The 72,089-nt window shown below is 37.6% G+C and overlaps 2 protein-coding genes and 1 pseudogene across 2 annotated transcripts; all 3 read right to left on the bottom strand.

Annotated features, from left to right (window-relative positions):
* Positions 1-16,956: 16,956 nt before the first annotated feature.
* LOC101402184 (olfactory receptor 5BS1-like) lies at positions 16,957-17,886 on the bottom strand. Its single transcript, XM_014786732.2, is given in 1 exon segment — positions 16,957-17,886. A coding segment is annotated over 1 exon segment (930 nt).
* A 15,880-nt stretch (positions 17,887-33,766) lies between these two features.
* On the bottom strand, positions 33,767-34,711 carry LOC101402440 (olfactory receptor 5BS1-like). The gene has a single exon (XM_004429428.1). The coding sequence runs from the start codon at positions 34,709-34,711 to the stop codon at positions 33,767-33,769; it is 945 nt and encodes a 314-aa protein (XP_004429485.1).
* Positions 34,712-51,311: 16,600 nt separating this feature from the next.
* LOC147914746 (olfactory receptor 8S1-like) lies at positions 51,312-52,236 on the bottom strand (annotated as a pseudogene).
* Positions 52,237-72,089: the final 19,853 nt, after the last annotated feature.

Below are 72,089 nucleotides of genomic sequence, written 5' to 3'. Positions count from 1 at the left end.
TGGTATGGTGTATTTTCATTTTCATTTGTCTCCAGATATTTTTTGATTTCACCCTTAATTTCTTCAGTGATCCATTGGTTGTTCAGTAACATGTTTAGTCTCCACATATTTGTCACTTTCCCAGCTTTTTTCTTGTAGTTTAATTTCTAGTTGCATAGCATTATGGTGGGAAAAGATGCTTCATATTATTTTAACCTTCTTAAATTTATTGATGCTTGCCTTGTTTCCCAACATATAGTCTATCTTTGAGAATATTCCATGTGCACTTGAGAATAATGTGTATTCTGCTGTATTTGGATGGAGTGGTCTATATATATCTATTAAGTCCATCTGGTCTAGTTTTTCATTTAATTCCACTATTTCATTCTTGACTTTCTGTCTGGATGATCTATCCATTGATGTAAGTGGGGTATTAAGGTCCCCTACTGTTATTGTGTTGCTGTTAATATCTCCTTTTGGGTCACTTAATAGTTGCTTTATATACTTTGGTGCTCCTGTGTTAGGTGCATATATATTTAAAAGTGTTATATCCTCTTGGTGGAGTGTCCCTTTTATCATTATATACTGCCCCTCTTTGTCTCTCATTGCCTTTTTTATCTTGTCTGATAGAAGTATGGCAACAGCTGCTTTCTTTTGTTTGCCATTAGCTTGGAGTATTCTCTTCCATCCCTTTACTCTAAGCCTGTGTTTTTCTTTAGAGCTGAGATGTGTTTCCTGGAGCCAGTATATTGTTGGGTCTTGTTTTTTAATCCATCTGGCCACCATGTGTCTTTTGATCGGAGAATTCAATCCATTTACATTTAGAGTGATTATTGATATATTAGGACTTAATGCTGCCGTTTTATCACTTGTTTTCTGGTTGTTCTGTATTTCCCTTGTTTCTTGTCCCATGTATTTCGGACTGCCAATTCAGTTTGGTGGTTCTCTATGATGGTTTTCTCTTTATTTATCATTTGTGTCTCTGTTCTGATATTTTGTTTAGTGGTTACCGTGAGGTTTGTATAAAAGATCTCATAGATGAGATAGTCCATTTTCTGATAGTCTCTTATTTCCGTAGTCAAAGCAGTTTCCATCACTTTCCTCTCCCTCATCTAAGTTATTGTTGTCACAACTTATTCTGTTTTGTGTTGTGAGTTTGTGGTTAAAATGAAGTGATTATAGTTATTTTTGATGTTTCCTTCCCTTTATCTTTAATGTTATAATTAAATGTTTGCTACCCTGTTCTGATAGAGAGCTGCAATTCTCTGATGTTGTCTGCCTATTTATCTCCTTGCTCAAGGCTTTGTAAACCTTTTCTTTTTTTTTTCTTGGGTATGAGGGCCTTCTTGATCATTTCTTGTATGGGGGTCTTGTGATGGTGAACTCCCTCAGCTTTTGTTTATCTGAGAAAATTTTTGTTTCTCCATCATATCTGAAGGATTTTTTTCCCTGGATAGAGTATTCTTGGCTGAAAGTTTTCGTCTTTCAGAATTTTGACTATAGCATTCCACAATCTCCTACCATGTAAGATTTCTGCCGAGAAATCTGCTGAAAGCCTGATAGTCGTCTCTTTGTAGGTTATTTTCTTCTGCCTTGCTGCCCTTAATATTTTTTCTTTGTATTGACTTTTCCCAGTTTTACTAATATATGCCTTGGAGAAAGTCTTTTTACATAGATGTAATTAGGAGTTCTATTAGCTTCTTTTACTTGTAATTCCAGCTCCTTCCCCACTTTTGGGAAGTTCTCGGCTACTATTTCTTTGACCAAACTCTCTGCTCCTTTCTCTCTCTCTTCTCCATGTGAAATACCTATAGTATTTATGTTGCATTTCCTGATTGAGTTGGATATTTCTTGGAGAATTTTCTTCATTTCTTTTTAGTCTTAGTTTTCTCTCGTCCTCCATCTGAAGCATTTCTATATTTCTGTCCTCTAAATTTCTAATTCTGTCCACCATAATATCAGCTCTGTTATTTATGGACTCCAGATTTTTCTTTATCTCATTCACTGTGTTTTTCATCTCCAACATTTCTGATTGGTTTTTCTTTATAGTTTCAATCACTTTTGTGAAAAATACGTCTGTTCGTTAATTTTACTCCTGATTTCATTGAACTGTCTCTCTGAGTTTTCGTGTAACTCATTGAGTTTTTTTTATGATAGCTATTTTGAATTCTCTGTCATTTAGATTGAATTTCTGTGCCTTCAGGATTTGTTTCTGGATGTTTGTCTTTTTCCTTCTTGTCTGGAGTATTAATATATGTCTTCATACTATTTGATGGGGTGAAGTTGTGGTTTTGCCGAGTGATAGTATCTGGTTGCAGATTCCACCTGCTGCCACTGGGGGGAGGGGCAGGTGCTGTGTATTTTGATCCCACCATGATCCCTGGCAGCTGTGCCTGTCTGAGCTTAGGCCACTCTTTGGGACAGCAGCGGCACTGTGGGCTCTCCCACCAAATGGGAAAGGGATCATGCAGGGGCTCAGGGCTGCTGCTGCCTGCTCCCACAGTCCCCCCAAGGGGTGCTTCCACCTTCAAGGCCACAGCAGTACTATGGGCATTTGTGGCAGCTAGGAAGTCATTTGCTCGGGCCTGTAGATACACCACCACCTCTTCCTAGGTCACACTGGCCGTTGTGCTTGGTGGGCAGGGATTCCCTACTGGTTTGGAGCCTGGACCACTCCCTGGGACTGTGGTGGCATTGTGGGGCCTCCCATTGGACAGGAAAGCGATCATGTGGTGGCTCAGGGCTCTGCTGCCTGCTCCCACAGTCCCACCCAGATGCGTTCCCACCTTCGGGGACAAAGCAGTACTATGGGCATTTGTTGCAGCCGTGAACTCATTCACCTGGGCATGCAGAGCCACTACTGCCTCTTCCTAGGTCACACCAGCCATCGTACTTGGTGGGTGAGTCCTCCCCACTGGGTCTGAGCCTAGGCCACTCCCTGGGACCTTGGTGGCACTGTGGGCTTTCCCACCAGATAGGAAAGTGATCATGCAGGGGCTCAGGGCTGTCATCACCTGTTTCTGCAGTCACGCGGAGGTGTGCTCCCACCCTTGGGGCCGTAGTGGTACTATGGGCACTCCAGCTGGGAAAGCAGTCACACATGTGCACAGGGCTGCTGGGGGACCAGAGAGTGCTCACTTACTTCAACCACCCCCCCCGAGGGTAGTCTGTCCACCTTCAGATGTATAGCTGTGCAGATCTCTCAGGTGTCCTGTTGCGCTGTGTGGGTATCCTCCATTGATCAATGAATGTCCATTTAGTTGTAGTTTGAAGGTGGAGAGATAAAGGGAATGGCTCACTCTGCTGTATTGCTGACCCATTGCCCATTTTTTAATTGGGTTATTTTAATGTTTTTGATAATCTCCTTATTCATGTTGCTCTATTAAGATTTTCTATTTTTCCTTTTGGTTTTCTTGGCAAGTCTTTATCTCTCCTTCATTTCTGAGGGACAGTTTTACTAGCTATAGTATTCTTGTTTTTTTTTTTTTCTTTCAGCACTTTGAATATATCATCCCAATCTCTTCTGGTCTGCAAGGTTTCTGATGAGAAATCCACTGATAGTCTTACGGGGGTTCTCTTATATGTGATGAGTTGCTTTTCTCTTGCTGCTTTCAAAATTCTCTCTTTATCTTTGACAATTTGATTACAATGACTCCTTTGGCTTCTTCTATGAGGCTTACTTTGGCTTCCTGACATCCATTTCTCTTCCCAGACCTGGAAAATCTTCAGCCATTATTTATTTAAATAAGGTTTCTGCCCCTTTGTCTATCGCTTCTCCTTCTATGACTCCTATGATGTGTATATTGGTTCATTTGATGGAGTTCCATAAGTCCTTTAGGTTTTCTTCACTCTTTTCATTCTCTTTTTCTTTTTGCTCCTCTGCCTTGATAATTTTAAATGATCTATAGTTGAGTTCATGGATTCTTTCTTCTGTTTGATGAAGCCTGCTGTTGAATCCTTCTAGTGAATTTTTCATCGCAGTCATTGTATTCTTCAGCTCCAGTATTTTGTCTTTTCTTTTCTCCTTCCCTCCCTCCTTCTCTTTTTCCTCCCTCCCTCCCTCTCTTCCTTCCATCCGTCTTTCCTTCCTTCTTTCCTTCCTTCCTTCCTTCCTTCCTTCCTTCCTTCCTTCCTTCCTTCCTTCCTTCCTTCCCTCCCTCCCTCCCTCCCTCCCTCCCTCCTTCCTTTATTTTACAGTCTGTGGCAGATTCTATGTTTCAAAGATGACATAATGTCTCCCTTGACATTCTTCCCATTGAATAGTGGGTCTTGACCTCAAATTTGGGTGAGCTTAGACTCACTTGTAGCCAAGAGTGCAGCAAAAGTGACACTGCATGACTTCCAAGGTAAGGCCAAAAAAAGCCACACTACTTTCACCTTGTTCCCTGGAACACTTATACTCAGAGCCCAGGACTGCCATGCCTAACTCTGATTATCCTCAAGCTACCTTGCAGTGATGAAGCCAAACCACATGGTGATGCCTCATGTAGGTGCTCTGATGGGCAGTCCCAGTCTTCGAGTCCTTCCAGCCTATATGACAGATATGTAACTGAAGGAGCATTTAGATGATTCCAGCCCCTAGCCATTGACTTGCCCCCAGCCCTTGAGTCTTCCCAGATGAGGAACAGATGGGGGGAAGAATAGAAAAGTCATCCTTGCTGTGTCCTTTCCAATTCCTGACCCATAGAATCCTTCTTTCTTCTGTGTTGTTTCTGGGAATTGTTTCTGAATGCATGGAGAGATAGATGCTAATGAGATTAGGTAGGGGGAAAGAGAAGGTAAATGATAGAACTTTATCTCTCACTGGTTCAGTTAGCGTTTGTTTATGGTCAGCATAGTACCTGCATACTGGGGTAAAATGCAGACAGTGGGGGGGATGTCAAATATTTTTCCTGGTTTTTGACATAATCTGTCATTTTCTATTTCAGAGGGAAGAGCTCATGGAATGTAGTTTAAGAATATGTTTTGAGTCCATCATCATCAATAAAAAAGTTGGTTGAAATTCCACCTGGATATTATCAACTGTTCCTCTCTCATTTTAAGACCACAGTGCCATTACCAGTTTTTCTTTTTCTGTATCTTTATCGGCATTTTTTTAATGGTGAGGTTTTTTTTTAAATTGAGATATAATTGATATACAACATTATATTAGCTTTAGGTGTACAACATAATGATTTGAGATATATATATATATACATATATATATATATATATATATATATATATATATATATATATAGTGAAATGATTACCACAATAAGTTTAGTTAACATCCATTACCACCCATAGTTATAATTTTTTTTCTAGTGATGAGAACTTTTAAGATCTACTCTCTTAGAAACTTTCAAATATACAATACAGTGTTGTTAACTGTAGTTATCATGCTGTACATTACCTCCCCAGGACTTATTTATCTTATAACTAGAAGTTTGTACCTTTTGACCACCTTCACCCATTTTACCCACCCCCACCTCTGGCAGCCATCAATCTACTCAGCTCCAGTATTTATGATTGGTTCTTTTTTATTGTTTGTATCTGTTTGTTGATATTATCATTTTCCTGATTTTGTTTAATTGTCTGTGTTCTATTGTAACTCACTGAGCTTTTTTTAGAAGACTGTTGCTAATTTTTTGTCAGGAAATTCATAGCTCTCCATTTCTAGGGTCAGTTACTGGAGATTTATTTTATATATTTGATTGTGTCATGTTTTCCTGATTCTTTGTGTCCCTTGTAGCTTTGTGTTAATGTCTGCACATTTGAAGAAACGATTACTTCTCCCAGTGTGTAAGATGGCTTTGACTGGCAAAGACCTTCCCCGATAAGTCTGGCTAGAAATTCTCTGCTTTTGTTCCTAAATGTCCCTGGTGTACAGCCTTTTTTTCTTTTTCTGGAGCCTGTAATCACTTTCTCCTCTAGTGTCTAACTATGTTGGTTCCTTCAGCACTTGATGTGAAACAACATAGAAACCAGCCCCTAAAGGGGTGCATTGAAAAGCTGGGGACATTGGAGGCATGCTCCACTCCTCTTCCTCCCTCCTGAGCGAGAAACCTCAGTTCTGCACCTTTTCCCAATCTTGGAGATTCATGCTGGCAGCAGGAAGCCACTCTCTGCTTTTCCTTTGTTCTTAGCTGCCCCAGGCATCTGGAATATGTTGGTTCCTGCAGCACTTGGTGTGAGGTGAGACAGAAACCAGTGCCTTGGGGAGTGCACTGAAAGGCTGGGAGGCTGGGTGCATACTCCATTCTCTCTTACCTTCCATGGGAGAAGTCACTGGCGGAAGCAATCTCTCTTGGCCCTGGGCTGTGCAGTGTGGGGAAGGGGCTAATGCAGGTAAAGTGAAATTGCTCTTCCTATCTGTTTCAATGTGGCCGTTCTTGGTTTTTGTGTTTATCTGGGGTACTGAAACTTCTTATCTGGAATCTGGAATTCTCTTAATGATATTTTGGTCCCTGTATCATTTTACATCAGTATTTCTGTGGGGGAACAAGGGTTTGGCCTTCCTATTCCTTCATTTTGCTGATGTCACTCTCAGTTTAATTTTTTGTTGTTTTGAGGTAAAATTGGTATATAACATTATACAGGTTTCAGGTGTACAATATTTTAATTCTACATCTGTATATTCTACAAAGTGATTATCACCAAAAGTGTAGTTACCATCCATCACCATACAATTGACTCCCTTCACCCATTTTCCCGACTCCAACCTCCTTCCCCTCTGGTAACCACCAATCTGTTCTCTGTATCTATGAGTTTGTTTTTGAAATCATATGGTATTTGTCTTTCTCCATCTGACTATTTCACTTAGCATAATATCCATGTTGTCACAAATGGGAAGATTTCATTCTTTTTTATGACTGAGTAGTATTCCATTTTATATATAGACCACATCTTCTTTATCCATTCATCATTGGTGGACACATAGGTTGTTTCTATATCTTGGCTACTTTAAATAATGCTGCAGTGAACATAGAGGTGCATATATTTTGTCAAATTAGTGTTTTTGTATTCTTCAGATAGACACCCAGAAGTGGAATAGCCCTGGATCCTACAGCAGTTCTATTCTTAATTTTTTGAGTAATCTCTATACTGTTTTCCATAGTGGCTGCACCAATTTACATTCCCACCAACAGTGTACAATGGTTCTTTTTTCTCCACATCGTCTCCAACACTTGTCTTTTTGATAGTAGCCATTCTAACAGGTGTGAGATATCTCATTGTGGTTTGATTTGCATTCCCCTAATAATTAGTGATGCTGAACATCTTTTCATGTGCCTGTTGGCCATCATATTTCTTCTTTTGAGAAATAACTATTCAGGTCCTCTGCACAATTTTTAATTGGATTATTTGTTTTTTTGTTGTCAAGTAGGTGTGTTCTTTATACATTTTGAATATTAACCCCTTGTCAGATATGTGATTTGCAAATATCTTCCCCCATTAAGTTTGTTGCCTTTTTGTTTTGATGATGGCTTTCTCCACTTTGCAGAAGCTGTGTAGTTTGATGTAGTCCCATTTGTTTATTTTTGCTTTTGTTTCCCTTGCCTTTGGAGGCTGCTCCACAAAAATATTTCTAAGACCAATGTCAAGGAGCTAGCTGCCTATGTTTTCTTCTAGGAATTTTATGGTCTGTCTTGACATGAGTGCAGCCATATTTGGCCACTCCATTGACCTACAGCCACCAGCACACAAAGAAATACAAAGCTGCTTTCTGTGTGGTGGGAACTGGGTTTTTCCTGGGAACTGGCATTTCTCCCATGGAGATGGTTGCAATTTGTAAGAATTTCAAGGTCCTTTGGGCATCATGGCCTGGGGCAGACTGGCCATCTGTGCCAGGCTGGGATGATAACCAGGAAAAACAATGCATGTACACAACCGCCAGGCTGGGACGATAGCCAGGAGGCTCAGTGCACGTATGCCACTGATAACCATTTGTGCATGGGAACACTGAATGCTTGCTCTGTAAACTCTGTAATTGCTTATATAAACTGCTGGAAACCGAGGCCTGGTGAGAGTCTCACCTGTGGAGGGGACCCCTGGCCCAGCACCTCTGATGATCGGATTCCCACCCAGCCGTGTCAATTGAAGGGACTCTCCCCGGCAGTGGGGCGTGGATGTTGTGAGTAACTGATCTGAAGTGTCCTCTTTTCCGCCAATCTGGTGTTTCTCTTTCCGGTTAATTTGTGTCATTTCCCTTCAGTCCATCTGATGTTTCCTTTTCCGATTGATCTGATGTTTTTCTCTCTTATTATATGACCTATTCAAATCTGCCGCTATCTCAGTCGATCTGGTGTTTCCCTTTCCAATCAAGCTGGTGTTTTTCCCTCTTATTATTTGACCTATTCAGATCTGTTTGTGGACTATCGCCTTTACTCCCCTCTATATAATAAAATATACCTTCAATCCATTTGTTTGGAGTGGAAAGTTTCTTTTACATCTCCGATGGAATCCCCGAACCTCCCATAACATGGTCTCAGGTCTTACATTCAAGCCTTTAATACACTTTGAGTTAATTTTTTGTGTATGGTGTAAGATAGCGGTCTAGTTTCATTCTTTTGCATGAGGCTGTCCAGTTTTCCCAACACTATTTATTGAATAGACTGTCCTTTCTCTATTGTATGTTCTTGGATCCCTTGTCATAAATTAATTACCTATAGATGTGGGAGTTAATTCCCACATCTGTAGGCCCTAAATTCTGTTCCATTGATTTGTGTGTCTGTTCTTATACCAATACCATACTGTTTGGATTACTATAGGTTTATAGTATAGTTTGAAATCAGAGAGTGTGATACCTCTAGCTTTGCCCTTCTTTCTCAAGATTGCTTTGGCTATTCAGGATCTTTTGTGGTTCATCCAAATTTTAGAATTATTTGTTCTAGTATGTGAAGTATGTTATTAGAATTTCAATAGGGATTGCATTGAATCTATAGATTGCTTTGGGTAGTATGAACATTTTAACAATATTAATTCTTCCAACCTATGATCATGGAATGTCTTTCCATTTATTTGTGTCTTCATATTTTTTTTATCAGTGTCTTATGGTTTTCAGTGTACAAGTCTTTCATCTCCTTGGTTAAATTTATTCCTAGGTGTTTTATTCTTTTGGATGCAATTATAAATGGAATTGTTTTCTTAATTTCTCTTTCTGTTCATTCATTCTTAGTGTACAGAAATGCCACAGAATTCTGTATATTGATTTTCTTTCCTGTTACTTTACTGAATTAATTTATTAGTTCTAACAGTTTTATCATGGGACAGTTTTTCACAATTTTGGGGGTTTTCTATACATAGTATCATCTCATTGGCAAATAGTGACAGTTTTACTTCTTCCTTTTTGATTTGGATGACTTTTATTTCTTTTTCTTGCCTAATTGCTCTGGCTATGACTTCCAATCCTATGTTGAATAAAAGTGGTGAGAGTGTGCATCCTTGTCTTTTTCCTGATCTTAGAAGAAAAGCTTTAACTTTTCACTGTTGAGTATGATGTTAGCTGTGGGTTGGTCATAGATGGCCTTTATTATGTTGAGGTACGTTCCCTCTATACCCACTTTGTTGAGAGGTTTTATCATAAACAGATGTTGAATTTTTCAAATGCTTTTTCTGCATCTATTGAGATAATCATATGATTTTATTGTTCATTTTGTTAATGTAGTGTTTCATATTGATTGATTTGTGGATGTTGAATCATTCTTGCATCCATGGAATAAATCCTACTTGATCATGTTGTGTGATACTTTTAGTGTTTTGTTGAATTCAGTTTGCTAATATTTTGTCGAGGATTTTTGCATGTATGTTCATCAATGACATTGGCCTGTAATTTTCTTTTTTTGTGTGTGTTGTCCTTGTCTAGTTTTGGTATCAGGGTAATGCTGGCCTACTACAATGAGTTTGGAACCATTCCCTCTTCTTCATTTTTTTAGAAGAGTTTGGGAAGGATAGGTATTGAATCTTCTTTGAATGTTTGATAGAATTCACCAGTGAAACTGTCTGGTCCTGTACTTTTGTTTTTTGGGAGCTTTTCGATTACTGATTCAATCTCCTTACTAGTAATTGGTCTATTCAGATTTTCTATTTGCTCATGATTCAGTCTTGGAAGATTGTATGTTTCTAGGAATTTATCCATTTCTTCTAGGTTGTCCCATTCATTGGCATAGAATTATTCATAGGAGTCTCTTATGATCCTTTGTGTTTCCGTGTATCAGTTGTAACTTCTCTTTCATTTATGATTTTGTTTATTAGAGAACTTTCTCTTTTTTTCTTGGTTATTTTAGCTAAAAGTTTGTCAATTTTGTTTATCTTTTCAATGAACCAGCTCTTAGGTTCATTGATCTTTTATATGTCTTTTAGTTTGTATTTCATTTATTTCCTCTCTGATCTTTATTATTTCCTTCCTTCTACTGACTTCAGGCTTCATTTGTTTTTCTTTTTCTAGCTCCTTTAGGTGTAAAGTTAGATTGTTTATTTGAGATTTTTCTTGTTTATTGACCTGAATTGCTATGACCTTCTCTCTTAGAACCACTTTTGTTGCATCCTAAAGATTTTGGTATGCTATGTTTCTGTTTTCATTTGTCTCTAGGTATTTTTTGATTTCTTCTTTGATTTCTTTGATGATACATTGGTTGTTCAGAAGCATGTTGTTTAATCTCTACTTTTTTGTTTTTCTAGTTTTCCTCCTTGTTACTGATTTCTAGTGTCATACCATTGTGTTCAGAGAAGATGCTTGATGTGATTTCAATCTTCTTGAATTTATTGAAACTTGTTTTGTGGCCTAATGTGTGACCTATCCTAGAGAATGTTCCATGTGCATTTGAGAAGAATGTGTATCCTGTTGCTTTTGGATGAAATGTTCTGTATGTAGGCATATCTTGGAGATATTGTGGGTTTGGTTCCAGACAACTGTAATAAAGCAAATAACACAATAAAGTGATTCACATGAATTTTTTGGTTTTGTAGTGCATATAAAAGTTATGTTTACACTATACTGGTCTATTAAGTGTGTAATAGCATTATATCTAAAAGTGTACATACCTTAATTAAAAAATACTTTATTGTTAAAAATGCTAAATATCATATGACCCTTAGCAAATCATAATATTTTTGCTGGTGGAGGGTCTTGCCTCAATGTTGCTGGCTGCTGATTGATCAGGGTGGTGGTTACTGAAGGTTGGGGTGGCTGAGGCATTTTCTTAAAATAAGACAACAATGAAGTTTGCTAAATTGATTGATTTTTCCTTTCATGAATGATTTCTCTATAGCACGTAATACTGTTTGATAACATTTGACTCACAGTAGAACTTCTTTCAAAATTGGAGTCAACCTTCTCAAACCCTGCTGCTGCTTTATCAACTAAGTTTATGTAATATTCCAAATCCTTTGTTGTCATTTCATCAATCTTCACAGCATCTTCACCAGGAGTAGATACCCTCTCAAAAACTTTCTTTGCTCATCCATAAGAAGCAACTTCTCATCCTGTAAAGTTTTATTGTGAGATTGCAGCAATTCATTCGCGTCTTCAGGCTCCACTTCTAATTCTAGTTCTCTTGCTATTTCCACCACATCTACAGTTACATCATTCACTGAAGACTTGAACCCCTCAAAGTCATCCATGAGAGTTGGAATCAACTTCTTCCAAACTCCTGTTCATGCGGATATTTTCACCTATTCCTATAAATCATGAATGTTCTTAATGGCATCTAAAATGGTGAATCCTTTCCTGAAGGTTTTCAATTTACTTTTCCCAGATCCATCAGAGGAATAACTATCTATGGCAATTACTGTCTTACGAAATGTATTTCTTAAATAATGAGATTTGAAAGTTGAAATTACTTCTTGGTCTCTAGGCTGCAGAGTGGATGTTCTTTTATCGGGCATGAAAACAGCATTAATCTTATATATTTCCATCAGACCTCTTGGGTGACCAGGTGCATTGTCAATGAGCAGTAATATTTTGTTTTTTATCTTTTTTTAAATTTTTTGTTTATTGCAGTAAGATTGGTTTATAACATTGTATAAATTTCAGGTGTACATCATTATACTTCTATTTCTTGAGCAGTAATATTTTGAAAGGAATCTTTTTTTCTGAGCACTAGGTCTCAACAATGGGGTTAAAGTATTCAGTAAACTGTGTTGTAAACAGATGTGCTGTCATCCAGGCTTTGTTGTTCCATTTATAGAGCACAGGCAGAGAAGATTTAGAATAATTATTAATACCTCTGGGATTTTTGGAATGGTAAATGAACATTGGCTTCAATTTAAAGTCACCAGCTGCATTAGCCCCTAACAAGAGAGTGAGTCTGTCCTTTAAAGCTTAGAAGCCAACCATTGACTTCTCCTCTCTAGCTATGAAAGTCTGAGATGGCATCTTCTTCCAATAGAAGGCTGTTTAATCTACATTGAAAATCAGTTGTTTAATGTAGCCACCTTCATTAATTATCTTAGCTAGATCTTTTGGATAACTTCCTGCATCTTCTACCTTAGCACTTGCTGCTTCACCTGGTACTTTTATGTTATGGAGATGGCTTCTTTCCTTGAACCTCATGAACCAACCTCTGCTAGTTTCAAACTTTTCTTTTGCAGCTCCCTCACTTCTCTCAGCCTTCATAGAATTGAAAAGAGTTAGGGCCTTGCTCTGGGTTAGGCTTTGGCTTAAGGGAATGTTCTGGCTGCTTTGATCTTCTATTCAGATCACTAAAACTTTCTCCACATCAGCAATAAGGCTGTTTCACTTCCTTATTATTCCCATGTTCACTGGAGTAGCACTTTTAATTCACGTCAAGAACTTTTCCTTTACATTCACAATTTGGATAACCATTTGGTGCAAAAGGCCTAGCTTTTGGTCTATCTCAGCTTCCAACATGCTTTCCTCACTAAGCTTAATCATGTCTAGCTTTTGATTTAAAGTGAGAGACATGCAACTCTGCCTTTCACTTGAACACTTAGAGGCCATTGTAATAATTGGCCTAATTTTGATATTGCTGTGTCTCAGAGAATAGGGAGGCCCCAGGAGAGGGAGAGAGACAGGGGAACTGCTGGTCAGTGGAGCAGTCAGAACACACATAACATTTATTGGTTAAGTTTGGCATCTTATATGGGGACAGTTTGTTGTGCCCCAAAAGAATTACAATAGTGACATCAAAGATCACTGATCACAGATGACCGTAACAAATATAATAATAATGAAAATTGTGAAATATTTCTAGAGTTACTAAAGTGTGACACAGGGACATGAAGTGAGCAAATGCTGCTGGAAAAATGGCACTGATAGACTTGCTTGATGCAGGGTTGCCACAAAGCTTCAATTTGTAAAAAATACAGTATCTGTGAAGTGCAATAAAATGAAGTATGCCTGTCTATCTGTTAAGTCCATCTGGTCTAACATGTCATTTAAGGCCAATATTTCCTTATTAATTTTCTATCTAGATTATCTATGCATTGATGTAAGTGGGATTGTTAAAGTCCCCTACTATTATTGTATTGCTGTCAATTTCTCCTGTTAGGTGCATTAATATTTGCTTTATGTATCTTGGTGCTTCTATGTTGGGTCCATATATATTTATAAATGTTATGTTTTCTTGTGGATTGACCTCTTTATCACTATGTAATGCCCTTTTTTGTCTTTTACTATATTCTTAGTTTTAAAGTCTATTTTGTTTGTTATGACTATAGCTACACCAGCTTTCCTTTTGTTTCCATTTGCATAGAATATCTTTATCCATCCCTTCACTTTCAGTCTGTGTGTGTCCTTACTTCTGAAGTGAGTCTCTTGTAGACAGCATATACATAGGTCTTGTTCTTTTTATCCATTTAGGCACTCTGTGTCCTTTGGAGGGTTTAGTCCGTTTACATTTAAAGTAATTATTGATAGGTATGTACTTATTGCCATTTTGTTAATTCTTTTATGGCTACTTTTGTAGTTCCCCTCTGTTCCTTTCTTCTCTTTCTCTCTTCCTTTGTGGTTTGATGGCTTTCTTTAGTGTTAGTTTAGATTCCTTTCTCTTTGTCTTTTGTATATTTACTATAAGTTCTTTTTGCGTGTTTATCATGAAGTTCATATGTAACTTCCTATGTATGTAACAGTCTGTTTTAAGTTGATATCAACTTAAATTTGAACACATTCCAAAACTTTATATCCTCCTCCCATGTTTTATATTTCCAATGTGAAATTTTACATCTTTCTATTTTATGCATCCCTTAACTAATTGTAGTTTTAATTTTACTATTTTTGTCTTTTTATCTTCCTACTTGCTTTATAAGTGATTTATCTACTACCTTTACTATATGTTTACTTTTTCCAGTGAGATTTTTTACTTTCATATGTTTTCTTGTTAATTAGTGCCATTTCTTTCAGTTTAGAGTGGTTCTTTAACCTTTCTTGTAAGGCCAGTTTAGTGGTGATGAACTCCTTTAGCTTTTGCTCATCTGGGAAACTCTTAATCTCTCCTTCAATTCTGAACAATAACCTTGCCAGGTAGAAAATTCTTGGTTGGAAGTTTTTTTCCTTTTAGCACTTTGAATATGTTGTGCAACTCTCTTCTGGCTTGCAAAGTTTCTGCTGAAAAATCTGCTGATAACCTTATGGGGTTTCCCTTGTATGTAATAATTCGTTTTTCTTTTGCCGCTTTTAAAATTCTCTCTTTATATTTAACTTTTACTATTTTAATTATAATGTGTCAGTGTGGCTCTCTTTGGGTTCCTCTTACTTGGAGTTCTCTGGGATTCCTGAACCTGTGTGTCTGTTTCATTCTCCAGATTAGGGAAGTTTTCAGCCCATTATTTCTTCAAATAAGTTTTATGGCCCTTTCTCTCTCCTCCTTCTGGATCTCTAGAATGTGAATGATATTCCAATTGATGTTGTCCCAAAGGTCCCTTAGGTTATCTTTATTTTTTAAAATTCTTCTTTCTTTTTGCTGTTCTGTCTGGTTGAGTTCTATTGCTTTGTCTTCCAGCTCACTGATCTGATCTTCAGTTTCATTCAGTCTGCTGTAGAGCCCCTCTAGTGTGTTTTTCAGTTCACATATTGTATTCTTTAGTTCTGTCAGTTCTGTTTGGAATTTTCTTATATTTTATATCTTTCTGTTGAAGATCTCACTGTGTTCATATATTCTTCTCCCAAGTTTGGTGAGCCCCTCTATGACCATTACTTTGAACTTTTTGTCAGGTAGATTGCTTATCTTAATTTCATTAATGTCTTTTTCTGATATTTTATCTTGTTCTTTCATTTGGAACATATTCTTCCATCTCCTCATTTTGCCTCACTCTCTATTTTTGTTTCTATGTATTAGGAAAATCAACTATCTATTCCAGTCTTGAATGAGGGAGCTTGTGTAGGAGATGTTACTTGGGGCCCAGAAGCACAATCCTCCCTGAGCACCGGAGCTAGACATACAAGGGACATCCTTGAGTGGGCTGTGCATACCCATTGGCTCTGGTGGGACTGCATGAGTGGCATGTGGGGGCTGGGCTTCTCACCCTTCACATCTGTTTGTGTCATGTGCAAGTGGCATGGGGCTAGGGAATGGGGATGCTGGCCCTCCCCATCTGTTGGTGTCTTGCACGAGTGGTAGACTCCCAGTTTAATCTATAAGAAGCAGATTATTTAGTGGGACTGTGATGGAATTTGAGGAGTGATTAATATACTGAGGAGTAGATACAATGACTATTGGAACTTTGCATCTTCATTTTGGGGAAAGTATGAGAACTTCTTCACTTATAATAAGGATAGGGTTTTAAGACCTACATGATGATGTTATGGCTCTTATTACATACAACTAGATTGATTTCTGAAAATATTTAACTAATATAAAGCATAGTGAACAATGTATACATATATCTGTTTGCTCACTTTATCATTATTTTTCTCAATATTTCTTTATGTTTATAAGATGATAGATGAAAATTATGTTGTCTTGATGTGTTAATTTACATTAGGGAACTTCTACTGATTTTTTCTGGTTTACAATATGTATATACATTGAATACAAATGCTATATGTTTTCAAGGAAGAAGTTGTAGAAAATACAATACCAATTTTTAGTATAACAGTATGTTCATTTGTTTTTTTATTTATTTATTTTGTTGTGAAAAAAACACATAATGTGGATCTTACCCTCAATTTTTTAAGTGTACAATATTGTTAACTACATACACATTGTTGTACAGGAGTTCTCTAGAACTTTTTCTTCTTGCATGACTGAAACTCTATACCCACTGAACAGCAACTTCCCATTTCTTCCTGTCCCAGCCCCTGGTAACCACCATTCTACTTTCTGTTTCTATGATTTTGACTGCTTGCAATATCTCATATAAGTAGAATCATGAAGTATTTGTCCTAATGTGAGTAGCTTATCTCACTTAACATAATGTCCTCAAGGTTCATCCATGTTGTCACATATTGCAGAATTTCCTTCTTTTTTTAAAGCTGAGTAATATTTCATTGTATGTATATACCACATTTTCTTTATCCATTCATCTGTTCATGGACATTTAATATGTTCATTCTTTATTTTCACTATTCTTTGACTATTTACAGGCATACATGCCATTTGATGCCTCTGGTGCCACCAGGGCAGGTGAATGGAGGGTGCTGAACTGTCTCATTCTGGAGCATTATCTGTATCTAGCTTACTTGTTCTGTGCCCTTTTATTAATGGACTGGTTTGTGTAACTCCATAAGTAAAAGTTCTGGGGCTCAGGGTCTTTGCTTTTGTTCAGCCTCTTCAACTGTAATGAGGTCACCCCTTCTAGATTAATTTTGAAAGGCTGTGGTAGGAGCTAACATACTATGAATCTTTTTCCTCAGACCTTGAATGGGCCAAATACTTCTCTGACTATATTTCTAAGCTTTTAGAAGTCTCTTCACTTTGAATAAGAACAAATATACTTGAATATAATTAAAAAGCAAGTTCCACAGGAGCTCTGAGCTTGCAAAGTTCTCTCCCCTTGTAGATTGATTCTCTTATAGAGCAAACACCCTGTTGCCATTTCTTACCCTGAGATACACATTTGCTGCCTCAGCATCCTCTGCAGAGCTGCCTTCACCTCCTGGTTCTTGAGGCTGTAGATGAGGGGGTTTATCAAGGATGTGATCATACTATACTGTATAGAGACAACTCGCTCCAGGACTGATCCTGAAGGGGGGCTGATGTACCTGAATAGAGCTGTCCCATAGAACAAGAGCACCACAGTGAGGTGAGAGAAGCAGGTAGAGAAGGCTTTGCCTTGGCCCCCAGAGGAGGAGATACTTAGAATGGCAAACATAATTTTTAAGTAAGAAAAGAGGATCAGGGGAAGTGTCACAAGTCCTAGAAATGCAGTAGACCCAGCCAGCAGGATGGTGTTAGCCATGGGATCAATGCAGGACAGAGGAAAGAGTGAAGGAAGTTCACAGCTGAAGTGGGAGATGGTATTGGGATCGCAGAACTGTAATTTCTGGATACAAAGATTATTCACCGGTGAGTTCAGAAAACCCATCGTCCATGCTACACTGACCATTGCAGTGCAGAGAGGTCTATTCATGACCACAGTGTAGAGTAGAGGGTGACAGATGGCAGCATAGTGGTCATAGGCCATAGCAGAGAGCAAGCAGCTCTCAGTGCCCCCAGAAAGAATAAAAAAGAAACTCTGGGTGATACAGCCCCACACTGAGATGGTTTTCTTCTGAGACAGGAAATTCTGCAGCATCTTGAGCACAGTGACTGAAGAGTGGCATATGTCTAGGAAAAACAAATGTCCAAGGAAGAAGTACATGGGCGTGTGGAGGTGGGAATCACACCTGATCTACAGGATCATCATCAGGTTCCCCATCAGAGTCTGGAGGTAAATCCCCAGGAAGAGAACAAAGAGCATGGTTTGGATATCTGGGTCACTGGACAATCCAAGAAGCACAAATTCATCAATAATGCTAAGATTTTTCATAGTATATCTTAGATATACTATGCCTAGAAACAAACAAATATTTATTCACTTGGTGGGACAATGATCTGAGTCATTCTTAGTGAATAGGATTTATTTATTTATTTTTTTGTGAGGAGATCAGCTCTGTGCTAACATCTGCCAATCCTCTTGTTTTTTTTGCTGAGAAAGACTGGCCCTGGGCTAACACCCGTGCCCATCTTCCTCCACTTCACATGGGACACTGCCACAGCATGGCTTGCCAAGCAGCGCGTCGGTGCGCGCCTGGGATCCGAACCGGCGAACCCCGGGGCACCACAGCGGAGCGCGTGCACTTAACTGCTTGCGCCACGGAGCCAGCCCCAATAGGATTTATTTTTTAATTTATAAAATATTCACTTTTTAGCTTCAAGCCTGAAATTGAATCTGAGGATAGAGAAGTATCTGACTACCCTATTACTCTATTAAATATTGCAACTTTCTTTCTCCTGCCTAAGTTCTCCTTCTCAAGCTCAACTTCTCTTTCCCCATAGCACTTAACATTTTCTAACATATTGGATAATTGACTAAGTGGGTACATTAAAAAAATTATCTCTTCCTGCTAGAACTTATATTACACACAGGCAAGGATCTTTTTTTCTTCCCCCCAAGGATGCATTCCTAAGTGCCAATAATTGTCACTGACTCCATAATTTTTGAGTAAGAAAAGAGGATCAGGAAAGTGTCACAGCCCTAAAAATGCAGTGGACATAGCTAGAAGGCTCTAAATAAACATTTGTTGAATGAAAGAATGAATACTTCCTCAGCTACCGTCTCTTCTTGTAACCCTCATTGCTACCAGCCCTCTGACTTCTTAGATGATAGACCCCTCACAGTCTCTATCCTCTCATGCTCTTCCCCAGCCTTTCCTCAGCACCTGAAATCATCCAAGTTGTGGTGAGCTCCAGAAGTTGCAACAGGTAGAAATACACTAGAGGCAAAGCAAGAGGGATCCTTTTGTGGGAGGCTACTCTTCAAAACAATTAGAACTTAAATTCCTAGTACATTTCGTCTGACATGTCACCAGACACATGTTATCTGACCTCATATTTCCTGAAGAGGACAATGTGGGACAGAAGAGTGACATGACTTGCACCACAGGCAGCTGGTCTCAGAGCCAGCACTAGGCCAGATGTTCTGATTTCACATCCAGTTCTCTTTCTAGTGCTTTATACACAGACAATAAATATTTGTGGATTTAAGGAGTTTCAGGTTGGGACTGGTATGGATTGGGGGGACAGGAGTGACCCCCATTTTCCTTGGTCCTGTGAATTTGCAATATGCCCTAGGGTTCTACAGCAGCTGCTGTGGTGGTAAAATGAGCACTAGACTCAGAGTCAGAAGGTCCTTGCTGATTATTGGCTGAGGAACCTATTCAAGACATAACCTTCTCAAATGCAAAATGGGAAAAAAAATGAGGTCAAATGTGATAAAAGTCTTTATAATCACTGACGTGCTTTATAAAAATTAATAAAAAACTATATTTGCAGAAGACTGAAATGGAAAATGGTAAATAAAAATTTGTGATCTATTGAGTGAAAAGTTTATGCATACTTTTCCCAATTAAATATTTCACTTTTGCTGCAAAATTATGTTTTCACTAAATGCATTTTTTTTTAAATAGGAAAAGTGTTTCCCAGTCCTTCCAAGCCTGATTCTCAAGACTTCTTCATCATTTGTTCTCTCCAGACACTCTCCCTCTCTTTCTGGGATGCACTGACTTACTGCTTGCATTTTATATTGTACCCCTTCAGCAAAAAATCTGACTTTTCTTCCTTCTTCCCCTCCCTCTCTCTAACCTCATTTCACAGATCCTCCTTCCCGCCACCACCTACTTACACTCTTACTCATGTGATAATAACTATTATTTATTTAATGCATAATTTATGCCAGGCCCTATAACAAGGTCTGTATGCTCTTAGTCTCATTTAATCCTTACAAAACCTTGCAACATAGGTATTACTGACCCCATTTCTGTGGCTCAGAAATGTTAAATGACATACATAGTCATAGACTTTACAAAGTGGTGGTGTTGGGACTCACATCCAAGGTCTTTTGACTCCAAACCCCTTGTTTTTCCTACTTTGCAATGCTGTAAAAGTTTGCTTATGGGAAAATCTTTCCTGGTTTGGAGATTATGCTTTCTCCTGAGGGAACTTAGGAACTCAGGCAGGAATGGGAGGTGGCCCTGGGAGTTTGGGCCATTGACCAGGTCTGGAACTTCTCCTTACCCAGAATGTCCCAATGATCACAGAGATATGAGTGTCAGGGATTTGACCTCTTGTAACACAGATGGGGGCTTCTGGGCCAGGGAAAAGTCCAGGAAGAGAAGCCTAAGGGAAAGCCAGATTGAGGACTAAGAGCAATTCAGACTGAAAGAAGTGGAACTCTATAGACGTGGGGGATTAAGGTATCAGAGATGACCCTTCTAGTTTTTCATCCTGTTTCCCTTGCTGAAGCATCTGAAGAAGTCCTGGTGGTGAGGCATCAAGTAAGTGATTACAGACATGAAGGATTAGAAGTTATTCATGTAAAGAAAAGTTCTCTTCCTGCCCTCTTTCCTAAAAACATCAGCAAATTTCTCTTTTTTAAAATCTGCCATACTCTTATTATACTCTTTCAGCAGCCACTATGCTACATTTTGATCCCATCTGGAGACAGAATACTCGCCTCCATGAACTTTAGAAATCCCAAGGATCCCAGACTCTAGTGAAAGTTTTCCAGAGTCTTTTTTGGGTTCCATGGAGCCCAGTGTGCTGCCCCGTGCTTCAAGGGCCACCACAGACACTGAGAGGCTAGTCAAGTGTGGGCCTCTCCCCACCACCCCCATGTACTATAATCACCATAGCTCTTCATTTATCTGTTTTATATATAGGTAGTTTTGTTGGTGGGCTTTTTTTTTTTCAGCGAACAGAATATTTAGCTAATAAAATAACTTTGAAAGCAAGCGGCTTAGGGATTCTTTGAACAGAGGTAGGGAGAAAGATCACTTCTTTGGTTTCCATATTCACCACTCCACCCATCCTCCTTCTTAAAAAAGCTCATCTTTTTTTTTTTTTTTTTTTTTTTCGGTTCAGACTCTGCTACACGAAGAAACAAAACCGAAAAATCCCAAGTGGGCAAGTGGGTAGAGAGGTCAAACTTGTAGGATAGTTACTACTTAATTTTGTGACTTTGAGAAATAGTCTTCCCCATCCCGTGTCCAATTGCCAGTTCTAATAAGAAATTTAGAACTTGTGCCTATTCAGATCCTTCCTTGAGAACCTTTGGAGCCCTTGCTTGAGTTAGATGTATGTCTGGCTCACTTTCCTCCTCACTGAACAGGGTGGTCCTGGTTCCTTTGAGCCAGGCTGTCAACTGTCACCAAAGCAGGGCTCCAGCATGTAAAAGCAACTCCAGCAGTAGGTGTCTTCTGCAGATGCATCCAATAGAATTTGACACAAAGCGGGCTGAGTTCCCAATCAGTGCTAGGTCTGGTGTCATGTTCAAACTCCAAGCAGCTCACTTCAAGTTCTCTTCTGGGTAAAAGCTAAGGTTTCTGACATCCAGTTAATGCTGTTTTGAGTCTCTTGGTCTCTAAGGGAATCTGGTACTCTTGCTTATCATTTTACTCTTCTATTGTCTCCTCAGTCCTGAGCAAAGCTCATGCCCAGTTCATGTAACTTATATTTCTTTCCTCATCAACTCATTGGTAATCTTGTGCCAGGTGGGTCCTGGAGAAGGTTGTTGAATAAACACCCCTGGGAGCCAGGAACAGTTCACTGCGCATGGGAGAGGCAGCAGTAGCCAGAGCCAAAGGTGCCCTCAGTCTGAAGATGGACAAGCTACTACTACTCTTGTGGCCAGAGGAGGACAGAGGAGTGTAGAAGGCTCCTAGCTACAAACTGCTTTGCTAATAGGGGAACAGGGGACCAGGTGAGCTCCAATATATGAGACTCTGCTTAGGGCTTCTCTAGTCCCTGAGAGTCCTGGGGTTCTGAGAACACGCATACACACTCTTTCCCTCTCCACCCAAGTAGACACACTCCCCTTTCCCACTGTGACAAGTTCAATAGTTTCATTACTCTCATGAAGCTACCTACTCCCTTAACTTAACAATCTGAACTCTCAGCTGATAATTCATAGAGGAAATGTTGCTATTCCTGCTATGGGCAATCTCCAACTTCCTAATCCCCACACATGGAGTTATTCTTCTTTTCTCCCCTCCAACTTGGGGAGGAGGTCCTGCTCCTTCGTCTCCAGTCAGTACCTCTCTCTGATCTGGATCCTATCCTGACTGTTCTCTTTGAGCACCTTTCTAAATCAACCATGCTCTTTCTCTTCTGTTGTCTCTTCCTTTTCATTGAGCCTTTCCACTCAGCTTATACATAGAAACTACTTATGTTTATCCATTTAAAATAGAACAGGAACAATTAGTAACCCCCCCTCTTCCATGAGAAGGCTTACAAATATAGTAATGTTTGGAGCCCTTCCTTGAGTAATAAAGTCAGCTGCGTTTAAAGGCTTCTACATGTGAAAACATGAAGAGTTAGATACTTTTCCATTTGAGACAAAAAGGAAAGTACAAGTTAGTGAAAATTTTACCCTCACCCATTTACATTTTAATCCATTTCTGAGATTGTTACAACACTTCAGAAAAGATATATATGGAATACACCACACATTATGTAACACCTCTGCTGCACCCTGTAGTAAAACACATTACTATTTCTATAACGAAACGTCTGAGTACCCCTTCTAAGTGGAATTTAAAAAAGATACAAATAGCCTCTTGTCAGTTAATTTCCAGTTTTGCCTCCAAAGTAATTTTGAAAAAAAAAAGTTTGGTTTTCAGAGCTTTTTGAGATTTTGGAACTGGAGATGAGGACTCATAAACCTATTCTAAATTTCTATATCTACTGGCTTCTATTTATAGGTTTCTTGCTCTATTCCTTGACCTGTCTGATCTTACAGTGGCACTATACTGTCTTAATGATTGTAGATACAATATGTGCATTAACGCCTGATGGTGCCAGTTCCTTATTTTCATATTTTTTTGCGTGTTATTGCTTTCTTATTCTTATAAGTGCACTTCAGAATCGGATTTTTAGTTTGAAAAATTCTCTTGAGATTTAAATTGGAATTTTTTTTTACCAATATATTAATTTGGGAATAACCTTTACAATATGTTCTATATTTTCTTTGAGTATTTTCCTTTTGCTTACAGTTTAATTTTTTATTTTCTTCACATAGGCTCTAGGCATTTCTGTTAGTGTATTATATATACTGTTTCATTTTTTGCTATTTTAATTATAATCTTTGCAATTGAGGTTGCAATTGACTGTGCCTACAGAGTCAGGCACCTCTGCTTGGGCAACTCACCTTGGGGGAGAAGTAGAAGCGGCTTCCAGGGCTTGTGCTCCATATTACTTTTAGAGAAATTGGAGGATAAGTGGGCATATGCTGCCAGATAGGGTACATTTGCAGCTCTTCTTCTGGCCTCCACTACTTCCTGTTCTTCCCTGACACCATCAGCCACATGGAGGCACTGAGCTCTCTCTTCACCCCAAGCACTGCTCCTACAAGGAAACACGTAACCTCTTTGCAGCTGCCTGTCCAATGCCATATGTACTTGCTCATGCATTCCCCCAAACAAAGTCCTTGTTGGTGCCCTTTGACTTTCCCCTGCTCCTGGCTTCTACCCTTCCACTCATGAAACTCCCTGGTTGTTACTATTACTTTATATGTTGGTACTTTCCTGCTGGCCCCTGCATACCTTACTAGTTACCATTTCCCTCTTTAATATCATTTAGATCTGCTTTCAGTTCCTCAGTAATTACTTAGTTTCTGGCCCTTTAAGCAATCACCCTTTTGATTCGACTATAGACAAATTCACTTAAAAAATTCTCTTTTATATTTTTCCAGGGTTTGTTTCTTGGAAGAGAGACTGCATCATGTGCTCAATATGCTACTCAATTTATTTATTTTTATTGAGATCACATTGGTTTATAACATGGTATAACTTTCAGGTATACATCATTATATTTCAGCTTCTGTGTAGACTGCATCTTGTTCACCACCAAAAGTGTAGTTTCAGACACACAGATCAATGGAACAAAAATGGGAGCCCAGAAATAAAACCATACATCTATGGACAGCTAATTTTCATTGTACCATTTTAAAATCAGAAACTTTATATATAGAAAACTCTAAAGACTTCACCAAAACCTGTTAGAACTAATAAATAAATTGAGTAAAGTTGCAGGATACAAAATCAATATACAGAAATCTGTGTCATTTCTATACACTAATTGTAAACTATCAGAAAGAGAAATTAAGAAAACAATCTCAATTACAATTGCGTCAAAAAGAATAAAATACCTAGGAATAAACTTAACCAAGGAGGTTAAGGACCTATACACTGAAAACTATAAAACACTGATGAAAGAAATTGAAGGAGATACAAATAAATGGAAAGGTATTTCATGTTCATGGATTGGAAGAATCAATATTATTAAAATGTCGATACTACCCAAAGCAATCGACAGATTCAATGCAATCCCTATCAAAATTCCAAAGACACACTTCACAGAACTAGAATAAATAATTATAAAATTTGTATGAAACCACAAAAGACCCTGAATACCCAAAGCAATCTCAAGAAAGAACAAAGCTGGAGGTATCACACTTTCTGATTTCAAACTATTGCCCCAAAGCTATAGTTATCAAAACAGACACATGGATCAATGGAACAAAATTGAGAACCCAGAAATAAACTCACACAGATATGGACAATTAATCTACAACAAAGGAACCAAGAACATACAATGGAAAAAGGACAGTCTATTCAATAAATGGTGTTGGGAAAACTGGACAGCCACATGCAAAAGAATGAAATTAGACCACTATCTTACACCATACACAAAAATTAACTCAAAACATATTACAGTCTTGAATGTAAGACCTGAAACCATAAAATTCCTAGAAGAAAACCTAGGTGGTAAGCAATTTGACATCAGTCTTAGCAATGTCTTTGTAGATCAGACTCCAAAGGAAAGGGAAACAAAAGCAAAAATAAACAAATGGGACTATATCAAACTAAAAAACTTCTGCACAGCAAAGGAAACCATCATCAAAATGAAAAAGGCAACATACTGAATGAGAGAAGATATTTGCAAATCACGTATCTGACAAGGGGTTAATATCCAAGATATAGGAAGAACTCATACAACTCAAGAACAAAAAAACAAACAAACCAATTAAAAAATGGACAGAGGAACTGAATAGACATTTTTCCAAAATAGACATTCATATGGCCAAAAGGCACATAAAAAGATGTTCAACATCACTAATTATTAGGGAAATGCGAATCAAAACCACAATGAGACATCTCCTCACACCTATTAGAATGGCTATTATCAAAAAAGACAACAAATATCAAGTGTTGGAGAGGATATGGAAAAAAGAGAACCCTCATACACTGTTGGTGGGACTGTAAATTGGTGCAGCCACTGTGGAAAACAGTATGGAGAGTCCTCAAAAATCTAGGAATAGAACTACCATAGGATCCAGCTATTCCACTTCTGGGTATTAATCCAAAGAAGATGAAAACACTAACTGAAAAAGATGTATGCACCCACTATGTTCACTGCAGTATTATTTACAATAGGCAAGATACGGAAATAACCTGTGTCCATTGGTGAAAGAATGGATAAAGAATATGTGGTATATATATGCAATGGAATACTACTCAGCCATAAAAAAAGAAATCTTGCCATTTGTGACAACATGGATGGACTTTGAGGGTATTATGCTAAGTGAAATAATTCAGATGGAGAAAGACAAATACTATATGACTTCACTCATATGCAGAATCTAAAAAAACAAAACAAATGAACAAACAAAATAAATCAAAAACAACCTCATAGATACAGAGAACAGATTAGTGGCTACCAGAGGGGAAGGGAGTTGGAAGGTGGGCAAAATGGGTGAAGGGGGTCAACTGTATGGTGATGGATGGTAATTAGACTTGTGGTGGTGGTCACTTTGTAGTGTACACAGATCCTAAATAATATTGACTGTGTAAAACAACAATATATGTATTTTATATATAGTATAATATATATATAATATAGTCAAAATACGTGCCAGCCATAGTACAAAATGCAGAAATGGGAAATGGAGTTAAAAGGTTCTAGGGTTCTTGTGCTGTTTAGAAAGTAGCAAAAGTATTATTATACATTAGACATTTTAATAAAACAAGAATGTATGTTGTAATCTCTGGGTCACCCCTAAAAATAGTGGAAAAAATGTATATCTAATAAGTTAGTAGAGGAGAAAAATAGAATAAAAAAAATTCTTTTAATTTAAAATAAGGCAAAAAAGGAGAGAATAAAAGAGTGTAGAACAGATGAGACTATAGAAAACAGATAGTAATCAGTAATCGGATGGTAAATTTAAAACAGAATATATGAATAATTGTATTAAATGTAAATCTACTGAACACCCCAATTAAAGGATAAAGATGATCATATTGGATTAAAAAACAAAACCCAGTATAAGCTACTTATAAGAGACATATTTGAAATATACAGACACTTAGGATGACAGTAAAAGGATAGAAAAATGATATACCAAGCAACATTAACCGAAGTAAAGTTTGTGAAACTATATTAGTATCAAAGTAGAATTAAAGCAAAAAAAAAATACTGGAGATGATTAAACATATTTAAAAATTATAGAAGAGTCAATCCAACAAGAACATATAACAATTCTAAATTTCTAAGCACATGTAGATTAGATCACTGTTCAGCAAATATCCACTACCTACCCTGCTCCTCCACCACCTCCATGGAGAAATATACTTCTCTATCCCATTGAAGTTGGGCTTGGCCGTGGGAATGAATTGCTTTGGCCAATGAAATGTAAACAGAAATGGCAGACTGCCAGCTCCGAGCCTAGGCTTTAAGAGGCATTGCATGTTTCTATTGGTCTTTATGAAAGTTTCTAACCCCCACGATGAGAATAATAGCCCCATTTAGGCACAGCCCCTTCAGTCTAGGCCCGGAATGAGACATGTGGAACAGACCACGGCCGGGAACCAAGTCCAGTCAATCTGCAGGCTTCAGCCTAACACTGAGCTACCTCAGCTGATTTGCATACCTATGAGGGAGAGTAATTAGTTACTCCTGTATGCCACTAATATTTTGTGGTTGCTTGTTATGCAGAAATAGCTGGCTGATAGAGCACCTAATAACAAAGCTTCGATATATGTAAAGTAAAAAAGACAACTAAAAGAGGAAATAGACAAATCCCACTGTTGATAAACATCTGATAGAAAAAGCAGACCAAAAATCATTAAGTATGTGAAAGATTGGAAAAAAATGAGTAACATCTTAACCTCATTGACACACATGAATCATCGCACCCCACAACTGCAAAATGTTCATAGTTTTCATATGTTCATGAAAAATTTTCTAAAGTTCGCCATATGCGAGGACATAAAAAATCTCAACAAATTTTCAAAGGACTGAAATCATACAAAGCATAATGTTCTCTAATTTAAGTAGAAATCAATTAAAAAATAGCTAGAAAATCCCTAAATGTTTGGAAAATAAGCAATATACTTTCATATAACCCACAAATCAGAGAAGAAATAACAATGGATGTTAAATTTGATGTATTAAGCTGTCTGGCTGCAATTAAGTTGGCATGTTCTAATGTAGAAATCCTACAATTATCCTCTCCCATTGTTTTATTCATGTTTAATTATTTTGCTAGTTACTAGTTAGAATGTGTTTCTGTTTTGCAGTGATAATTTACAGCTAAAAGACCTTTCCACAGCGATGGGCCATTTTAATTGTTGTAGGCAAGTGAGAGAAAATACTGATGACTAATCATTTCTTGGGCTAAGTGGAGGGTGAAAGACATCAAAGTGCAGTGAAAAAAATAAAGGTAATTAGCAGTAAATGCATTATTAAATACAAATGAAAGAGTTTTCATTAAACAATGTTGTTTTTTCAGTATTTTACTGAAATAACATTAAATTGACTGTTTCATCAAAATAGCATATGGTAGATAAAAAAGCCAATTATTAAAAAGAACAATAAACAGCAGTGATCATTATGGTGACTCAAAGGATAATCGACTGTGCTCAGAATCAAACAAATAAAATTGGCCAGTCAAACATAAAACAAGCAAATACAGCTTTATATTATTAAACCCAGTGTAGACAATTTTGTAACAGCAAATGATAGCATTTATCCCATGAATATAGTTAATTTGAGTTTTATGAGTTTTTTAATATTGTGCATGTTTAAATTACAAGTTTGGTTTAGTTTCACAAAGTATTATATGTCATTAAGGTAGGGAAGTTATATCTTGTTTTGTTTGAACATATTTTTTAAATGTTATAATAAAATAATGAAAGATTGATAATATTGACAGGTTTCTTATTTAAAGGGGTATGTATACTTTTTGAGTTAGAGAAGCAATGCCATGAAAATGAGTGTGTGTGTGTGTGTGTGTGTGTGTAATACCTGCTTGTGAAATAATAAGTATATATATTGGTCTCTGCCCCTTGTTCCTGCTAATATTTGGTCTTTGACCCCAGTTACTGACACAGAGCTCTTAAACCCTTGTAATTTTCTGAGTGATAAGAGTGTCTGATGCAGAGCTCCTAAATCTCTTGTAGTTTCCTGAATGATAAGAGTATTGGCTCTTCATGGGGTCCTGGATGGGGGCTGGTCACTAGAAAGACCAAGGCATAATTAGAAGCTTGGAACTTTCGGCCCTATTCCCCATCCTCTGGAGAGGGGAGAGGGGCTGAAAAATGAGTTAATCGATCGTGCCTACATGATGAAGCCTCCATAAAAATCCGTGAAGTACGGGATTTGGAGAGCTTCCGGGTTACTGAACTTATGGAGATGCCAGGAGGGTGGCCCCCAGAGAGGGCATGGAAGCTCAGTGCCTTTCCCACATGCTTTGCCCTATGTATCTCTTCCATCTGCTTGTTGCTGAGTTGTATCCTTTTATAATAAAGCAGTCATCTAGTAAGTAAATTGTTTTCCTGAGTTCTGAGAACTGCTCTGGCAAATTATCAAACCTGAGGAGGGGGTTGTGGGAACCTCTGATTTATAGCTGGTTGGTCAAAAGCACAGGCGACAACTTGGACTTGTGATTGACATCTGATGTTGCGGGGGCTGGGGGCAGTCTTGTAGGACTGAGCCCTTAACCTCTGGCGTCTGTGCTAACCCCAGGCAGACAGTGTCAGAACTGAATTGAATTTTAGGACACCCAACTGGTGTCGGAGAATTGGTCAGTGTGGGAAAACGCCCACACGTCTGGTCACAGGAGTGTTGTGAGTGTGAGAGTAAAGGAAAACACAGTGTGTTTTTCCAAGATACTACTAGTGTCAGTATATCACAAATGTCATGTATGTGGTATGTATCACAATTTTCATTATTATATATCCTATTTGCCAGTAATAATCACTTAGAAGACATAATAGAAAAATAAATTCCACTTATATTATCTGTTAAGAAAAATAACTAAGACTAATCCTGATTAAGAAACATGTGGAATCATTATGAAGAAAAGCCACCTCTCTCTCTCCTAAGTAGAAGATCTCAGTAAATAGAGATTTAATTTTCCTGGATCAGAATACTGAATATTGCAAAAGGATCCACTCTTCCCAGGCACTGGCATCAGTGGTAGTGGTTTAGGGCCATTTCAATAGGTCTCATGCAAGTGCTCTTGGCAGTTTTTGGAAATTGAGAGGACATGGTTCAAGAACCAAGAAATACCCCTGGGGCTTCCCATAAATGAAAGCAGGTCATGAGGGAGGGAACAGACATCTAACAGTAGGTGATGAAAACAGGCCTCCTTCCCCCAATTCTTTTTGTTATAGTTTATATGACTCCATCTTTCATGCCCTCGTATGGCCAGGGGCGATATTGATGGTAGGTTAATACAGTTTGTCCTGGTGATTCTACTTCTGAGAATCTCTCCTAAGCAAACAACCTAAAATGCAGACCAGTATTTAGGCACAAAGATGTCAATTACAATATTATTTTTAATAGAAAAACCTGAAAAAAATTCTAGTTATTCCATAATCACAGAAGAATTCATATTAAATCAAATTAAATCATGCCAGATTCTTGCTTTCCCTTCATTCATCAGATCTAATAACAGTTTACCAAATTGTCTTAATTCTACTTTCTAAATATATCTCAGATGTTGGCTTCTTAAAGGTGAAGTCATAGGGAAATCAGATATCTAAATGAGATATATGACTGGTTATGTTCTTTACCAAGACCCTTTTTCTCTGAAGGAGTCAGTTTGTTACCTCCAAAATAAATTAGGACCTGATTCCAAGGGATACATTTATATTTTTGAAACAATTAGTATGAGTTTTATAACTCAATATAAGGCAGTTATTGACTTCTACATTTTATTGAAATGATTTATTGAAAACAAGGTTCTAATACATCTTAATATAGTATAAAATACTCAAAACGTTGGTGACAAGTTTGGAAGCCAAGAGAGGCCTGGGCTGCAAACTGGGTTGGCCTGGTGGGCATAGAAAGTATCAAGATTTCTTGATTAAGGAAATGACTTCTATTTCTGACAATATAGCAGATTAATTGTCTCATACATCATTCTTGGTTTAAATAACTAATATGCTGAATTATAAAGAATTAATGGATTTCCAAGATGACATTTTGGCTCTTCAGAGCTCACAAATGAAATGAAAGCAGAAACCCTAGAAGTTAAGCTGGTACCCAAACCAGCTTGATGCAGGGGAATACAGGGGACAGGAGATAAAACCTAGAGACCATCTAGGCTAGAGAGTCTAATAGGGGAATCCTAATAGAAATAATCCTATAGGAGAACTCCAACAGTGAGATTGACACACAGTCACTGGAATAAACCCCAGAAGCGTTATAGCCTAGCAGTTATGAGCATGGACTCTGGATCTAAATTGCCTGGGTTTAAATCCTAGATCTTCCACTAACCTTGGGGAAGTCACTTCTCTCTGTGCATCAGTTTCTTCATCTGTGTAACAAGGATAATAATAGTATCTATCTCGTAGGGTTGTTCAGATCATTAAATTAGTTAATATACTTATAAAGTTCTTAGAATGCCTGGCACATAGCAAGAACTATATAATTGTTAGAAATAAGGGGCTGCAACCTCTGTGTAAGCATGAATAAGAAATAAGCCACCATGTAGACAGGGGCCATGAGAAAACTGGATCTTTCCACAGTGGAGTTAGGCAGGGGATACTTTCTGAAAATTCATAACCACAGCTCAGGCAAGTTTGATTTCTGAATTCGTGCTGTGTGTATGTGTGGTCTGAAATACTGCAAGCAGAGAATTTAAAGTGGGGCTGACTCCCAGGTAACAGGCAGAAGGAAATATATATCATTTCTGTGAGAACAGAAACTTCAACTCAGGACACAACCTAGAATTTTATGGGCAGAAAAATTATCTTTCAAGAAATAAAGTTATTTTCAGACAAACGAAAATAATTCATCAGTAACAGACTGACACTTAAAGAGAATTCTAAAGGATCAAATTTGAACATAAGAAAATGATTCCTAATAGGAGATCTGAGATGCAAAAAGAAATAGTGAGTTCAAGGAGTCTGCCTGCATTTCATAATGTCTTGAGTGCAAGCGGCTGGTGGGTACTGCCATAGGGATCAATTATGAATGTGTCATCTGTCATTGGTAGCCAAAATGACATTCAATGTTTGCAAAGAGTTTTGATTCCCTTCCATAAAAGATACATACAGATCCCAAGTGCTAAGGTTTAATAAACCAATCCCAAAATTAATGATAAATTTCATCAGAAAAGCCAATATTTGTAGTTCGTAATTGTATTGTTAAAATGTTTTGTTGGCATGCACACGAAGTATTGATATAAATAACCTCTAATCTTATACTACAATACATAGTTTTTTTTTTAATTTAATAAGTTATATGGATCTATATAGCATGTATAGGGAAAATACAAATTATTTAAAATCTCATATTTTTTCTACAAGCTGTAAAATATCATTATGGTGCTTAAATAATTTTGTATGTTGTCTGTAATTATACCTTCATAAATCAGTTTCTTCAGCATACTGTAAGTACCATATAAATAACAACCATATTATTTTAAAAAAAGAAATGGTGAGCAGAGATATGATAAATATCAGGATAAGTCTAAACAAAAAATGACTAAATAAAGAAAATAGTAATAATAATGTCTAATTTGTGGGTGAAAAGGGAAGAACTAAATTACTGGCTTGGAATGGCATATAAATTGGGGGCTGTGGTGTTTGGAGTTAAAGTGTTTTATGGTCAATATATTGTTTTGGAAGAGGATAAAGACACTAACTTTAGACTTTGTTAAGTAAGGTTAGTATGCTAATAAAAGATACAGTAGCCATCAAAAGCATAGACAAGTAGAGGGAAAAAAATGGAATGGGAAAAAGAGTGAGAAATAAAAGGTAGCTACAGAAGATGTGGCAAAAATATAAATGGATCTGAATATATCAATAATTACTGTAATGATTGTTGACTAAACTCTCCTCTGAAAAAATAATTGCAGACTGGATAAAATAATCAAAATGCAGCTATATGCTGCTTACAAAGATGTGGCTAAAAACACAAGAATAAATAATGTTAAGTGAAAGAAAAAAGCCATGGAAGAAAACATACGGTATGATTCCATTCACATAAAGTTCAAAAATAGGCAAAATGACAGTTTTATTTAAGGATGACACACAAGAGGTAAACTGTAATTAAAAGCAAGGCAATGAGCGCTATGCAGTTCAGGACAGTGGTCACCTCTGGGGAGAGGGAAAGAGCAATATGATGGGGGCTACACACGGAGCTCCTAAGGCTCTGGAAACTAGGTTAAGGGATGAGTACACAGCTGATTGATTTAGTCTTATTCTTTGGATTGTACATACAACTTTGTAAGTGAGATGTATGATATAGTATGAAAGGGGTCTGTAGTCCTCTAGGAAGAATGAGGAAAAAGTAGTCTTGTGACGAAATGTATAGAAGCGAGCACTCACTCCCCAGAGCTCCCTACAGCACGGCCCAGGCAACCAGGTCAGGAAGCAGAGGTTCTCAGTGAAAGCGCCCTCACAGGAAGTGCCATTTCATGTGGAATATTGCTTCCACCATAGCCTCAGGCTCTCCTTGCTCTCTGGGACAAACTAGTGACCTCAAACCAGGCACACCGGCTATTTGATGCCCTCAGGTGCTCCCAGGTGAAGTGAAGGAAGTGCTCGTGAGTCACTCTTCTGGAGCATCTGTCACTTGGTCTTAAGCTGTGCTAGCGTCTGAAGAATCTTTTAGAATGATAGCTCCCCAATGGCAGCGGAAGGAACGGCTGGACAGTCCAGCTCTTCCCCTCCTCCAATGCCCTAAAGTAACATAGGTTTTTCTTTTTCTCCTTTCACGGTCTTGGAGAGGGAAACAGACCATAAGACCATGCAATCAAATGTTCTCATCTCGACTACTTTACTAACCAACTCTCTCATTTTTGAGGGATTCTTCATTTTGAGATGTCAGTACTCTGTCTTTCACCAAACACAGTTTTCTCAGACATTCATTGTCCTAAAATATTGTTTCTCATACTTGAGCGTGCATCATAGTCACCTGGTTGACTAATTAAAACACAGATTGTTCAGCTCCACCTCTAGAGTTTCTGATTCAGTAGATCAGGGATTGGGCCTGAGAATCTGCCTTTCTAGCAAGCTCCCAGATGATGCTGATGCTGCTGGTCTGTGGGTTCATGCATTTTGAGAACCACTGACCTAAAATATCTTCTTTGCTCTCAAGGTGTTTCTGAAGATCCCTTCTCCCCGTTCTCTGACTGAACATCATGCAGAGAATCCCTTCTCTGAGGAGCACATTCGTTGCCTCAGCATCCTCTGCAGAGCTGCTTTCACCTCCTGGTTCTTGAGGCTGTAGATGAGGGGGTTCAGCAAAGACGTGATCACACTGTACTGAATGGAGACCACTCGCTCCAACACTGAGCCCGACGTGGGGCTGATGTACCTGAATAGAGCCATCCCATAGAACAAGAGCACTACAGTGAGGTGGGAAGAGCAAGTGGAGAAGGCTTTGCCTCGGCCCTCAGAGGAGCAGATGCTCAGTATGGCAGAAATGATTCTGGAGTAAGAGAAGAGGATCAGCGGAAGTGTCAGCAGCCCTAGAAATGCACTGGACCCTGAGAGAAGGAACTCGTTGACAGTGGGATCAGTACAGGACAGAGGAAAGAGTGAAGGCAGCTCACAGCAGAAATGGGAGATGATGTTGGATCCACAGAAATATAACTTGTGGATGAAAAGATTATTCACTAGTGAGTTCAGAAACCCCGTCCCCCATGCTGCACTGACCATTGCAGTGCAGAGAGGTCTGTTCATGACCACAGTGTAGAGCAGAGGGTGGCAGACAGCAGCATGGCAGTCATAGGCCATGGCAGAGAGAAGACTGGCTTCGGCACACCCAGAGAGAAGAAAAAAGAAACTCTGGGTGACACAGCCCCACGCTGAGATGCTTTTCTTCCGAGACAGGAAGTTCTGTAGCATTTTGGGCATGGTAACTGAGGAGAAGCAGATATCTAGGAAGGACAGGTGTCCAAGGAAGAAATACATGGGGATGTGGAGGTGAGAATCTCTTCTGATCACCAGGATCATCGTCAGGTTCCCCACGAGGGTCAGGAGGTAAATCACCAGGAACAGCACGAAGAGCAGAGCCTGGATGTGGCGGTCAGTAGACAGCCCGAGGAGGATGAACTCAGTGAAGAAAGTGAGATTGTTCATGGTTGTTTACAGATTCCATGCCTAGAAAGAAATCAACTGTACCACAGAATCTGAGTAATTTCTAGTGATCAGAATATCATCCCCACACCCTAAAACTTCTCAAGCTGTACTTCTTTCAGCTTAAAAATAGAAAAGGAACAGTTGAGAAATTCTAATTGTGACTGCTATGGGTTGAATTGTGTCTCCTCCCCACAAAAATATGTTGAAGTCCTAACCCCTAGTATCTCACAGTGTGACCTTATTTGGGAATAGGGTCATTGCAGATGTAACAAGTTAAGATGAGATTGTACTGGAGTAGGGTGAGCTCTTAATACAATATGACTAGTGTCCTTATAGGAGAGAGGAGAACACCATGTGCAGACAGACACACAGAGGGAAGACAGCCATGTGACAACAGAAGCAGAGACTGGAGTGATGCACCTGCAAGCCAAGGAATGCTGAGGATTGATAGCCATCCCCAGAAGCTAGGAAGACGCAAGGAAGAATTCTTCCCTACAGGTGTCAGGGGGATCGTGGCCCTGCTAACACCTTGATTTCAGACTTATAGCCTCTAGAACTGTGAGACAATCAATTTCTATTGTTTTAAGTCACTCAGTTTCTGGTACTTTGTTACATCAGCCCTAGGAAACTAGTACAGTGACTTTCACAGTTTCTTCCCCTTGGCCTTCCCCAGCAGGTTACACTAATTCTGTCAGTGAATCTAGCAAACGTCTTTGGAACCTAGATCAGATTACACGCTTTGACCATTAAGAGTATACTTATGAAAACAGACAAAGGATACTTCAAATGAAATTGTTTCAGAAAAACATTTAGTTGCAAGTATTTTTATATTTAGGTTTGGGTCTTAAGGCCAAGAACTATAGATCTCACCATCTTATCATAGACACTCTGAGTATAGAAAAAGACGTGGACAAGGGACATGAACGATGATAATAGAGGTTTCAAATGGCTTTCCAAACGTTTCAAGATCCCTTCAAGAGTGCCCATCTCTCCAAACGCATACTAGCAAAGCTGGGAAAGTATTTGTGGGATTGAGTGGGAGTGCCTCAGGATAGTTTGCTCTGTCCTCAGGCCTGTGAGATGCTCTCACAGCATCTCAGAGTGGGGAGAAGGAGGCCCACAGAGACGAAGTGACTTGCTGTGCCTCACACAGCTTATCAGTGGAACAACCAGGAATTAAACTGAGTGCTGTGCTCTCAGTCCAGTGCTCTTTCTACCACACCACACTCAGCAGATGGACTACACATATATATATATAAATATATATATATATATTTTTTGAGGAAGATTAGCCCTGAGCTAACATCTCTTGCCAGTCCTCCTCTTTTTTGTTGAGGAAGATTGGCCCTGGGCTAACATCCGTGCTCATGTTCCTCTACTTTATATGGGACACCACCACAGTGTGGCTTGATAACCTGTGCGTAGGTCCACGCAGGGATCCAAACCTGGGAACCCCGGCCCCGAAGCGAGTGCGGGAACTTAACCACTATGCCACCGGGCCAGCCAGTGGACAATATATTTTTTGAGTCAATTAATGTATGTTTAGAAGACTATGTAGCTGTATCTTAAACATAGCACTATGCTTAAAGTTTTTTAAGCTGGATTTGAAAACTGAAAGCTGTGTGAACATGAGCAAGTCACTTAACTCTTTTGAAGGTCAATTTTCACATCTATAAAATGGAACAGTTATATCACCTCACGTGGTTGACATGACATGTAAAAATGCTTTTTAGTGATTGAAGACAAATTTTTGGAGTTGCTGCCTTATAGCTCTAATTTCTTTTATGGGGCCATCTGATGAGAGTGTGAGGAAAAATACAGCTGCTTGAGGTTCACAGGGTTTGGAGTAAATCCAAAAGAGAAAGGGGAATGTTAGACCTTATATTTCTTCCATGAATAACTTTTAAAATTTTGATATAGTCGAATTTATTAACCTTTTTCTACATATCTCCAACTATCCTGATCGTACTTGAAAGACATTTTACCTACAACATACTTAAAAATTCTCCCACATTTTTATAGTTTCATTATTTACCTTTAATCCACTTGGAATTTATTTTGGTGTAAGACAGGGATCAAGTTTCATTTTTAACAGACAGCTACCAGTTATCCCACCAGTTATATCCCATGTAGTGAATAATCCATCTTTAACTTATTGACCTGAATTAGCATCTTTCCCATATTCTAAATTGCCTGTGTACATTTGGCTCTATTTATGGGTTGTCTATTCTGTGTATTCATGCACCAGTGCTACACTGTTTGAATTATTGAGTCCTTAGAATATGTTTTAGTATTCTGAAGGAATTATTCCTTTATTACATTTTTTTTCCTGGAAATATGCTGAGTATTCTTGATATTTTGTTTTTCCTTTTGAATTCTAGAAACAAATCATGTAGTTCTAAAAGAGGCTGGTTGCTATTTTTATTGAGACCATGTTAAATCCATAAGCTTTTTAAATAGATATGAGATCTTCACTATATTAAGTTCTACCACTCAATAATATGATATGTTTGTTCATTTGTTTAAATCTTCTTTTGGGTCCCTTCATAGAATTTTAAAGTTTTCTTCAAAGAGTTCTTACACATTTTTAAGTAAGCTTATTCCCAGGTATTTTATCATTTTTTGTTTTTGCTACAGTACTGTTCTTCATTTATTTTCCTGTCTAATTGCATTTACTAATACCTCCAGGGGTATTCCATGAATATTTAATATTATATTCATTTACATAATAGTGGTTATAAAGGACTCCTTTTTCTGATATACAGAAATGTTCTTAATGTTATCCCATTAAGCATGATGTTGGCTTTGGAAATAAATACACATAAACAGCATGTATATTATTTATTTATATTCCTATATTATACATAACATATTAAAGAACTTTGTCCAAATTTAACATATAAGTAAGTGCAAACAAGAGAAACTCATTTATTAAAAGAAAAATGCCTCATTTTAGGTTATAAGCCAAACCCAAATATGTACCATAGGCAAGAAACACACATAATTAAACCGGTTCCAAAATAATGAAAGTACAAGGATAGATAAAGTTATACCAGATAAATGGAAACAAATGGAAGGCATGTGATTAAGATCAGAGTAACAGATAAAATTGAATATTACTCACATCAGAAGAGCACTTTATAATAATATGGACTATTCTTCATGATAAAGAGTTAATAATTGTGAGTAGCTCTGTTTCAAAAAAGAATTAACCTCCAACATAATCAGAAATATACTGAAACAAATTAATAAAGAGATTTTAATTCAATTATTCAGTTCTTCCTAAACCTAAAGAAGAAAAAAAAATGAGGAAGTAGATGATCTTAGTAATAAAATTTAATTATATAATTATAACTCTATAGCTTATAGAAGATTTTTAAAAATTGACTATATATTTTATTTGGCTAGAAAGAAAAACTTAATAAATCTTCCCCAAACAAAAAATATAGATGACATTTTGTCAAATGCAATAAAACTATAAATTAATTCCAAACTAGTAAACCAATCTTGCCATCTAGAACATTTTTATAAAAACTTGTGTCAAAGAGGAAATCAAACCCAAAATTTGAGACTATCTAGCAAATGTTTTGAAAAGCACTACATACCAACCATGATGGAATATTAATAAGCAGAAATAGGAAGAAAAATTCATAGTCTTAATTACTTGATGAAGAAAGAACAAAAATAAATGAATTAAGTATTATCTTAAAAGCTACTTAAAAAGCCAACAAAATAAATTGAGGAAAATAAAAGGAAAGAGTCAATAAAAAGATAAGCTGAAATAAATTAATTAGAAGAAACATCTGAATTAATAAATCCAAGAGTTTGTTCTTATGAAGAAATTCTGATTAAAACAAATAAACCATTAACTAACTTGATAAAAAAAGGAGAGAAAAATCACCAAAATGGGAAATAATAATGTGTAAATAACCATAGATACAGAAGAAACAGAAACTATTACCAACTAGTTACCATACAAATATCAGAAAAAATTGTTAAAAATTCCTCTCCCCAGTGCTCTCTCCTCCTTTCTCGTTGCCAAAAGCAGTAAGCCCAGGATATTTCATTGTAATTTCTACCAAATCTTTAAGGAAATGATAATCCCAATACTATATAAATTGTTCCATGGAATAGAAAAAGAAGAAAACTTCCAAGTTCTTTTTTTAAAGCAAGTATAACATTGACACCAAAGCTCCACGACATAGCCCAAAGGAAAAAACAAGACTAACACTGATGTAAAAATCCTAGATAAAATATTAGCAGAGAAAATACATCATGATATTAAAAAGTGATAAACCTTGACCTAATGCTATTTTTTGCAAGAATGCAAAGATAGTTCAATAACGGAGAAACTGAAAAATGATCTAATCATTTCTGCAGATTCGTTCAATATACATTTTGAATGCTTACCATCTGCCGTGCACTATTCTCATTACTGGGGACAAATTAGTGCATCAAATAGATTAAAATCTCTGCGTTCCTATTTGTTTGGAGCACATTTGAAGTGGAGAACTTCAAAGCTTGAACTTGAAATGCCATTTTGACGTAAGGTAAAGCCTATAACACTACACTATACTTTTTCAAAAAGAAAATCATAAACTCCATTTTGAGCAGTGACGTTGGTCCTCTGTACTTTCCTCTGTACTTTACTACTACTGCATCCAAGCACTCTTTCCAACACTCTCATACATTTAAAGATGCTATTTATTTTATTAATGAAACTGCCAATTTTGAGGTGGCCAAAACTTGGTTCATCTGTCATCACTCTCCTCAGCCTTACTCCTTACCCGCATCCCCAGCTCCACCCAAAGTGACCACCATGGAACACTTTAATCAAATGTGTTGAGAATATCAGTCCTTTGAGAAAAGCATTTTGGGAAATTTGCTTTAAGGTGTAGGAAAATGCAAGAAATGTGGAATTAAAAATTGTTTGATTGGCTTAGCATTTCAAAAATTTATTTCATTTTCTAACATATTTTCATTTAACTTCCATGCATGTCCTTGTGAAATCTCATTCTATGTCCATCTAGAGTCAGCAACTCCTAGAAAACAATTGGGTTGGAAGGAAGTGGGGACTGAAGACAGCACATTATAGATCACATACCAAGAACTTGGGTAATAAAGGGGGAAAATGTAACATGTTTACAGGCTAAGTGAAATGGACATCCCAGCACGCTTCTTTCCATTTGTAGATTGCCCTTCATTTACTGCATATTGGATTGTCACCCACAGAGGTTTTCTCACTCTCTGAGACTAGAGCTTGGCACTGGACAAAGACAGTGATTAATCCCAAGAATGGGCGTGTGATCTACAGAGAGCTGATCTAAGTCACTTAATGAGATCTGACATATGATACGAAAGTTGGAGAGAGAGAGACTGACTGACTGAATCTCTACCTCTGAGATTTTTAAACTGTAAGAAATACGTAAGTCTGGAACTGCCAGTGGACAACTTTCCCAGTGTGTGGCGAGAGCCTGTCTGAGAACGAAGTTAAAGCAGTGAGGTTCAGCTAAAATCTGAAGAGGGAAAAGTAGAGGACCAATGTCACTGTTTGAACACCTGGACCTAGCTGTGCCTGGGGCCGTATCAATCAAATCCTGAACTTTACAGAATCGACATAATAAATTCCTGTTTAAATACTAAAGTTAAGCTATGTTGCAAAGAGGAAAGGTCTGGACCCACCCTTGGAGAGAAGCACCATCATCCAAAGCAGTAGTTTACTGGAGAAAGCAAGTTTTTCGTGTACAAGAGGAGACTGAAAGAAAAATGGAACCACTGGTCTGGCCCCAAGAGAATCTCAGAGGGAACAAGTGATAACCAGTTTGAGTTCTGAAGCCTGAGATTAAACAATGTTGATTCCGTGCATAAAAATAAATGAAATAGATGAGGATGAAATACAAACTATAAGGTTTTTTTTTTCCAGAACATAGACAAAAGGGATAGAGAAATGATTTAAAAAGCGATCAGAAAGAAAATAACAGATGTGGAAGAAAAATAATTAGCTTTCCCAAAGAAGAGACTCGAGTAAATGGTACTGGACCAATATTCATTAGCACAACAGAGGAAATTTTTCCTGAATGTGAGATCTGACTCTGTTCATCAAAAATGTCATGGTGTAACATTCAGAATTCATGAAAAATGCCTAATAATTGTCACCCATCAATTTCCTTCATGCCGTGAGATGTTTGGATTAGATAATCTTTTGTTATCCCATTCAGCCCAATATTTCCATTTTTTCCTTGTTTTTATATTTTCATATTTGAATTAAGGACTTCGTATATGTATCAATACTTGGTTTACAACAAATACCTACTTCAACATAGTAAAAAACATGCTAGTTTTATTTTAAATAAAATTGATTTCAAAGGTATAGCTGTGTGGTTTTACATATTTAAAAAATAAAAGTAACTGATATAACTTTTACACTGTAACAGAAATATCATGAAATAATAAAAACAAACAAAAACAATAAAAAACCCCAACAACAGAAACTGAAGCTAGTTGGAGATCGATTTGACTCACTTTCAATCAAGTGTCCTGGTAATTACATGGGCAAACTGTATTTCTTCACCAATTCCTTTGGTTTGAAATATCAAAGATTAGAGAGGGCAGAAAAAGATGCTCTTAATTTAAGGATTTTTACCTCTACGTTCGTGAGGGATGTTGATATATAGTTTTGTTTTCTTGTAATATCTTTCTGGTTTTGAAATCATGGAAATGCTAGCTTTATAAAATAAAGTTGTGAGTATTTCTCTCTACTATTTTTGGAAACATTTTTGTAAGATAGGTATTTTTTCTTCCTTAAATGTTTGATAAGATCACTAGTGAAGGCATTTGAGCCTGATGTTTTCTTTGTGGGAAGGTTTTTAATTACTCATTCAATTTTTAAAAATAGATATAGAGCTATTCAGATTATCTTTTCTTCTTCTTCCTGTTCTGATAATTTGCATCTTTTAAGGATTCTTTCCTATTTCATCTAAGTTGTCATTTTTGGTAGCCAAAAGTTGTTTATAATATTCCCTAGTTATCCTTTTAATATGAGTAGGATTTTTGTTGAGATTTCTCTTGCATTGTTGATATTGATCAATTTTGCTGAAGTGTTATACTTTCATTGATCTTTTTAAAGAAAAAGGCTTTTATTTAATTTTCCTCTATTTTTTTGTTGATTATGTATTTCCTTGACTTCAGTTTTTATTCTTATAATTTTCTATTTTCTGATTATTTTGAGCATAATTTGCTCTTCTTTTATTAGCTTCTTAAGGTGGAAGTTTATGTCATTGATTTTAGACTTCTCTTTATTTCTAATATAAGCATTTATATTCGATCAACGTGCTGCTTTATCCAACAACTTTTTAAGATTGAGATATAATTGACATATAACAGTGTAAATTTAAGCTGCACAGTGTGTTGATTTGATACATTTATATATTACAATATGCTTACCACTGTAGTGTTACCAAACACCTCTATCACATCACATGCTTATAATTTCTTTTTTGTGGTAAGAGCATTTAAGATCTAGTCTCTTAGCAACTTTGAAGTATATAATATAGTATTGTTCACTATAATCACTGTGTTGTGTATTAGATGTCCAGAACTTATTCATCTTCTAACTGCAAGTTTGTACCCTTTGATCAACATTTCCCCAATTCTCCCACCCCCTAGCCCCTAACTAGCATTCTACTCTGTTTCTATGAGTTCAGCTTTTTTAGATTCCACATATAAGCAATATCATACAGTATTTATCTTTCTCTGTCTGATTATCTAACTTAGCATAATGCCCTCAAGGTCCATCCATATTGTAGCAAATGGCAGAATTCCCTTGTCGTGGCTGAATAATATTTGATTGTATATATGTACTACATCTTCTTTACCCATTCATCTGTTGATGGGCACTTAGGTTGTTTCCATATTTTGGCTATTGTTAATAATGCTGCAATAAACATGTAGTGCAGGTATCTTTTTTTTGTTTGGTGAGGCAGATTCGCCCTGAGTTAATATCTGTTGGCAATTTTCCTCTTTTTTTTTTGCTTGAGGAAGATTAGCCCTGAGCTAACATCTGTGCCAGTCTTCCTCTATTTTGTATATGGGTCACCACCACAGCATCGCTGATGAGTGGAGTAGGTCCACACCCAGGATCCCAACCAGCGAACCTGGGCTACCGAAGCAAAGCGTGGAACTTTAACCACTCGGCCATGGGGCTGGCCCCCTAGATATCTTTGATATCCTATTTTCATTTCCTTTGGGTATAGACCCAGAAGCAGGATCACTGGATCATATGGTAGTTCTATTTTTAATTTTTGAGGACCTTTCATGCTGTTTTCCATAGTGGGTGCACCAATTTACATTCCCACCAACTGTGCATGTGTTCCCTTTTCTCCACATCCTGCTGGCACTAATCATCTCTTATCTTTTTCATGCTAGCTATTCTAAAATGTGTAAGGTGATATCTCATTGTGGTTTTGACTTGCATTTGCCTGACCATTAGTGAGGTTGAGCTTACTGCCTATGTTTTCTTCTAGGAATTTTATGGTTTCAGGTCTTACACTCAAGTCTTTAATCCATTTTGAGTTAATTTTTTTGTATGGTGTAAGATAGTGTCCAGTTTTATTCTTTTGCATGTGGCTGTCCAGTTTTCTCAACACCATTTATTGAAGAGACTGTCCTTTTTTCCATTGTATGTTCTTGGCTCCTTTGTCATAAATTAATTGTCTATATATGTGTGGGTTTATTTCTGTTCCATTGATCTGTGTGTCTTTTTTTGTGCCAATACCATACTGTTTTGATTACTATAGCTTTGTAGTATAGTGTGAAATCAAGGAGCATGATACCTCCAGCTTTGATCTTTCCCAAGATTACTTTGGTTATTTAGGATCTTTTGTGGTTCCACACAAATTTTAGGACTGTTTTTTCTAGTTCTGTGAAAAATGCCATTAGAATTTTGATACGGATTGCATTGAATCTGTAGATTGCTTTTGATAGTATGGACATTTTAACAATATTAATTCTTCCAATCGATGAGCATGGGATATCTTTCCATTTATTTGTGTCTTCTTCAATTTCTTTTATGAATGTCTTACAGTTTTCAGTGTACAGATCTTTCACCTCCTTGGTTAAATTTATTCCTAGGCGTTTTATTTTATTTTATTGATGCAGTTGTAAATGGTATTGTTTTCTTAATTTCTCTTTCTGATAGTTCATTCTTAGTGTATAGAAATTCCACAGAAGTCTGTATATCGATTTTCTATTCCTGCTACGTTACTGAATTCATTTATTAGTTCTAATAGTTTTTGGTGGAGTCTTTGGGTTTTCTATATGTAGTATCATGTCATCTGCAAATAGTGACAGTTTTGCTTCTGATTTGGATGCATTTTTTTTCTTTTTTTTCCTAATTACCATGGATAGGACTTCCAATACTATGTTGAATAAAAGTGCAAGAGTGGTGCCAGCCCAGTGGTGTAGCAGTTAAACTCATGCGCTCCGCTTCGGTGGCCCGAGGTTCGCAGGTTCGGATCCCGGGCACAGACGTAAGCACCACTCATCAAGCCATGCTGAGGCAGCATCCCATAGAGAGCAACTAGAAAGATGTACAACTATGACATACAACGATCTACTGGGACTTTGGGGAGAAAAACGGAAAAAAGGAGGAAGATTGGCAACAGATGTTAGCTTAGGGCAAATCTTCCTCAAAAAAAAATATGCACACGATAAGGACTTACAAGGAATTAAAAAATGGAAAAATAAATAGCTGAGTTGTTACAGTGGTAACAGAATGGACAATTGTTTTGATTTTACATTTTTCAAAATATAGTTTTTATACTTTCAATGAAAAATATCTTTTTGAGGGATAATATACAATTTACATTCTACCCTTTTGCTTCAAACTCAGCCATTAATTAAGCCCAAATTCCAACAAAGTATATGCACCTCTTTCTCTTTCTCTTCCCATTCTATTTCTGCCCTGCATGGTCTCTAACAAAACTGAACTTGGTCTGAGAAGCCATTTCTTCAAGAAGGAATCTTAGTTGCTCAGTTGGAGAATGGAAATGGCTCAAGTTGTTTGATTTTTCTATTAGTGATTTTGCTCTTGCCTGTCCTTTGTCTACTAGCTCTTTAATCCCAAATTCGTAGTCTAGGAAACTTGGCTGGAGGAAGTGGTCCTGAAGCCACTGGGAAGGTTGGAGACTAGGGCTTCTCTGCATTGAAAAATCCCTGGTAGAGAAGGCATAAAAAAAACCCTCTTTTTAAGGGAAGAGAGTGTGTTGAAGTGAAGGATGCTGTGCTCTTGTGGAGTGGAAAGAAAGGAATATCAAAGATGTTCTTTCTTCTCCATTTCTCACCCTAGTTGCAGACTTTGTGGTCTCCCTGAGTAAACCTCTGTAGCACACAAGGTGTTTAGGCTTTTAGATGAACGCAAACTTTTAAAAAATCTTGTTTTATGATAAGAATGTAAAGGAAAGTTATAGATTTTATCTCTGAAAAATTCTAAGGAGCTGCACAATTTGGCTGTACTTTCTACAGATTTGACCTTGCTTAGAGATGGCCCCTGATTAAATGTCCTCTCAAATTAATTTCAGCTTAAGATGCTAGCATTTATCAAAGGGATCTCCCACCTGAGAATACTCCAAACTCACTCTTACCCATAATTGAGAAATGCTCCATCCACCAGCTACAGCTCCCCTCTCTAATCAATCCCAAAGGAATCTTAACCTTTTATTCAGAATCTGATAAATAAAGGAAAAGGACAAACAGATTATAGATTAATAAAGTGACAAACTGCTCAACCTCCTAAATATCTCATCCCAGCTCTGTCATGACCTACTTTTGTGAATTTGGCAAGGCACTTTTTGTTTCTTTCTGAGGTCAGTTCCCTATGCTGTGCAATGAAGATTTGGAACAGATGCCTAATAAGATTCCTCCCATCTGGTGGGATGCGAAGGACTGAGAAGGACTGTTGAGTCCAGCTCTTCCTTGGAAACCTGAGTCACTGCCTTCTGCCTCACCTTGGGAGGAAAATGATGTGTGATTCTCAAAGAACTCAGTTAGGTCTCAAGAAAAGCTGGTTTTCTTTCCCAATGAGTTGAAAACTGTGTATTTGATACAGTCAAGCAATAGTCGCTATGTGTTTAGTTTTGAATAAATGATACTGGCCCTGATATCAGTTCCCCTACATTAAACCCAGAATATATGGGGTTAAAACCAAAAGCACTCATGCTCTTTCCCTGCTTCTCTAAGTTACATTCATATGTAACTATTGGTTTTTTGTATCCCTGAACTTCACAAGGCAGATAGAAGTTACTAATTGTTAAAAGCTCAGGTGGCCTCAAGCTGGGCTTGCACTGATGGTTTGACTAATTACCAGTTCTTGAGTACCTGAGCTGATTCTCAGACCTCAACTCCTCCGCTTCCTGGTGCCAGAATCCACCATCCACCACAGAGACAGAGATGGTTGAAGGACACCCACCTGCGATTCCCTTACCTCGCCATCCTCCTCCCTGCCAGCAGCCTCACAAGGCCAAACGCAGGCTGATGGGAAAGCGCTGACCAGTAAGGCCACGGGCTCCCCCTCCCTACAAGCAGCCACATCCCTCACAACCTTTAAAACCTCTTGCCTCCCAACTTTCGGGGAGATGGGACAAATTTGAGAGCTCTTGTCTCCCGGCTGACGTCATCCAAAATAAAAACTCTTTCCTTGCCATAAGCCTGGTGTTTTAGTTTTACTTGGCCCCTCTTGTGTGGCGGGTAAAGAACCTGGGTATATATGCAGTAACATAAAGGCTGATGTTGTTGGCATGCGCGGGATCTGGTTTGAGTCAGTACCTGTTAAGAGCCTTTGACCATCCTTCTTTTCTTCCTCCTTTATCTCTTTTGGTTCTGAGAAGGGCTCCTGGCCAGATGGTGTGACTTTTATCATTTTTTCTAGTCTTCTTCTACTTGGTAACCATATGCCAGGCTGGCCCTTAAAAAGGGAGAGTGAGTAATGAGAGCACCAGAGTGCTGGGGACTAATCTGTACTCATGGGGAAAGTAGTAATAGTTAGTTGTCTGGGCCCCTGGCACTCCTGCCACTGTTGCAGCTGGGGAAAGAGGAGGGTATGGGGTGGGCACTGAGGGCCTATAAACAGTTCTGCTAGCCAGCAACCAGACTGGGATTTCCTCAGGTTTGGCAGAACTTGAGCCTCACTCCCACCCACACTCTCTCACATACGTACAAACGAACAGATAAGACTCACTTCTAGAATCTCAGGATTCTACGGAGCATAAAGGATCAAAAGGATCATTTTATTTCAATCTGCAATCTGATGCATGAGCCCCATACAGCATCTCCCATAAGCGTCCGTCCAGCCTCTGTCTGAACTTCTTCATAAACTCTTTTCCATTAGCTAATGCAGAACATATTTAAAGTTTGTCTCTATCCTGCCTAAAATCCTGACATTGTATTATTTATGTGACCGTTTCCATAAATACCTAAAAAAGCTTTAGTATTTCTCATCTTAAAAACAAAATAAAACTGGCCCAACCCCGTGCCCTAGTGGTTAAGTTTGCATGCTCCACTTTGGTGGCCTGGGGTTGCAGGTTCAGATCCTAGGCACATACATACACACCGCTTATCAAGCCATGCTGTGGCAGGCGTCTCACATATAAAGTAGAGGAAGACGGGTACGGGTGTTAGCCCAGGGCCAATCTTCCTCAGCAAAAAGAGGAGGAGTGGCAACAGATGTTAGTTCAGGGCTAATCTTCCTCACCAAAACAACAACAACAAAAAACCAAAAGCAACAAGCAAAAACAAAGGAACAAAAAACTCTCTTTACTCCACATCCCCTAAACCCACTGCTCCATTTTCTCAATCTCCTTCACAGAAAAACTTCTCAATAAATTTATCTATGGTTGCTCTCTGTACTTTTTCACCTGCCGTTCTCTCCTCATCTTAGTCCAGCTAGTTGAAACTTCTCTTGTCAATATCATCAAACACTTACAAAACCAATGTTGGAAAATTAATGGTAACTTTTCTGATTCTTTCTTACTTGAATTTTCAGTGGTATTCAACACAGCTGACCTCTCTATCCTCCTTGAAGCACTCTCTTTTCTTGGCTTTTGTGATACAGAAATTTCCTGATTTTCTTCCTTGCTCAAGGGCTGCTGCTCCAGTTTCTCTTGCTGAGTCATTCTCGACTTGAACTAGAAATTCCAGAGTGCTCCAGAGCTCATTCCCAAGACCTCGTCTTCACTTGATTTTCCTTAGATGTCCTTTGCCAATCTCAAATTTCCAAATAGCACATATACCCCAAGTATCAGCCCTGACCTCTCCCTAGAACTTCAAAATAATATATACAACTGGATACTTGACATTCCACTTGATATCTAATAAGAACCTTAAGCAGATTAGCCCAAACACAACTAACCAACCAGCCAAGCTAACAAACAAAAATCAAACCCTCAATTTTCACGCTCCTAATGTGCATTTCCCTCAATCGTGCCAATTTCAGTAAATGATGCCACCATCTGCCCAGTTGCTTAAGTGAAAATCTAAGATTATCCTTGAGCCCTTTCTTTATTTTCCAGTCTATATCTAATGTAGCAGCAAGTCCTATAGCGGTCTTCCAAAACAATCCCAAGTTTGTCTACTCTCTTTTTCTCTGAGAAACCTTAGTCAAAAATACCATCATATTTCACCTGGAGTACTATAATAGCTCTTAATCGTTATCCCTGATTTCACCGTTGTACTTCTATAATTAGTTCTGCATAGAGTAGCCAGAGTAATCTTTCAAAACTCTCCTGCTTAAAACTCTCTCCTGTCAGTGAGAATCAAATATAAACTCCTTACACCCCGGTCTAAAAGTTATTACAGGATCGCTGACAGCCTTTCTCACTCATCACTCCCTGAACTTCAGCCATGCAGCCTGCTTTCTGTCCCCGATAAACTCAAACTCTTTCTGCCCTGAGAGCACTAGCTCTTTCCTCTGCCTTGAATGCCCTTCCTCCTAAAGATGGTGGGCTTCTCTTGTCATTCAATTTCAGCTCAAACAACAGCTACTCAGAGAGGTCCATACAACCCAAACTAAAGAACCAGACAGTATTTACCACGTCATCCTAATGTAATTCTCTGCATGGAACTGATCACTATTTGATATTTCATTTTTCAGTGACTTATTTGGTTTTTTTTTATTGTTGATTTCACCTCACCAGGTTGTGAGCTCCATGAGATCAGGAGCCTTGACTGTATTGTTCACCATGGAATTCCTCAGAATGCAGAACAAAGCCTGATTTAGCATGAATTTTGTTAAACAAAGGGTAGGTCAGGAAGCTCTTACTCTTAGACACACCAGCTGAATTGATCACACTAAAACATTATCTTTTGAAGACTTAGATATTCAATGATTAGGTGGCTGGAGAAATGTTATTAATTTTGACTCAATGTTTCCCATTCTAATGTGTTTTCCTTTTGTGTCCTCTAGAAAACTCAAGTGAGGCAAACAGGGATGGGCTCAATTTATCTGCTTGACTGGTTCAATATTGTCCATAAAGCTCAGCATTAGGGTTTCCTCAGCCTACTATTAGAGATTTTTTAAAAAATTGTGGTAATTGGGCCGGCCGGGTGGCGCAAGCGGTTAAGTGCACGCGCTCTGCTGCGGCGGCCCGGGGTTTGCCAGTTCGGGTCCCGGGAGCGCACCGACACACTGCTTGGCAAGCCATGCTGTGGCGGCGTCCCATATAAAGTGGAGGAAGATGGGCGTGGATGTTAGCCCAAGGCCAGTCTTGCTCTGCAAAAAGAGGAGGATTGGCAGATGTTAGCTCAGGGCCGATCTTCCTCAAAAAAAAAAAAAAATTGTGGTAAAATACACATAATATAAAATTGGCCATCTTAACCATTTTTAAGTGTACAGTTCAGTAGTGTTAAGTACATTCACGTCATTGTACAATCAGACTCAAAAACTCTTTTCATCTTGAAAAAGTGAAACTCTTTTTTTTAAGAAGTCAATTTTTTAAATTGTGAAACCAGTGTAACAACCCTAGACTTAGTGAAAGTGAAATCAGTAAGTAAGACTCTGCAGGCCCCATCCCCAACCAGCACCAAGGCCTCTGTTTGGCCTGACCCTAATTCCTCAAGCCCCCAAAAGGACAACTATGTGAAGAAGCCAGGGTTAACCTTGTGGCCACTTTCTCACTGCAACCCTCTCTATCCACTCTCAATTGACACACACACCCTGGGGCAGCAGGCTGGGTCCAGGCCCAAGGAGGAAACAGTGAGGTTCCCAGGGTGGCAAGGAATCATAGCCACACCCCAACCTGCTAAAATCTCAAGTTAGCAAAGGAAGAGAGACGGAACACTGTCTTGCCCACTTGCTCTTCTGCCCCCGGCCACTCCAAACAACAGTCTCACATCCCTGACCAGTAACACAATGATTCTGAGGTGCCAACGGGAGAATAATAACTTCCCATTTCCACTTTCTCCCAGCCCCTGGCAGTAGAAGGCAAGCACCTTCTACTTTCTGTCTCTATGATTTTGATACTCTATATACCTCATATAAGTGGAATCACACAGCATTTGTCTTTTTATGTCTGGTTTATTTTACTTAGCACAGTGTCCTCATGTTCATCCATGTTATAGCATGTGTCAGAGTTTCCTTCCTTTTTAAGGCTGAATAATATTCTTATTAGAGATTGTTAACCTTACACTCTTATAAAAGCCACAGATCACAGAACCTCCTTATCACAAAACTTAAAGGTAGACTACTTCATTTTTCTTTGACACTTCAAGGTCAAGGTCTTTGACACTTCAAGGTCAATCTTATTTCCACCAAAGTGCCATTTCCTCCAAGTCCTTCCAATGTCTTTAATTCACTGAATATGGTTGTTATGTTCTCTGACTCAACAATCCACAGTCTGCTTATTCCTCAAGCTCTACTTGCTCTCTCCCCATCCTTTGCAGTGATGCATTTTCTCCAAGTTCCTTAGGCTATAGGAGCATGTTCAACATGAGTTCCTGCTCAAAGAACAAGAGCACCCTAGTGAGGTGATTTTAGTACCAGGAAGCCTCTTTGAGACACCACCATTGTATTTACTGAGAACCAACTCCGTTCTGCTTTACAGGTGTTCAAGAGTCACATTCAAGGAGAGATATCCTGAAGGCTTAGCTTGGGTCTTACGTATTTATCTTTGGCAGTTACTCTCTCAGGAGGATGGGGTAAATAACTACCCCAACTTGATTTCCTGAACATCCCAGGACGCTCTGACTGACAGTCCCAGTTGTCTATGTGGACTACTGAGTAGCACTTTTTCAAAGGAAGTGTGGATTGCTGTAAACAAGGAAACCAGAAGGCATGTTATTTAGGCAAAACAACAAAATCCAATGCACTGTGAATAGTAAATAAACATATTTATAAAATAATCTCACAACAGGGATTATTTGGCCGTCCTGTTTTTTCTGAGAATAACTAAGACTGAGTCATCACTGAAAAATAGTTCCTTAACCTATTCTGAAAAAGGAAAAACAACAATACATCTCATGGACCATCTGGCTTCAAGGGTAATTAGGAAATTTCCCTTGATGTCTAACCACCAAACACCTTACTGTAGTTTTTCCCTCACCTTATCTGTGTCTATGGGCCATTCATTATAAACTGAAAATATTTCCCAAATACTTCTTTTAGAGCTTTCTTCACCTCCTTGTTCTGCAGGCTATTGGTGAGGAGTGATCACGGTGAACAGCAAAAAGAGGATCAACTCCAAGCGGGAACCTGAGGTTGGCATGAGATAGCATAAGCCTCCTGAGCAGAAATACGAGATCACTATAGTGAGAAGAGAGGAATAGGTGGAGAAGGCCTTGCTTCTGCCTGTGCTGGGGTTGATGCTCAGGAAGGTGGACACAATGCAGGTGTAGGAGAAGATGAGGAGGAAGATAGTCCTAAGGCCATGTATGACATAAGACCAGACCAGGACAGTGAGATTGGTGGAGACACCAAGGCAAGCCAGAGGGAGGAGGGAGGGCAGCTCACAACTGAAGTGGGAATAGTTTAGGCCTCACAGAACTCTAATTTGACAGCTCCAAATATATCAATGAGAGCATGCAGAAAGCCCAAGCCCCATGAGGCCAACACCAGTCCCACACACAGTTGGTTGGTCATCACCTGATTGTAGAGCAGAGAATGGCAGATAGTAACATTGCAGTCATAGGCCATTGTTAGGAGCAGGAAGGATTCAATGCCCCCAGTGGAAAACACAAAGAAGACTTGGGCCATGCAAACTGCTACTGAGATTGTTTTCTCTTCAGATAAGAGATTTTCCAGCAATGTGGGCACTGAGACTAAGTGAGGGGCAGACACCTGGGAAGCAAAGTTGTCCCAGGAAGAAGTACATAGGTGTGTGGAGGCGGAAATCAGTGCTGATCACCAGCAGCGTCACCAGATCCCCCATGAGGGTCATGAAGTAAACCCTGAGGAGCAGCACGAAGAGCAGAGCCTGGATGTAGGGGTCAGTGGACAGCTCGAGGAGGATAAACTTGGTGACGGTGCTGTGGTTTCTCATAGTCAAACAGAGAAAACTTTCCTTTGGAATAAAATAAGTGTTTTAAAACCTCATTTTATTCCTCTCTATTTCCTCTGAGCCTTAAATCCTTTCCCTATACATGCTATTTGTTGACTCTGGAATCCAGGTTCAAGTTCTGAACCGCCTTCACTAGCTCTCTGGACTCAATAACATCTTTGATTTTCTTATATTCTATACCCTCTACCCTAGGTCAATCTGATGTCATTAGGTCTTTAATAAAATACTTAGATGGAAGATAGATCGCAGCATTTGCTGATGCAGGGATAAATTGCTAATGTAGGAGTGAAAGGGATGATTGAAGGGCTGAATTTGTTGCAAACGGGGATGTCAATAGGATCCAGAGAATGAGTGGAGGAGTTTACCTTGGGAATAGGAATTCTTTATCCATTGTAAGAGGAAGGAAAGCCAAGAATGTGAGGAGAGATACAGAGAAGATGGGAGTTTTAGTGTCTGGAAGGGAAGGGAGTTGCCTATTTATTGCCTTTCTGTTGTCAATAAGGTGCAAGGTAAAGTGAGGGTACACAGCGGGGAGACTGGTGTTAGAGATATCTACTTTGGATTGGTTGCAGTGGTGAAGTCTAGCCAAGATTTTTGGTTATAAATTTGAGTCCAGGGATCATTGTGGTGTGATTTTTCTCCTGTTTGCTATATGCGGAGAATAAGTTGCATTTATATCAGAAGGCAAAGTAACAGAAGAAGAGATGGCTTATGGAGGTAAGAAATTTCCAGGTGATTCAATGAATGAATCTTGTCTGTGTAAGAAAAGAAGTAAGGGTATGAGTGGTATGAGAATGAAAACGTGGTAGATACAAAGTACCTGTGTTCTCAATGCATGTGAAGAATGGTTGGCTCAGGAACGCTAGCTTAAATGAATCAGAAAAGAAGTGACTGAGATAGGAGAAAAGTGTTCAAAATTGAGGTTTTTGAAGGTGATGACTGAGTGTGTGAAGGAAAACATCCTTGGAGGCAGGACACAAGGAAACCAGAGACTTGGTATTATTTTAATTGAGATGAAGAGGATTTTTTTCTGTTGTTTATTTTCTCCTCTTCTCCTAGAGAAGTCACATGACGTTAAAAATTTTAAAATATGTTAAAGTTTTACAATTTGAAAAGTAGAGCACAAGGAAGGTAGTCCAGAGATACCCCAGATGTTCTGCTGTGGGAAAGCACCTGTCCTCAATGGGTCATGATTACTTCTTTCCCCTATAGATCCATAATTAAGCTTTATTCAGTAGTGTTATATTCAGGCTCGGTTACTTTCAGTATCTTCATATCAGATTTCACTTCTTCTAACCTAGAATACTGATTCACACACTAGAACCTGCCCAACTTCACTTGCTCTGACCTGACACAGACATAAACTCAGACTTAAGATCATTGTTCAAAGTTGTTGGCTCAGTCAGCTGGTTTGTCCTGGCCTTCCCTGTATCTGGAGTCTAGGACTCTAGGCTGACACAATAAATTACTTAAAGGAGACTGAGACTTTTCTGCCATTGTTTCTTGACCCAGCAATCAAGCCCTTGTTAGATACCAGGTCTAAATTACTGTGAACATAATCCACTGAAGCAATCAGTAGATGAGGTGGCAGAATTCATTCAGATCCAGGGACAAAGATGTTTAATCAGCTTGTAAAATCTGCAGTGAGGGGGCTGCCCGGTGGCTTAGTGGTTAAGTGTGCACACTTCGCTGCGGCGGCCCGTGGTTCGCAGGTTTGAATCCGGGGCACGCACCAACACACCACTTGTCAAGCCATGCTGTTGCAGCATCCCATATAAAGTAGAAGGGGATGGGCACGGATGTTAGCCCAGGGCCAGTCTTCCTCAGCAAAAAGAGGAGGATTGGCATCAGATGTTAGCTGAGAGGGCTGATCTTCCTCACAAAAAAAAAAAAAATCTGCAGTGAGAACTGCTAGGGAAGAGTTTGTTCAGTTTATTGTTTATATTTTTTATTTTCTGTATAATGTGATATTTTGACATCTTAAAAACCTTTCTGGCTGGGGAGAGACTGCCCTCACCAGGGCTAATTCTTAGAGATAGCAAAGGGCTCAGCAGAGAACATGCCTTTGATATGCAAACTAACCAATCCAGAGCCATGCCTCCTCTGTCTGGTTTGTATACCCCAAGAGGCAATATTCCTCTGCCTTAATCATCCCAGATCCAGGTACCAGGCACCTAGGGATCACCTCTATAGTTTAGAGCCTGCTGAAATTATTCAAACTAGCCAGTCTCAAACTGTTTACCGTACCCTGCTGTGCTTTTCCAGTGAAAACCACAATAAAGGCTCTAGGCCATGCTCTCTCTCCCTCTTTCTGCCTCCTGTACAATGCTGGTACTTCCCTACGTGGCCCTGTGTGGCATGCCATGCCCACTGTTTCTAGGACCTGTGAATATAATAGACTTTGTTTTCCTGAGCCTCTCCTGTGTCTCTTCTTATGGCTGCACCTGATTGACCATCACATAAAAGAACATTCAGTTTCAGGAAAGAGTTAGTAAGTCCTGAAGAAGGTAAATATTTTCCCTAGATTCTACACTATCAAAGAGAAAATGAATTGCGACGTTGTGTTTAAACATCTGAGTACTATCAAGCATTTCCGTTAAGTGCTCCAATCTCTCATCTGAGATAACCCCTGGAAAAGTAGCTGCAGAGAGAATCAACTCAAGAAATCCTTCACCCTAGTGGTAAACAGAGAGGCAGGCTACACAGGTGATTTTAGGGACAGCACAAATAAGACCTCCCTTCTCTCAGTGTCCAAATATGGCCTTACTTACACCATTAGGTGTAGAGATTCTTGGAACTGTGGAAAGATTTCCAACCTTGGAACTAAAGCTCCAAATTGAAAAAATACGTAGATTGCTAAATTATTTTCTCATAGGCTGTGCCAAGTGTTAATATCACCAGCCAGAGGCTTAACAGCTATAAATAGAAGAGCAGGTTTTTGTGTAAGGGCTGTTAAAAGGATCATGAATGATCTCCCTAAAGCAAAATATTCACTTCCTTTTTTCCTGTAGCTGATTTATTTTTCCTGCCTGAAATTTCTTCGTTCAGAATTTCTTTCTTCAGACCGTGCATGCAAAGTTAAAATGCAAAGAGCTCTAGGAAGCAAGGAACATAATAACAACTGTCAGTTCATATCAACAAGCCATAGACTGGGTTTATTGGAATCTGTCAAAAGAAGTGCTACTTTAGAACAGCTCCTTGCAGAATGTGACATACAAGAAGTACTTAGCATAGAGACTTGAAGAACCTGGATGAGCTGGAAAAGAACAGAATTTCAGTGTTCTTGGAAGACATATAAAGATAGGTTGCTCGAAGTGAGCAACTCAGGGCTCTGTAATAGCGTGAAATCCTTGAGTTATGGGAATGGACTGGTCTAGGAAGAAGAGAACCAAAAGCAAATGTAGGAAGATATTAGAGACAAAATTTACGTAGTGTAGAATTTTGCCCAGAAAATGCCTGAATCTTGTATCTTTTCCATTTTCTGTAACCCATAGTCCTGATAGGAGGACAGAATTGGAGACTATTATAAGAGCAGAAAAATTATGCTCTGGAGTCCATAGAAATGGAGTGTTGGTTGAGATGATCTATTGAGCCACAGGGAACTCAAAATATCTTCTCGATGTCCTCTCTTTTATCCTTTACAGCCTGGGTAGTGCCACAATGCTAATATCAGCTTCCTGCCCATAAAGAAATGCAGACTATTTGCTTCAGAGGCAAGAGAAGGCAGCAGGATATATGAAAATTAAGACAGTCTTAGAGACATACCTGGGGTCAAGTCGTCAAGTCCTATTTCTGTTTCTTACTAGCCATATGATCTTTGGAAAGTTTTTAAGCCTTCTTTATCTCAATTTTCTGATCCATAAAATGGCAGATAACAATGCCTCTCTCGTACGGTTTTAAGAAGTTATTTATATAACTTATATATGGTGTTCAGCATGAATTGGTTATGATTAAACTTCTATGTTATTCATTGCATTAATTTTAATCCCTCAATGTTTCCAAGGAAGAGAAGAGTTAATTCTGAGAGCAGATCAGAACATGCTAGTAAGTAGAGAATTGAAAACCAGATCAGGGAGGGAGAGATGGAGATGGGTGGGGGGAGGATGATCTCACTGTGAGAGCAGAGTTTCGGGAAAGCTCAAAGATAAAGTACAGAGCAAGGGAGACACAAAGAGGAAGAGATGAAGAGAAATGCTAAGTGACTCAGGAGATATCAAGCAGACCTAGGTCTCCTCTTCCCTGATGGAGAGAGTCCCTAGGTGCTCTGACCTGTTAACTGAATGTCTCGATAAACCTTCATGCAGGAAGAAAAGAGCAACTGTCTTTCTCTGAGAAGAGGCTTTTGTTTATCTACATGCCAGTATTGGAAAAAATAAATATATTAGTTCATGTGCCAGGAGGCTTGCAGGCTAAGATTTCAAAATTCTTTTCTACATTCTTATAACCTTGAGCTGCTCTGAATCCAAAGAACATTAAAGAGAAATACAGGGTTGAAAAGTTCTGATTCTTGGCATATAAATATTTGAGCAATTACTCAGACCATTTCCAACCTAGTTACACAGCTGCTTTTTGCTATTTTCTCTTATTGCTCTAGATATTTTCCCCAGAGTATTATGCAAATAAAGCCTTCTCAGATCTAACCACTCAGAAGAGCACCTACATTTACATAACCAATGGGTAGGCCGCTGATCCTGCAAGCCCGGGAGAAGGCTGAGTTGATGCCTTGAATTCCTTGGAGTTCAGCCAGAAGCAAACTTTTGACCTCATTATCTTAGAAATTTCCTTACTTGTATGTGTGTGTCTATTGACCAAGACAGTCTTAACATTCCTCTCAGCTTGACTAAACATTAGACAGGTTTCTTCCTGAGTATAGGTCCCTATCTCCCTTTTCTTAGAGCATTTACTTTAGAAAACTTGAAATTGTAAATTCTTTCTCTGCCTCTTTAAAATGGATATAAATCTTCCCAGCCTCTAACCTGTCTTTCTCAAGGACCTGAAACTATCTCTTTGAAATGGAAACATTGAAGAACACAACACTCCTATCTCTCAGTCCCCGTGGGAGGATAGGAGCCTAATTTAGGTGGACAATAATTAGCAAATACAAATGGCCTAATCTCAGAGAAAGATATTTGCAAACTCGGGAGTAACTCAATGTGCTTGACACATCCCATTGATCAACCTCTTCCCTAATGTCCTCTAGTATTTTTCAACCAGCTCATCCAAGTGCTTAGACTCTTCTGCCTTTTGTTTCAGCAGAGTTGAGTTGAGTTCAGTCTCTCTCTCCTATTGCAATTTTAAGTGTAGTATAAAAGTTGAAAGAAAAAAGTATTAAAAATAACTGTAGCTACAATAATTTGTTAATGGATACACAATATAGAAAAATGTAAAGTGTGACATCAGTAGCATAAAATGTGGGAAGGGGAGAAGTAAAAGTGTAGAGTTTTTGTATGCAATTGAAATTAAGTTGTTATCAGCTTAAAATAGCTTATTATAACTCTAATATGTCTTAGGTAAGCCTCATGGTAACCACAAAGAATAAATCTACGGTAGATACACAAAAGATAAAGAGAAAGGAATCAAGGCATACCATTACAAAAAAAAAAAAAATCAACAAATCAAGGAAGACAGCAAGAGAAGAAGAAGGAAACAAAGGAACTACGACACAAATAGCAAAATGGCAAATTATAGTAAGTCCTGACCTACCAATAATTACTTTAACTGTAAATGCATTAAATTCTGCCATATTTGTTGGTCAAAGCCATACATGCATGTGGATATATCTCTCAGAAAGTGGTGTTTGACATACTGTTGTCTTAGAAAGCATAAACATTTGCAATAGTGGTAGCCCCAGTCCCTGGAATGATTATTGAGGTAAGGTACTTTCTTTCTCTTTCAGTGTTTTCAGAATATTTTGATTTCTATTTTGCTTCTAGCTTTTGTTTCTGACACCACGTGTTAGATCAAGTATGGGTTCTGTCAGGACAGCCTGTAGCTCAATGGTGAGGTAAAGTCTGAGGGATTATGAGTGGGGCGCTGACAACATCTGCTTTATCTCTCTTGCTCCTGATTAATTATCTCATCTTTTATTTTTTAAATTATATTTACCTCTTGTTTTGATAATAAGACATGAGCATATTTTAAAAAATCAATTCAGTTTTTCTTTTAGATTTTGGGAGAAAAGATTTCAAAAGGCAGAGTGTTCTTAGCACAGTTTGTTTGCTTTTGTTTTTTAATTACCCTAAAATTGTAACTATTTTATACCAAATTTGAGAAGCTGGTATAATTATTTCATAGTAAAGTGTCCAGTATTTTTCATTTTTTAGATAATAAAACATTCTAAGGCTGAAGAGTCAATGGATTAATTTGGGGACTGTTGATATTTTTACAGTATTAAGACTTTGAATACTTTAACATAGACTATTCTTGAGTTTCTTTAGGTTTTCTTTAATTTCTTTCAACAATTTCCTGTGACTTTATTTTTTTTAGAGTAGCTTCAGGTTCACAGCAAAATTGAGAGGAAGGTACAGAGATTTCCCATACACCCCTTGCCCCCACACATGCATGGCCTCCTCCAGTATCAATACTCCCCACCAGAGTCATACATTTTTTACAATTGATGAACCTACATTGACACATCATAATCAACCAAAGTCCAAAGTTTACCTTAGGATTTACACTTGGTGTTGTACATTCTACGGATTTTGACAAATATATAATGATAGATAAATGTATAATGTATAATACCATGTGGCCATCATTATAGTATCATACAGAATAGTTTCACTGCCCTAAAAATCCTTTCTACTCCACCTATTCATCCCTCCCCCACCCCAACCCCTGGCAATCACTGATCTTTATACTTTCTCCACAGTTTTGCCTTTTCCAGAATGTCATATAGTTGGAATCAAAGTACGTAGCCTTTTCAGATTGGCTTCTTTCACTTAGTAATATCTATTTGAAGATTCCTTCACGTCTTTTCATGACTTGATGGCTTATTTCTTTTTAGCTCTGAATAATATTCCATTGTTTGGATGTACCACAGTTTATTTATTTCCCTACTGAAAGACATCCTGGTTACTTCAAAGTTTGAGGAATTATTAATAAAGCTGCTATAAACATCCATGTGCAGGTTTTTGTGTGGACATAAGTTTTTAACTCCTTTAAGTAAATACCAAGAAACATGATTGCTGGATTATATGATAAGAGTATTTCTAGTTTTGTAAGATATGTCAAACTGTCTTCCAAAATGGCTATACCATTTTGCATTCCCACCGGTAATGAATGAGAGCTTCTGTTGCTCCACATCCTTACCAGCATTTGGTGTCATCAGTGTTCTGGATTTTGGCCATTCTAAAGGGTGTGCAGTGATATCTCATTGTTGTTTTAATTCACATTTCCCTGATGACATATGATGCAGAGCACCTTTTCATATGCTTATTTGCTATCTGCGTATCTTCTTTGGTAAGGTGTCTGTTAAGGTATTTGGCCCATTTTTTAATCAGGTTGTTTGTTTTCTTATTATTGAGTTATAAGTGTTCTTTGTATATTTTGTATAACAGTCCTTTATCCGATGTGCTTTTTGCAAATATTTTCTCCCAATGTGTGACTTGTCTTCTCATTCTCTTGACATTGTTCATGGAGCAGATGTTTTTAATTTCAATGAAGTCCAGGCTTATCAATTATTTCTTTCATGAATCTTATCTTTAGGGTTGTGTCTAAAAAGTTATTGCCATACCCAAGGTGTTCTAGGTTTTCTCTTGTGTTAACTTACAGGAATTTTATAGTTTGTGTTTTACATTTAAGTCTATGATCTATTTGAGTTAATTTTTATGAAAAGCATAAGGTCTGTATCTAGATTCATTTTTTTTTGTTTTTGCATGTGGATGTCCAGTTGTTCCAGCACCATTTGTTGAAAAGACTATCTTTGCTCCATTCTTTCATCTTTGCCTTTGCTCCTATGTCAAAGATCAGTTACTATATTTATGTGGGTCTATTTCTGGGCTCTCTATTTTGCTCCATTGACCTATTTGTCTGTTCTTTCATCAATTATTATAGCTTTATAATAAGTCTTAAAGTCAGATAGTGTCAGTCCTCCAACTTTCTTCTTCTCCTTCAGTATTGTGTTGGCTATTCTAGGTCTTTTGCCTTTCTGTGTTAACTTTAGAATCAATTTGTTAATATCTACAGAATAACTTGCTGGGATTTTTATTGGGATTGCATTGAATCTATACATCAAGTTGGGAAGAACTGACATCTTGACAATATTGAGTCTTCCTACACATGAGCATAGAATATCTCTCCATTTATTTAGTTCTTCTTTGATTTTTTTATCAGAGTTTTATAATTTTCCTTGTATAGATCTGGTACATATTTTGCTAGATTATACCCAAGCATTTCATTTCTTTGGTGCTAATGTAAATGATATTGTGTTTTTAATTTCAAATTCCAGTTGTTCATTGCTGGTATATAGGAAAGCACTTGACTTTTGTATATTAAACTTGTATCCTACAACTTTGCTATAAACACTTATTAGTTCCAGGAGTATTTTTTATCAGTTCTTTTGGATTTTCTACATAGATGGTTATGTTATCTACGAACAAAGTTTTATTTCTTCCTTCTTGATCTGTGTCCTTTTTATTTTTTTTCTTGTCTTATTGCATTAGCTAGAACTTCCAGTATGATGTTGAAAAGAAGTGGTAAGAGAGAACATCCTTGCCTGATCTTAGCAGGAAAACTTTGAGTTTCTCACCATTATGATGCTAACTATATCTTTAACTTATCAGAGTCAACTTATAAATAATATTATCTTGGAGCCATACAATGCTATACTTCCATTTCCCCATTTCTGTCTTACATGCTATTGTTGTCATACATTTTAATTCTACATATGTTATAAACCTCACAATACATTGTTATTATATTTGCTTTAAGCAATCAACTATGTTTTAAGAAGATTAATAAATGAGATAAATGCCTTTTATAGTTACCTATGTTTGCCATTTGGGGAAAATTTGTGTATATCTAACTTTCCACCTGGTATCACCTGCCTCCAGCTTGAGGAACTTACTTTAACATCCTTGTAGTCAGTTCTACTGACAATGAATTTTTTTCAGCTTTTCTTTATTTGAAAACTCTTTATTTCATCTTAATATTTGAAAGGTATTTTTGCTGGGTATAGAATTTTAGGTTGACAGCTGGTTTTTCCTTTCAGCACTTTAATTTTACTGTTCTACTATCTTCTGGCCTCCATGGTTTCAGATGAGAAGTCCAGTTATCATTATTATCTTTGTTTCTCTAATCTCAACACCTTTTTTTGGAGATTTTTTTTTTTGCCACTGGTTTTCAGCAGTTTGGTTATGACATGTCTTGGTGTGATTTTCCTTTATGTTCTTCTGCTTGGATTTGAGCATCTTGGATGTGAGAGTTTATAGTTTTCATTAGGTTGAAAGATTTTAGTGATTATTTTATCAAATATTTTTTCTATCCTATTCTTTCTTTCCTCTTCTCCTGGGATACAAGGCTACACATGTTAGACTACTTGATGTTGCCCCATAACTCACTATAGTTCAATATTTCTCACTGTATTTTTATCTGCACTTCATTTTGTCTTCAAATTCATGATCTTATTCTGTAGTGTCTAATATGCTGTTAATTCCCCTTCTACTCTATTTTTAATTTCAGATATTATATTTTTTATTTTCTAAAAGTTATATTTGGATCTTTGCCATATTTTCCATTTCTTTCCTCCTCATATTCTTGTTTCTGTCATTATAGATTAGTGTGTATTTTCTAAAATTTGTTGTAAATGGATTCATAGAATCAAATGTACTCCTTTTTGTCTGACTTCTTTCATTCAGCATAATATTTTGAGATTCACCCATGCTTTTGTATATATCAATAGTTTGTTTTTTTCTATCATTAAGTAGTATTACATGGAATGGGTATACCACAATTTGTTTACCCATTTACATTTAGATTGACATTGGGTTGTTTCCAGTTTGAGGCATATAGAAGCTGCTGTGACCATTTATTTACAAATCATTTTGAAGACTATGCTTTTCAATTATAGAATTTCCATTTGATGATTTTTCATATTTTCTATTTCTCTGTTGAAATTGCCTACTTGTCGGGTATTGATATTTTCCTTTAATTATTTGAATGTAATTTCATTTAATTTCTTAATAGCAGCTTTGAAACATTTATCTGCTGTTTTTGTTTATTTGTTTAGTGACTTGCCTGGACTAATCCTGTAAGTGTGAAACTGCTGATATATCTGCTCAGTTTTAAAAATTATTTTATTCTTTTATCCTTAAGCCTGGCTTCCTAAGGGTTATCCCTGGTCCATTATAGCTTTCTAGTCTGACAATTATTGGTCAGAGATGGTGTTTAAACACCTCATACCAGTAAGAAATCCACCTTTTGTCAATGGATTTGTATGTGACTTAGAGAATGCACTCAAAGTTTAGGCAGTTTATCAGTCTGTCTCATCCTTTGCTATCTGTTTGTAAGGTCTCAATTTAGCCAGGGAAGAGCAGCTCACTAGGGGACTCACTGGTCTCTCCTGAATGTATGTGAACCCTTGCATATCCACACAGCTTTCCAGATTACCAAGGGTATGTGGCAGGTTGCAAAGGCCCTCTTTGACTATCTCCTTTCCCAGATCTCCCTATTAAATGTCTGTGTTATCTACAATCTATTGCTTGCTCCAACCAGTAACAATGCATCAGGATAGCTGCAATGTCGACATTCCATGATTATTTTCTATGGATATCACTATTGTTTTTTTTTGTGTGTGTGAGGAAGATCAGCCCTGAGCTAACATCTATGCCAATCCTCCTCTTTTTGCTGAGGAAGACCGGCCCTGAGGTAACATCTATTGCCAATCTTCCTCCTTATTTTTTCCGTTCTTCTCCCCAAAGCCCCGGTAGATAGTTGTATGTCATAGTTGCGCATCCTTCTAGTTGCTGTATGTGGAACGCCGCCTCAGCATGGCTAGACAAGCGGTGCTTCGGTGAACACCCGGGATCTTAACCCGGGCCGCCAGTAGCAGAGCGCGCGTACTTAACCGCTAAGCCATGGAGCTGGCCCCTCACTCTTGTTTTTGACAATTTCTTTGGGCATGAAATTTTAAATGCTACACTTCAAATACAGTAGTCTCACTCTGCTATCACTTCAGGCTGGGTTGAAACCACAATAAGGCATGGACTACCTCTTGTTCACCTGAGACATGAGAAAGACTGATGGATCGTTAAAGCCATGGGCCATTTGAGAATTGGTTGAATTTTAAATGCACTCTCCAATACACACACAGACCTATCCATTGGCAGAGAGTGGAAGAGTTATGGTTTTGAAGTATTTGATCACAACCTCTGCCCAAGTTATTGGTTAATTGCCAAATTATAGTTACAGGAACAATCCTTAGGAAGCGAGGCAAAAATATAAAAATAAGAATAAAACAAGTAAACAGAGAAGTCAGCAGCCAGACACCATGGGGAGGGGGACAGATTCTGTAGATTAAATAAATGCAAACTACTTAAATACAAAACAGAAAATTAGTCAGAATCTAGAATATATTGCTTTCCCCTGCCAGTATTAAGACTCAGACTAGTTGCAATGTTGTTTGTTACTGATATCATTACTGCATTTGACAATGCCCAAGGAGATGGAATTTTCCACATTCTGCTCCAAATAAAGTCCTCTGCTTTCAGTTGAAGTTACATTATTTTATCTAAAATGTCCAATTCTCAACAAAAAATTTATGAGACATAGAAGAAACAGAAAATTGTGGGCCATATACTTGATAGACACTGTCTCTGAGTGGGTCCACATGTTAGATTTAACAGGCAAAGAACTCAAAGGAGCTACTATAAATCGTCAAAGAACTAAAGAAAACTATGTATAAAGAATTAAAGGAAGATATGACAAAAATGACTTATCAAAAAGAGAATAGCAATTTAGAAAGAAATGATGTGAAAGAATTAAATGATAATTCTGGGGTTGGAAAATACAGTAACTGGAATAAAAAATTCACTAGAAGGCTCAACATCAGATTTGAGTTGGCAGAAGTAAGAATAAGATAACCTAAAGAAAGATCAATAGAGATTATCCAAACTAAAGAGCTGAAAGAAAAAGACGAAGAAAAAAGAACAGAGCCTCAGAGACCAGAGGCTCTGTTCCAACACACATCAAGTGTTCCAACACACACATAATGGGACTCCCATAAAGAGGGACAAGAGAGGGGCAGAAAGAAAATTTGAGGAAATAATGGCCACAAAAACCCCAATTTGATGATAAATAATCTACACAATCAAGAATCTCAAGAAACTTCAACTAGGGTAAAAACTTAAAGATCCACACCTAGAAACATCATAGGTAAACTGTTGAAAGCCAAAGGCAAAGAGAAAAATTTTTAAAAATCAAATAAAATGACTTACCATATACAAAAGAACCACAATAATATGAACAGCTGAATTTTGCAACAGAAACAATGGAAAACAGAAGGCAGTGGGATGAAATATCAAAAGTACTGAAAGAAAAAGTTTTTTCAACCAAGAATTCTATATCTAGCAAAACTATTCCTCAAAAATCATTCTATATCTAGAAAAACTATTCTTCAAAAAACCAGATGGAATTTAGCAGCGTATTTAAAAGATTATACACCATGACCAAGTAGGATTCATTCCTAGAGTGCAAAGATGGTTTGCAAATCAATCGATGTAATACACCACATTAACCAAATGAAGGAAAAAAACCACATGATCATTTCAGTTCATGCAGAAAAAGCATTTGACAAAATTCAACACCCTTTCATGATAAAAAAATAAAACAAAAAACTTGGGGGCTGGCCCTGTGGCTTAGCGGTTAAGTGCACGCGCTCCGCTACTGGCGGCCTGGGTTCGGATCCCGGGCGCGCACCAACGCACCACTTGTCTAGCCGTATTGAGGTGACGTCCCACATATGGCAACCACAGGGATGTGCAACTATGATGTGCAACTATCTACTGGGGTTTTGGGGAGAAAAGGGAAAAAAAAAAAAGGAGGAGGATTGGCAATAGATGTTAGCTCAGGGCCGGTCTTCCTCAGCAAAAAGAGGAGGATTGGCATGGACATTAGCTCAGGGCTGAACCTCCTCAAATAAATAAATAAATAAATAAATAAATTAGGAACAGAAGGAAACAGAACACTTCAACATTAAAAAGCCATATATGAAATATCCATAGCAAACATCATACTCAATGGTGAAAGACTACAAGCTTTTCCTCTAAGATCAGGAAAAAGGAAATGATGCCCACTTTCACCACTTCTATTCAACATACTGGAACAGTACTTGAAGTTCTAGCCAGAGAAATTAAGCAAGAAAAAGAAATAAAAGATGTCCAAATTAGAGAGGAAGAAGTAAAATTATTTCTGTTGGTGGATGATATGATCTTGTATGTAGAAATTCTAAAGATTCCACACAAAAAAAACTGTTAGAACTAGTAAATGAATTCAGCAAAGTAGCAGGACACCAAGTAAACACACAAAAATCTGTTGTGTTTCTATACACTAACAATGAACAATCTGAAGACAGAAATTCGAAAAACAATTACACTTATGATAGCATCAAAAAGAATGAAACACTTGGAATCAACTTAACTAAGGAGGTGAAAGATTTATACAATGCAAATTACAAAGCATTGCTGAAAGAAATTAAAGACACAAATAAATGGAAATGTATCTCATGTTCTTGTATTGGAAGACTTGATATTATTAAGATGTCAATACTCCCCAAAGTGATCTATAGATTAATGCAGTCTATCAAAATTCCAATTATATTTTTTGCAGAAGTAGAAAAATCCATCCTAAAATTCAAATAGAATCTCAAGGAATTCAAAATAGCCAAAATAATCTTGAAAAAGAACAAATCTGGAGAACTCACACTTCCTGATTTCAGAGCTTACTATAAAGCTACAGTAATCAAAACAGTGTGGTACTGGCATAAAGGTAGGCATATAGACAAATAGAATAGAATAGAGAGCTCAGAAATAAACCCTCATATATATGGTCAAATGATTTTTTACAAGGATGTCAAGACCATTCAATGGAGAAAGGACAGTCTTTTCAACAAATGATGCTGGGAAAACTGGATATCCACATGCAAAACAATGAAGTTGGATCCTTACATAATGCCATATACAAAAATTAACTCAAAATCGATCAAAGACATAAATGTAAGACCTAAAACTATAAAACTCTTAGAAGAAAACATAGGACAAAACTTCACAACATTGGATCTGGCAATGGTTTATTGGATACGACCCCAAAGACATAGTTAACAAAACAAAAAATAGACAAATTGGACTTCATGAAAATTAAAATATTTTTGTGCATCAATAGACACTATCAACAGAGTAAAAACCCACAGAATGGGAGAAAATATTTGCAAATCATATTTCTGATAAGGCATTAATATCCAGAATGTATAGAACTCCTAAAACTCAAAAAAAAAAAAAATCAAATGACTCAATTCAAAAATGGGCAAAGGACGTGAATAGATATTTCTCCAAATAAGATATACAAATAGCCAATAAGCCCATGAAAAGATGCTCATCATCGCTAATAATTAGGGAAACGCAAATCAAACTACAATGATATACCACCTCATACCCATTAGGATGGCTACTATCAAAAATCCAGAAAATAAAAAGTGTTGGCAAGGATATGGAGTAATTGGAACCCTTGGGCACTGTTAGTGGAAATGTAAAATGGTACAGCCACTGTGGAAAACACGATGGCAGTTCCTCAAAATATTAAAAATAGAATTACCACATGATCTAGCAGTTCCACCTCTGGGTGTAAGGCCAAAAGACTTGAAAGCAGGGTCTCAACGAGATATTTGTATACCCATGTTCAGAGCAGCATTATTCATAACAGCTAAAATATGGAAGCAACCCAAGTGTCCACCCATGGATGAATGGATAAGCAAAATGTGGTATATACATACAACAGAATATTATTTAGCCTTACAAAGGAAGGAAATTCTGCAATATGATACAACATATATGAACCTTGAGGACATTATGCTAAATGAAATAAGCCAGTCACAAAAAGACAAACACTGTATGATTCCACTTATATGAGATACTTAGAGCAGTAAAAATTATAGAGACGGAAAGTAGACTGGTGGTTTCTAGGGCCTGGGGTGGGGGAATGAAGAGTTATTGTTTAATAGGTATAGAGTTTAAGTTTTAAAGATTAAAAGTTCTGGAGATGGTTGGTGGTCACAGTTGCAACATTATGAATTACAGTTACAATTACAACATTATGAATGTATTTAACACCACTGAACTGTATTCTTAAAAATGGTTAAGATGGTAAATTTTATGTTGTATGTATTTTACCACAATAAAAAAAATGGAAAAAAGTGAACGTAAAATAAAGACATATCCAGATTAACAAAGGCTAGGAGATTCATTGCTATGCAGACCTGCCTTACAAGAAATACTAAAGGAATTCTTTGGGCTAGAAGGAAGTGGTAGAATGTGGTAAACTCAAATCTACATAAAGAAATAAAGAACACCAGTAAAGGTAATTACATAGATAATTATAAAAGACAATATAAAATATATTTCCCTTTTGGTTTTAAAACTAATTGAAAAGGCAATTGCATAAAATAGTAATTATAAAGTTGATGATCTTGTCACATATAAAGATGAAATAATTATGACAATAATGGTACCAAAAGAATACGAAGGAGTGGAGCATATATTGGAGCAAGGAAATGGCACCAGATGGAAACTCAAATCCACAGGATAAAATGAAGAGTATCAAAATGGTCAATATGTTGATTAACATAAAAGACACTATAATTATAATTTCTCCTTTCTTTTCTTAGCTTCTTTAAAAAACATAAGATTTTGTAAAGCAGTAACTGTAATACTGAATTTTTAAATTCATACAAATGTAAACATTACGATAATGATAGCACAAAGGAGGAGGAGGGAATTCAGCTATATTGGAACAAAGCTTCTATATTTTACTAGAATTTAGTATTATTCTGAAGTACATAGTTATAAATTATGATGAAGATTGTAATCCCTAGAGCAGGGTTTCTCAACCTTGGTACTATTGACATTTTGGCTGGATAATCCCTTTATTGTGGACAGCTGTCCTGCACATTGTAGGATGTTTGGCAGCATCCCTTGTCTTTACCCTATACATACCAGCAACACTCCTTTAATTGTAACAAAAATATCTCCAGACATTATCAAATGTCTCCTTAGGGGAAGAATTATCCCCTTTTGAGAACCACTACCCTAGAGCAATAAAAGAAAATAACTCAAAAAATAAATTAGAAAAATCAACAAAAGAAATAAAGTGGAACACTAGAAGATACCTACCTAACACAAAAGAAGGTGATAAAGGAGGAACAGAAAAGACAGGAGTTTAGAAAACAAATGTCAAAATGGCAGACTTAAGTCTAACCATACTGATAATAATATTAAATGTAAATTGATTAAACAGTGCAATCAAAAGTCAGATGTGGCCAGACTGGATTTAAAAAGTCAGGTCTAGCTATATGATGTCTATAAGAGAAAGATTTTAGATTAAAAGACACAAATAGATTGAAAGATAAAAGATGGAGAAAGATATACCATGCAAACAGTAGCCATATGACAACTAGAAAGAAGTACTGATTCATGCTACCACATGGATGAACCTCAAAAACATGCTAAGTGAAAGAAGCCAGACACGAAAGACCACAAGTTGCATAGTTGATTTAAATAAAATGTCCAGAAAAGGCAAATCTAGGTCCAGGGGTGCCTGGGTCTGAGGATTGGAACAAGGAGTGACAGCAAACGAGTATCAGGGATCTCTGGGGGTGTGGAAATGTTGTAAAATTGGACTGTGGTGACGGGTCCACAACTCCGTAAATGTACTAAAAATCATAGACTGTACACCTAATATGAGTGAACTTTATGGTATGTAAATCATACTTCAATAAAGCTGTTAATAAAAGATAAATATTGAGATGTATAGAAGAGCCTTGCCTTATATTTCAGAATAATCAATGTAAAATTATAATAGAAAAAGACAAATAGATAATTGACTCAGAAAAGAAACCTCAGATATAGATCATTGAATATATTGTATGACATGTATTATTTCTATTCAATGGGAAAGAAAGTATGTAATATTTAACAAATATTGTTGTCTAAGTGGCTTTAGATCCATAAAATAATACATTTAGACATCTATATTACACCAAAATATAAATAAATTCCAAATCAGTTAATTGAATATAAAATAATACAAACTAAGGAAAATTAAGAGATAAAACGTACAATTGAGTAGTTAGAGAATTTTTTTCTTTTTTTTTTTTAAAGATATCTACAGTCTATGATTATATTCTTTTTTGAAGAAGAAGAAGATTGGCTCTGAGCTAACATCTGTTGCCAATATTCCTCTTCTTTTTTCTCCCCAAAGCCCCAGGTACATAGTTGTATATCATAGTTGTAGGTCCTTCTAGTTCTTCTGTGTGGGACGCCGCCTCAGCATGGCTTGATGAGTGGTGAGCAGTTCTGCACCCAGGATCTGAACAAGTGAACACCAGGCCACCAAAGCAGAATGTGTGAACTTAACCACTATGCCACTGGGCCAGCCCTGAGAATTTCTTAATCAAAACAGGGCATCTATGTGCTATCAGGGAAAAGGCAGACATATTTGACTATGTAAACATTTAAACTTTTATATGACAAAATAAAAACAAAATAGAAAAGTAATAGATCCGAGTCAATATTTGCAACATAGATTACAAACTACTGTTAATATTGCTAAAGTACAGGATATTGCTAATGGATAAGAAAAGGAAAAACACAGAAGAGAAATAGGCAAAAAATATGAATGAGCAACTTTCAGGAGAGCAAATCCAAATGGTTAACAAACACATGAAAAGATAGTAACATTCACTGGTAGTAAGGAAAATGCAGAATAAGCTAAACAGAGACACCACTTTGTACCCATCAGAAGGTAAAAAGTTTTAAGTGATCTATGACATCTATATTTGGAGAGTATATAGGGGAAAACTACACTTATTCATTACTTAGGATATGTGAACTTTCCAGAAAGCAATCTAGCAACATATATTCAAATTAAATACACATCCATTTTGATTTTAGAATCCCGTTCCTGAGAATCACCCTCATATAAATAAAAGCATCCAAACTTAAGGATTTATTTACAAGTGTGTTTAATAAAACATTATTCACCATGTCAAACATCCAGAAGCGAAGTTAATGCCCATATAAAAGGCAATTGTATAGACTATGGCACATCCTTACCATGAAATATTAGGCTACGATTCAAAAGAATAAATTAGAGCTAAATCATTTGACCTAGATTAATATGCCCACAGTATTGTTCAGTGAGAGAAGCAAGATAAAAATCTGTGTATTTAAAGGGAGTTTTTAGAAGACAGAACAGCCATATATATGTAAAAATGAATATGTGTATCTGTATACATATATATGAGCACTTATATGTGATGATATGAGCATGGATAAAGTTATGAAAGAAAATATATTCAGTTAACGTGGGTTCCTAGAGAGGGACATGATGTGGCTGGAGAGAGAATAGAAACTGGGGAAAGTGGAGGTAAGTAAAAGGTATATATGTGTCTTTATGTGTATAAAGATTTAAAAATTAATTTTAAAATGTTAAGTCCACACTCCTTGATTGAACAGACTTAAAATCATCTTCCACAAATTTATCTCCAGATTTTTGAAATAGAAATTAATGGACTATTGTTATTTTACATGCAAATTTTCTGTTATCGTTTCTGGTTCTTTATTTCACCCCAAGGCATGTTAATTTTTGAATCCTGGAAACTAGCAGAGCAAAAAGAAGGGATGGGCATGCTAAGAATCACGTGCTTTTTCCATCAAGGGAGGAAGAGCTTGGGTGAGGACAGCGCAGTGGGCGTAGTTTTGAGTGCTTTGGAGGTTTGATACTCTGAGTCCTCAAATTCTCCCAGTTATCACTGTTTAATTCTTGTTCAGTTCCCTAACTTGACATACACAATCCATATGATGATTAATTCTCATAGGGTTATAATTCAGCAAGCTAGAGAATCACCCTCTGAGTTTGGCTTTAGGTCATGTCTGCGCCATAATCAGTAAGGTCAGAATTTCCAGATTTGAATTTGTATGCTTGAAACTATCCTGGAGTCTTAATATTTTTATCCCCACCACACTGGATGACAGCAGCAGATTCTTAAGCAGTATAGCTTCATTCTCAGTGGGCGCATGATTTTAGGTGATCACAGGTGGTAGGTATACATTTGCCATTGAATGTTGTAGTGTATATATTCCCATTGGAGACTGTAAATAGAAGATTTGCTGTCTTTTGCACCTCCTGGTATATTAATCAATTTAAAAATCCCACACATTTCATTGGGGGTCAAGTCGAGGGCATAATTCACCGTTTAGTGCCAATTTGAGTACCAGTTTGGATTCTTTGGTTTCAACCATCATATATATGTTGGTTGATTGGAAGATTGGCCCTGCACTAACATCTGTTGCCAATCTTCCTTTTTCTTTTTTCTCCCCAAAGCCCCAGTACATAGTTGTATATCCTAGCTGTAGGTCCTTCTAGCTCTTCTATGTAGGCCGCTGCCTCAGCATGGCTTGATGAGTGGTGACTAGGTCCCCACCCAGGATCCGAACCAATGAACCCCAGGGCCATCGAAGCAGAATGCATGAACTTAACTGCTATGCCACTGGGCCAGCCCCTCAACCAACATAATTTGAGTTTGGTTCACATTAGTAAAGAAAAGGATGTTTTGCAAAGGACACCAC

This window comes from Ceratotherium simum, chromosome 17 (genome assembly GCF_057802395.1).
Source record: "Ceratotherium simum simum isolate JZ-2026a chromosome 17, ASM5780239v1, whole genome shotgun sequence".
Lineage (NCBI taxonomy): Eukaryota > Metazoa > Chordata > Mammalia > Perissodactyla > Rhinocerotidae > Ceratotherium > Ceratotherium simum.
This window is presented reverse-complemented; position numbering and strand designations above follow the sequence as displayed.

Excerpts from the sequence above, each read along its gene's own strand:
- LOC101402440 (XM_004429428.1), bottom strand. The coding sequence starts at position 34,711 with ATGAACAATCTCACTTTCTTCACTGAGTTCATCCTCCTCGGGCTGTCT.